The sequence below is a fragment of the Phycodurus eques genome, chromosome 2, assembly GCF_024500275.1.
Source record: "Phycodurus eques isolate BA_2022a chromosome 2, UOR_Pequ_1.1, whole genome shotgun sequence".
NCBI lineage: Eukaryota > Metazoa > Chordata > Actinopteri > Syngnathiformes > Syngnathidae > Phycodurus > Phycodurus eques.
In genome coordinates this window covers 31,783,936-31,856,024 of record NC_084526.1, presented here as the reverse complement: position 1 = coordinate 31,856,024, position 72,089 = coordinate 31,783,936, and the positions used below count along the sequence as shown (strand labels likewise).

General features: G+C 42.1%; 4 protein-coding genes across 9 annotated transcripts in view; 2 read left to right on the top strand and 2 right to left on the bottom strand.

The window, feature by feature from the left end:
- Positions 1 to 17,645: 17,645 nt before the first annotated feature.
- kcna4 (potassium voltage-gated channel, shaker-related subfamily, member 4) lies at positions 17,646 to 20,916 on the bottom strand. The gene is made up of 2 exons (XM_061670315.1): positions 20,842 to 20,916; positions 17,646 to 20,735 (listed from the first exon to the last, which is right to left on the bottom strand). Exon 2 carries the CDS (start codon positions 20,706 to 20,708, stop codon positions 18,636 to 18,638), a length of 2,073 nt encoding a protein of 690 aa, XP_061526299.1. The 5' UTR covers positions 20,709 to 20,735; positions 20,842 to 20,916; the 3' UTR covers positions 17,646 to 18,635.
- Positions 20,917 to 39,534: 18,618 nt separating this feature from the next.
- On the top strand, positions 39,535 to 41,795 carry LOC133414769 (gonadotropin subunit beta-1-like). Its single transcript, XM_061700381.1, has 2 exons — positions 39,535 to 39,711; positions 41,610 to 41,795. Exons 1-2 carry the CDS (start codon positions 39,553 to 39,555, stop codon positions 41,793 to 41,795), a joined length of 345 nt encoding a protein of 114 aa, XP_061556365.1. The 5' UTR covers positions 39,535 to 39,552.
- A 375-nt stretch (positions 41,796 to 42,170) lies between these two features.
- Positions 42,171 to 60,038, bottom strand: arl14ep (ADP-ribosylation factor-like 14 effector protein). Of its 6 annotated transcripts, none has more exons than XM_061670319.1 (7): positions 59,888 to 60,038; positions 56,995 to 57,190; positions 56,762 to 56,896; positions 55,014 to 55,054; positions 49,831 to 49,871; positions 49,634 to 49,745; positions 42,641 to 44,569 (listed from the first exon to the last, which is right to left on the bottom strand). In XM_061670319.1, the coding sequence occupies exons 1-7, from the start codon at positions 60,007 to 60,009 to the stop codon at positions 44,494 to 44,496; spliced, it is 723 nt and encodes a 240-aa protein (XP_061526303.1). In that variant the 5' UTR covers positions 60,010 to 60,038; the 3' UTR covers positions 42,641 to 44,493. The 6 variants fall into 6 exon arrangements, 4 of the variants coding, with proteins under 4 accessions (XP_061526303.1, XP_061526304.1, XP_061526302.1 ...); XM_061670320.1 differs by having other exon boundaries at positions 42,641 to 44,518; XR_009768177.1 differs by adding an exon at positions 42,171 to 42,620 and having other exon boundaries at positions 44,417 to 49,871; positions 56,995 to 57,070.
- Positions 60,039 to 65,530: 5,492 nt separating this feature from the next.
- The window catches only part of nr1h3 (nuclear receptor subfamily 1, group H, member 3), a 22,577-nt gene continuing 16,018 nt past the window's right edge, over positions 65,531 to 72,089 (top strand). Inside the window, exons 1-5 of the mRNA XM_061670311.1 lie at positions 65,531 to 65,583; positions 65,659 to 65,856; positions 69,884 to 69,964; positions 70,163 to 70,399; positions 71,944 to 72,089. The exon at positions 71,944 to 72,089 is cut by the window's right edge and continues 121 nt beyond it. Coding sequence (XP_061526295.1) covers positions 69,922 to 69,964; positions 70,163 to 70,399; positions 71,944 to 72,089 — 426 coding nt within the window. The 5' untranslated portion in view covers positions 65,531 to 65,583; positions 65,659 to 65,856; positions 69,884 to 69,921. The remainder of the gene's footprint in view (positions 65,584 to 65,658; positions 65,857 to 69,883; positions 69,965 to 70,162; positions 70,400 to 71,943) is intronic.

Here is a 72,089-nt window from a genome sequence, read left to right as displayed (position 1 = left end):
TTTTCAACTTTGCGTCCATAACAGTCCGGATGGTTGTTTTCCTCTTTGGCCCGGAGGACTCGACGAATTTCCAAAAACAATTTGAAATGTGGCGGCACAGTGGCGACTGGTTAGAGCGTCAGCCTCACAGTTCTGAGGACCGGGGTTCAATCCACAGCCTTGCCTGTGTGGAGTTTGCATGTTCTCGCCGTGCCAGCGTGGGTTTTCTCCGGGCACTCCGGTTTCCTCCTCCATCCCAAAAACATGCATTAATTGGAGATTCTAAATTGCCCGTAGGTGTGACTGTGTGTGCGAATGGTTGTTTGTTTGTATGTGCCCTGCGATTGGCTGGCAACCAGTTCAGGGTGTACCCCGCCTCCTGCCCGATGATAGCTGGGATAGGCTCCAGCACGCTCGCGACCCTAGTGAGGAGAAGCGGCTCAGAAAATGGATGGATGGAATTTGAAATGTGGACTCATCGGACCACAGAACACTTTTCCACTTTTCATCAGTCCATCTTAGATGAGCTCGGGCCCAGAGAAGCCGGCGCTGTTTCTGGGTGTTGTTGATAAATGGCTTTTTCTTTGCATAGTAGACTTTCAAGTTGCACTTACGGATGTAGCGCTGAACTGTATTTACTGACATTGGTTTTCTGAAGTGTTCCTGAGCCCATGTGGTGATATCCTTTACACGTTGGTTTTTGATGCAGTGCCGCCTGAGGGATCGAAGGTCACGGGCATTCAATGTTGGTTTTCGGCTTTGCCGCTTACATGTTTGATTTCTCCAGATTCTCTGAACCTTTTGATGATATCATGGACCGTAGATGATGAAATCCCTAAATTCCTTGCAATTACAAAGAGGTGAACCTCGCCCCATCTTTGCCTGTGAATGACTGAGCAATTCAGGGAATCTCATTTTCTACCCAATCATGGCACCCACCTGTTCCCAATTAGCCTGTTCACCTGTGGGATGTTCCAAACAGGTGTTTCATGAACATTCCTCAACTTTCTCAGTCTTTTTTGCCACCCATCCCAGCTTTTTGGGAACGTGTTGCAGCCATACAATTCTAGTTAATGATTATTTGCTAAAAACAATAAAGTTTATCAGTTTGAACATTAAATATCTTGTCTTTGTATTGTATTCAATTAAATATAGGTTAAACATGATATGCAAATCATTGGATTCTGTTTTTATTTATGTTTAACACAACGTCCCAACTTCATTGGAATTGGCGTTGTATAATAAGAACCTTATTTGGCAACTTAAGGCAGTGTTCATAAATGGGCAATGCACAGCTCACTGAGGCAACAAACCACTATGAAATAAGTAAATAAATAAACAAACAAACCTCCATCCATCCATTTTCCGAGCCGCTTATCCTCACAAGGGTCGCGGGAATGCTGGAGCCTATCCAAGCTATCATCGGTCAGGAGGCAGGGTACACCCTGAACTGGTTGCCAGCCAATCGCAGAACACAGTGATGCTGGAGCCAGTTGACTTGATGAATAACCGACAAATTAATCGACCTGATTTAATGAAGCTGTTGTCAACTAAAAATGTGTTTTTGCAGGTATACCCACAAGTGCAGGACTCTAAAGCCAGGTACCAACATAATTGGTGAGTACTTTAACTACTACAAGTTGCTCATTGTTCCAGCCGATTTAACATGTTTTCAAGTAAGTCCACACATGCTGTCATAAGCTTAACCTGTTGCTGCGTCTTAACTCTTGACGCTGCAATATTTTACATCACAGTCTCGAATTTGCTGTGGCATTTCTTGCTGCCATCATTCTCCTCTAGCATAAATTGTGTCTCTTTGCAGTGGCCAACAGCCACACTCCAAGCAGTAAATACATGAAACAGTCTGTCTCCTTCATTATTTATGTTTTTAGTGACTATTAAAAAGGGCTAACAGAGTCAATAAAATAACATTTTTTCAGTCAGAAATCCTAAATACTATCCCTCTGTCCATTTTCTATACAACTTGTCCCCATTAGAGTTACGGGTGAGCTGAAGCCCAGGAGGCATCCATTAGCCTCGCCCTGAGGAGCTGCACGGATATTAATGGCAGCGCCACAACCAAAGCCAAAAAGGAGCTATCGCCGAGGTGGACGACAACCGCAGCAGAATGAATGGGAGAAAGTTTATCCAACACAGCATGGCAGATACTCAGCTGGCTAAGTAGCAGTGCCTAGGTAGCCAGCCAGCTAGGTAGAAAGGAAGCAGCTGATCCAAGTCAGTGAGGATTTACGGCACGGACAGGCGCAAAACCATCCTACCTTTGACCAGGGATCCTGGTTAAAATAAGCAATTTTAAACTAAAAAGAAAAACTTTTTTTGGAAGGAGACGCGGGAGCTAGTACACAGTAGCCAAAACGTGCCAGCGTACTCTCTTTCCACTTCAATAGATAGGTTTCAAATAATCAAATTGGTTTTTTCACTTGTTGGACTATTATTTTGGAATACAAGAAGTAACTATTGGATTCTGATTTGGAAGTCATTCCTTACTGTTAATATGAAGAGCGAATTGGGCTCTAGGGTGCGAGTCTGAGCCCTAGTCACCAGCAGTTTTCACAAGCTCAGTATGTTAACTAACGTTTAATGCTCCAGTCATGCACGGATCGCTGTGTCCTCTTCCGCATAGAGCGACATATCCATGTCAGACTGTTGCGGCTCTTTTAAAGGGCGCGAGAGAAGCCACTTCGATTGGACAGGATTGAAATCGGCTGTGAACACGCTCAGAGCAACGCAGACCTCCCACATTTAAAGGCGATTGGGGGTACGCTAGTCCACATAATTACCAAAACCAGATCTAGCCTGCCTTCTTGAAGACTTTCGCTAAGTCCAGCCCTGGACTTGCGCTAATCATGAAAATAGAGCCCTATGTTTCTATAAATCTCATTTTAAAACAGTTTAAATCTTCAAAAACAAATGAAAAACATGAGAATTGTTGCGTAAATTGGCTATCAAAGCGTTTGGAATGCTTTGGAATGCTTTTTCATCCAAAGAGTACTGCAACGGGATGGTTTTAAGCCTCTATATACACTGCATCCCTCTTCACTCTTTAAACATAACGGAAAAAAGCAAGCATACAAAGAAACACTTGAGAAATCTCTTCCTCAGCATTTTACTTACTGCCTTGTTTGTTTGTGGCTAACATAAATGAGTTTCAAGTTCCCATGTGTACAGTGCAAGAGGTTTAGATTCACTGATGCACCAGTGTTGATAAGAAATACAGTTCAGCTAAGTAAACTATAGTTATCTGTCTTTATACAGTATATGATGAGTGACGCAAAGAGGCACATATCAAGACCTTATCTATCAGTGTTTAGCTTTCCACAAACAATCCATTTCCTAACAGACAAAGTTTAGAATTGCTAGCATTTCCACTGTCCTTCCTCCTGCTCATCATCATAAGTGGGCAAAATCCCAGTAATATATCTTGACCGTTCAAGTGTAAACCAGTCACAGCAAATGTTATTGTTTATAGCAATGCTTCTGCATCAGTCTGACCTCTGACTTCATGTTCTGGCTGTAAGACTCATGCAGTGTCCACACATGCACAAAAATTGGCACTACACTGTAAAGATGCACAGCAACTTTTGTGCACAATTACAAATCAAAGCATTTGCATGGATCGGGATGAAGTGTGTGTGGGGGATCTCGGTGTTGGCGGACCATGAAAGTGACTCATCTTCATGTAAGATAGTCAAGCCTCAGCATGCCGATTGGTCGAGGACAGCGTCCTCGTGCACAAATAAATGTGTGCACATGCACACACAGCGAGATGCACCCGAGGCCCTTTTGAGCAAGCATTAGTCACTCCACATAAAAGCATCGAGTCCCTCCAAAGCAGGGGAAAAGAGCACAAGTGGGAGACAAGGTCTGGGGAGGTCTGGTCATGGCAGCCATTTTCCAACATGTGAAGAGAATACCAACAAAGTCTTCACGGTAGAGAGTCTAGCACAAGTTTGCATAACAGTGATCGATACAGGAGGAGACGCCCCTGATGAAGGCTCATGTTGGATTTGTATCTCCCATGTCTACACTAACCAAGTCCAGAACATGGGCTGAAACCTGAGGCCATATGACTATAATAGATGTTGACTGCACACGTGACACTTACATAACCACATATTACCTATCAGCATTTAGCAGGAATGGTAGTCACACTGTCACTTTACTCACACTATTCACTTTAGTTTTTGTGAGTTCTCCACATCGAACACATCATAAAATTATTATTAGTTTAATGTGTTGATGGGCAGGGTTCCACCATGTACAGGGATATCATGGAAACAGCTGCAATCAAGACAAAAGCTTGGATGCCAACTTCCAACGACTTCTCACAGGTAGTCTTCATCAACGACTAGGTGATGATGATGTACTGTACAGTCAACGCTTTGTGATTTTCATCAATCAATGGGCAGTTGTAGAAAAAAGTACAAAGATCTCTAATTAGGCAAGAGCAGTATTCTCTTGCCTCAGATATAAGTGTCATCTTATGCAAACAGATAGTTTGAAAAGTACAAATAACTACAAGCCTATAAGTCATATAAGTAACGCCATTTAGCCTTAATATTCACCTTGAGAATAACGCAAACTGATTGACAGAGGAGATTCCTCGGTAGTATTAGGTTTATAAAACAGCCAATTTCACTTTTGCAGGTGTTGGTTTTTAACAGTCAGCAACTTGCCTATAGATAGGAGGTGACATAAAATATGTCATCTGCATCTCCTGAGTGAAATCAATCAATCACCTTTATTTAAACTTGTGGGGCACTAAGGATAACTAACACTAAAAGCAGTTCAACCAAGATTGCTACAAGCTCTAGGAGTAAGTTTTTTTTTGTTTTTGTTTTTTTGCTGAATGGGAAGCAGAATCTGAAGATCTGAGGGTAGTTACAGAAGCATGTCTGGGATTTTTGAAAATGATTAAAGAAGAGTTGCACGTTTTCTACTGCCTGTGGACTGTCTGCATGTCGAAGTGTCATTGGGCACTGAATCCTAATTTGCTCCCAGTGGGCCTTGCATGGCAGCAGCCACCCACTGGTGTATGAATGTGTGTGTAAATGCGAAGCTTTGTACTGCATATGATGGTGTGGATAAAGTGCTATATAAGCGCAGTCCATTTACCATCTATATCATGAATATAAAGCGTAAAAAGCATTGGATCCAGAATTGACACATACCATTTTTGAGTGGCACACGTGGCGCTTCTTTCTCACTACCGAGGGGTTCTGGGTTTGACTGTGATTGGGCCATCCTGTGTGGAGTTTGCATGTTCTCCCCGTGCTTGCATTCTTAGTCTCCCATATTCCAAAGACATGCATGTTCGGATAACTGACACCTCAATAGGTGGTGCATACAGCAGATGTCCCCATGTGCCTTCTGATTGATTGGTGACCAGTCCAGGTAATACACCGCCTCTCGCCGAAAGTCAGTTGGGCAGTGGTGTGCAAAAAGGGGGGGGCCGCAGGTTCACGGTTTGGCACCCGAGGATACACCTATTTGTGGATTTAGAGACCCCTGTGCTTGAGTGACAACCTTGACCACCAAAAAAAATAATAATAAATAAATATATATATATATGTTTTTTTATATATATATATATTTTAGAGAGAGAGAGAGAGTGTGTGTGTGTGTGTGTGTGTGTGTGTGTGTGTGTGTGTGTGTGTGTGTGTGTGTGTGTGTGTGTGTGTGTGTGTGTGTGTGTGTGTGTGTGTGTGTGTGTGTGTGTCACTGATAGTGTAGTGGTACACTCGCCAGACTTTGGTCCAGGCAGCGTGGGTTCAGTTCCCACTCAGTGACGGAGTGAATGTGAGTGCGAATTGTTATCCGTGTCTATATGTGTCCTGCGACTGACTGGCGACCAGTTCAGGGTGTAGTCCGCCTTTCGCCTGAAGTCAGCTCGGATAGGCTCCAGTGTCCCGTGACCCTAACCAGGATAAGCATTTGCTTATCTCGCCCTATGGGCGTGCTGGCCCTGTTCTAGCACATAGAGAAAGACCAAGCTGATCAATTGGGTGTCAGTCACACAGCACTGGAAGTTCAAAATATACCTACAGGAGAATACTGAAAGGGATTTTGGCACATTTTTGTTGTGCTACCTACACATGTAGCTGTGTTGCGCATCCATAAATGCATGCTACTTACAAGTTGTGCCTAATCGGGCTTTCCAACAACGTAAAGTACAATAACAGTTGGTACAATGACAGGTTCTTGTTTTACGGTAGGGTCTTGGTTTACGGTACTAAGGTGCTATATTTCAAGGATATAATAAACCAGTTTGCTCAGCAGCGGAAAAATACATCACAAAAGAAGGCACACTCAGTTACCACCATACTTACTCATTTGATTGATTTACATTAATGGCCTAGTAGTGTTATTCATGCAAATATTTATGAAATAATGACTATGGTGTAACATTCGCGATACATTGCCGTCATAGGATTTTACAGTTCCGTAACAGTAAACCGTGGACCCCTTGAACGTAACAGTAAACCGTGGACCCCAAACGTAACAGTAAACCGTGGACCCCTTGAACTAAATAGTTGACTAAAACATGGTTTCTAAACTTTTTGAGATCTTTAGATGAATATGAATTGAGACGATAACAAGGATACTTTAACTACATATAGGCAAGTAGTACGTCGAAGGAGTCCACAACACCAAAATAGAAAGAAATTCAACATTCGAGGCTCAATATTTCTCACAGTGTTGCTTCATTCTTAGTTTATTTCACACTTCAAGCAACTACACTGAAAGTCACAGATACTGTAAATAGTTACTGCATGAGAGCCATATCAATGCCACTACCTTTACCAGCTTTTTCATCGTCGTTTTAGCCAAAATTAGTTCATTTTGGGACAAAAAAATAAGAATTTCCCTTCAAAAGAATTGCAGTTCAGATCTCTAGCGTCATGAAAATGTTCTGCTAATTTGTGTAACAGCGATACAATAAATACTTGTATGTTTAATCTACATAAACATCCTACAATGGCAGGTCTTGTCTCTGTGTATTTATTCAAGAATTTTCTCTACAACAACAGGAGAACTTTAGAGAGATACAAAATAGCCGCACAAAAATGTCATAAAGTCAAGGCTGGCCCTAGCCAATGTGGCACCCGAGGCGAGGTTTTTATACGGTGCCAATCAATGATTTAAATGAGCTTTCAAAAAAGTCAAATACCAATCGTTTTTAACATTGCTTTTAATTTATAAGATAACATGCCACACAATTTAAAATATAAAATAGAACATTTTCTTCATTTGATTACTCTATCGTTACTGCCTAACAAATCATGCAGCTAATGGGACCAACCAAAAGTTGCAACAACTTGACCGGTCATTCTACCATCTCCCCCCTTTTTTGTTCTTCCCTGTGTTCTGGAGTGTTTTGGCCGTTTTGACGTTTGCAGATTTCTCTGGGGTGATGTCAAATTTTCCCCTACCCCGACAGAGAGCGAGCAGTATACCAATCAGCCAGAGGAGGGAGTATTTGCTAATATCATTTGTAATCATATTAATTGGGCATTTCTTGACATTTGAATTTATGTTGTCTATCTTTTTCTATGTTAAAAATTAGTTGTCAAGTTATTGCAAATAAGTGCCACTTCCCCACTTCAAAGAGATGATTTGGCGATGGAAGATTTCATCTAGATTTTACTCAATGACCAAGAAACATTTTCCTTTTGTCTCATTTTAATTTTGCATTGAGTAGTTTGACAGTTCCTCAAGAAGTTTCATTGCTTACATTTGTCTCTAGCAATGAGGAGCTTGTAAGTGCATTGGCTTCTGCATTTCAATTATATTTAGGATTTTGAGAAATATCAACAAAAATACGAGAAAATGTGTTATTGTGAATAAGTAGTCACGAGAGAGAGATATTACACAAATTTGTCATTTCTATAATGTCACGTTCTAGCTTTAGATTTACTCGTTTTTTTCCATTTTTCTCCACAGCAAATGAGGTCACTGTTGTTTTAACTTTTTAGTTTAACATTAAATAATTCAGCTTTTTCTTCCTTCTAACCCTTCTAAGTTCTTCTACATACGATTATTTTTTGTCTAGCTGTGATTATGCATTACTAATAAAAAAGAGAGTAATCGTTATACATGCCCAAGTAATTATTTGCTCAAATTGGTCATTTGTTCAAATTGGTCACTTAATTACAGCATAAGCAGCGGTAACAGGGGGGCGTAGTAGTTCGAGAATCCCTGACTAGTTTGACATTTCGGCCGGACACATTTTTAGGTCTCAAAAAAGAAGACATGTCTGGCTAACAGAGGACGTCTGGTCACGCGACATCAGCGTGTTAAGCTAATGCTTACTTGATTTCAAGCTAGCTAGCTCAAACATGTTCTTTACACAACCTCTGCTTTTCTTGTTTTGCGGAATCGTGCACCCGACGGCTTAGCTGTCTTTTTCATGATGGGGAAGAAAAACTGTAAATAAAATCACCTGTCCCGTCGTGTTCTGACTGATCGCTCGTTCGCTGACTTAAGATGCGCCCCCACGTCAGGTGACGTGACTTGCCAAGTGACAAAAACAGTTACTTGAGTTTATTTTGTAATTGTATTTGTTATTTTCAAGACAGAAACGTAAAGGGGGCACCAGTTTGCGTCACAACTTATTTTATGATTTTATTGAAATATTTTCCCGAGGTGGAGGGCGCTGGCCTCCAGCAGATGGCGCCCTGCATTCAGTACATGCTAACTGAAAGCCATCCAAATCAACTGAAAGGAACCAATAATACTGGAGTACGTACCATTGTGTGCAAAACAAGTTCCGTCAAATATAAATAATACTGTATATGCCTGTTAATAACTGTGAAAAATAATATTATTTTCTTGGGAAATCATATTTTTATTTTTGCCTTTCGCCCCCAACATCAACTGGGAAAGGATCCTCCACCATTCAAACTACATTTTTTGGAACCCAATCCATTACGTCATAGAAACAGATGATTTCTCTTTGGATGGGAATAGGGGAACCTGATACCCAGAGATATGTTTATTAGGCAGTGCAATGTACACAACTAGGATGAAGTAACATAATAAAGCCAATGATATTGTCAGATTAATGTAGCCGATTTGAAAGAGGGGACACTGAAGAGGGAGAAAAGACTCAGGTTGCTCCCCTTCAATAGAGTAACATTGCGTAAACACTCCCCAGTAGCTGCAAAATGGTTTAAACTTACACTCTGCTTGTAATCCCTACTGTGCTTTAATAACTGCTCTTGTCACAATGAGCTTTGAGCATTGAGTTAGCGTTGGTAATGGGAGGTGACAAAACTATTTTTTTATTAAGCTCTTAGTGCCCAAAAACAATTAAAAAGTTACCATGGAGCAGTTAAGGGGTATTTTCAAACACCCACTGACTGTTTTATGGTACTTTTGCAGGTTACAATGGGAATAGATTTGAGAGCCCAAATAAAACGAAAATAAATGTTTATGTATGTTTTGATATAAGACCATTTGAATTCCTTCTCTCATAAAAGCAATCTATCGTGACTGAGCTGCAACCTCTCTTCATGACCCCACAAACTACTTCATTATCGGCACATATAACAAAGGAATAGTGTGAAATTCTCTACAATATAGCTTTCCTTCATCATTATTCTAATGTTCTGTTTTAATTAAGGTGTTTGTGAGTTGCTGTGGTGTCTGCTGTTGAACTGTACTGGCTTATGCTATTCATATGATGTGAGAGATGGGGATAACTGCTCTCTGTAAGTGTTCAATCTATAAACTGATGACTAGTTCCTCTGTAGGATGATTTAAGATGCATTATGGTATTTAGCTGCTATGTATGTAAAACAACTAGCATCCAAATGTATACACACTGCAATCCATCATACTGAGAGCTGTTTCTAATTAAAACAACACTCAGTATGATGCAGCACCGTTGTACATCCCTCCATCTGTAACAATAAGAATACAGAAATGAGATGGAAGGGGGTGTTTTTTACAGCTTTTGGATTGGATGTATAAGAAGTTAACATTTTCCCAAACTTTTTTAGATGAAAATCTGTTAATCTTGGAATTTTCTAATCTGCTGTTCACTCATACTTAAATATGGATTCATTACTCAGCAAAACTTACAACACTGGGTTAAAATGAGTTAATCCCACACACAAGTAGAAAGCTTTTGAACTACACTTATCACGAATACTTCCATGAGGATAACAGCTGGGAATGTCCACTGGCAAACCTTTATCGGGCCTGATTAATGTAATAGTGAGACACTCTAATGAGACTTTCCAGCCTTGTGACATTTCGCTCTGTTTTTAGCTGTTTTCTTTTCGTGTTACTTTGGTTACCTCCAAGCAAAAGATTCGATCAGTGAGTCGTGACAAATCATCCATGAGTAATTATGCAAAATATTATACAATCATCTCAGGCATTGTGATGCTTTCAGGACCATGCCAGATTGTTTGATTAGACTTTTCCACAAAATCCTCATATTCTTGAGAAATAAAAACTGAAGTTAACGTTTAATGTCAGAGGGTCTTTTTCACAACACACGAGTTCGCTTATGCACACATGGTCCCAATCACATGCAATCAAAATGCATTTGAAAGCAATCGTTTTCTGATGAATATCATTTGCTCTTTTGGTCGTGTTACAGCAGCCTCGGTGCCTATTTGGGCCAAATGAGACAGTGCCACCACATTTGGAAAATGTCGTTGTTGTGTGAAAAAAATCAATAATTTAAATTTAGGGGCAAAATTAGTGTTCCTAAAAGATTCTCAACATATTCAGCTGTTTTAGAGTTGATTTTACTGTGTGTCTACCTGGCTTTGTTGTCTGAATGACGGATCTCCCTGTTATTTTTTTACTGTGTTCTTGTTTCCATTTGTGCACTTAACACATCTTCATTATTCTAGTAAGGCTTGAACATATGGACAGACGATATTCAGTATGTATCACTTCTATCACTGTACAAAGCCAGTCACAAACATTCAGCAAAATCTATAACACATAATCCTTTGCCAAGGATGAGCCATTTAATTAGCTGCAGAAAGGTAGTTTTAATCTGATGTGCCATTAATAGTGCGCATACACAATTTTTACCATCTACTTTCAAGTGACCCATCTCAGATGTCACTGTGCTTTGATTTACACATAAAAAACCTAAAACAATCTGCCTGTGTATATATGCCCAAAATGTACTGCAGGCAAAAAAAACTGCGCACTATTTTGGAAACATATAAGTGACAACATCAATGACATTAGAATTGGAATCCTCTTTTCTTTGATGTTTATTTTCATCCACCTTCATTTTCATCCATCTCCCATCATGGCTGACGGTTTCCTCCTTTCTCTCAGTATGTCAATGTTATCTGATCATGTAGTTTCTGTTTTCATGATTAGGTTGAACATTTTGCACGTGTCCATGAAATTGCCATTCACTCTATCATTATGAGGTGACTGCCACTTTAAGAAACCCTCTTATATTTTCAGTGGCATTACGACCAGCATTTTGTCTTCCTTAAATGGAGACTGAAACAGTGAATAGTTGCAGAATAAATACTTACACTTATGTTTTGTAATTTTCATCACAATGTGTGTAGTTGGATGTTGTCAAGCCTCATGTCCACCCTGTCATAGATCAATTCGAAATATATTTATTAAACAGTACACGTCAGCTTGCTAACTGAAGCTGAGTGAAGGTCCGCCATGTGCTCATGAAATGCTAACATTAACAAAAAAAGGTCCACCGTGTCAGCAAGCAGGTAAAAAGGTGTTGGAGCTTGACCACTATGCATTTCTTAAAGCATAAGATCTACTTAATGGAATGAATATGAAGTTCAATGGAAAACCTCAACTTTTTCGGGTGAAATGGGGAAGTCTCAAAGGCACCACTCCGGCGATATTGACTCATAAACGTAAATGTGTTTGGATCTGATGTGGGGACCTACTCGAGCCAGCAGAGTCCCTGAACAGGTATTTGGATAGATGTATTGGCTGCAGGTATGGCATTTTTTTCCTCAGCAGCTAAATGGGCCATTTGTCAGCTGGGTCGCGAGGACTTTTAGCACTGGTTGTCAGCACAATTTGGCATTGGGTTTGCAGAGCAAGTCATTACAGTTTCCAAAAGTCAACTGTCTCACAACAGTTGAACTTTCCTCCTCTGTCGAGGGGGATTAGTTACGATGAATACGTAGAGTATATTTGCAAATTGTGGTCACAGTGAAAGGCAAGACACACCATCCATCCATTCTTTCTCTGTACCGCTTATCCTCCCTAGGGTTGAGGGTGCGCTGAAGCCTATCCCAGCTGACTTTGGGCAGTAAGCTGGGTACACCGCCTGGACTGGCCGCCAATCATTTACAGGGCACATACAAACAACATTTACAGGCACATTCACATTTACGGGCAATTTAGAGTCTTCCATAAACCAATGTGTGTTTTTTTAATTTGGGAGGAAGCTGAAAATAACACAGGCAGAACATGCTAACTCCACCCAGGAGGACCTGAGCTGAGATTTGAGGCAGATGTTGTAACCACTCTGTGCTGCCAGGAAAATATATTTTAAAGGTCCCAAGCCGTCAATTTTTTTTCATAACCTTTGATGCCCTTTTATCGGGTTGGCAATATAACTTGGGTTGGAAATGCCCAGGACGCTCTTTTTCAAGCTATTCTAGTTGTTCTTTTACACTTGGCAATTGAGATGCCTGGATTTCTCATTAATATTCGATATATATCATCCTTCCATCTTCCATCTCTATTCCATCTATCCGTCCATCCATTTTCTTCCACTTATCCGGGGTCGGGTCACAGGGGCAGCAGCTTAAGCAGGGAAGCAGCCCGGACGCCCTGTGGAGGAAACTCATTTTGGCCGCTTATATCCATGGTCTTGTTCTTCCTGACACGACCCACAGCTCGTGACCATAGGTGAGTGTAGGAACGTAGATCAACTGGTAAATGGCCTTTCGGCTCAGCTCCTTCTTCAACACAACAGAGTGATACAAAGTCCACATCACTGCAGACACTGCACCGATCTGCTTGTAGATCTCCCACTCCATTCTGGTCATATACTCCCACTCACTTGAACATAACCACCGCACGACGTACATCGCTCGTACACATTTTAGCGACAATGACCGCAAGCTTCGCTATTTCATCCACGGTTACAGCACATTTTAAATTATAAATATAGTTAGGTATTGTTGTAAAACACAACATATGCATACTTTATAGACTCCATTTGTATGACTTAGCAGCGGCTGAGAATCGCTCGCTTAAAGCCTGAAAATGCCGTGTTGCGGTTCAGCTGAGTTGAGTGGGTGGGTACCAACCACAAAGTGGGAAGGTACTTCAATAATTAGTAACTATCTGCGTCACAAACACACGGAAATCTGATCCGGTCGTTGTGCAAGCCGTGTGCTGTTCATTGTCTTTGGCATTCAATCGACAAACCACACAGATGTCAAACTTTAACCATGGCAAAGACTCATTTGGAGAAAAAAAATTAGTTTGATGACATGGGACCGTTTGTATTTTTGTACAGTAGGTGATCAGTGGCACGACACAGTATGTTAAAACTCTAAAGTGGTGTTACATTTATTGGCCGTGGTTTATTATAAGGAACATGGTTTTAGAATAGAATAGAATAAAATTTGTCATTGTCAATAGTACGACAAAATTAAAAGTGCTTCCAGTTGGTGCAGTTTTATAAGTAAGCCCCGTGTCAAGTCCACTGGCTGCTAAAAGAGATACACAGCCTGCAGTGACAACTTCCTGCTTGGGATTCTACTTGAAATGGGACCTTTATTACATGTTCAACTACTTTATTAAACTATTCCGATGACACAGAAAAAAAAAGCTGTTTGACTGAAAAGCTTACAAACAGGCAGTCAAGAAAAATCATTGAGATTTTGCATTTTTTCGAATGGTTCAAAACAAAAGAAAAAATATGTGTACTTTTTTTACATTAAACCATAAGGAGCTGTCGCGTTCACAATAACTACAATTCAATAAATTCACTACAGGTATTCATAAGACACCATTGCTCACTTTATCAGTTTTAAAACTATTTAATCATCTATTTAATTAACTACTTCACCAAATGTTGTATTTCATTCATCAGTGCTCACAAAACACACATTAATTTGGGCTTTTTTAATCAATTATATTTGGGAAAATTGGGACCCTAATGTTGTCATGGAAAAAAAGCAATCTGTCTGTTTTCTTTGCGATGTTTTGTGCTCAGTTTCAATGATTGAGAGAGTGCTGGTCTTCCTTATAAGTAGTAGTTAAGAGAGTTGTGTGAGACGTTGCGTTTGTTATTTTAGTCATTTTTTGTATTATTTCTTTTGTCATATATTATACTTATTCATCTCCCTCAAAGAAGGATCTCTCCAGTCCAACAACTAGTTGACATCTTTACATTTTTTTTGTCCGCAGTGGGACTTCTTGAACCCGTGTTTTCTGACTCCAAAGCTCAAGTCCTTAAAGACTGATTTACTGGTGCTCATATTTATTTTATTACCTAATATTTTTCTTGAAACGACATTTGTAAATAATATAACTAACTGTAAGGCTAATAACCATTTAACATTAAGTCTAAACAGCTATATTGAAGAATTTATTCACTGCAGATAATGTTGACTGGGAAAAAGTATTAACTGAGTAACTGTGATGATCAACTCACTTTTTAAAATTGCCTTATATGGCATTAAATGTGACACATAAACTTTCTTGCCACCTTGGATGTCCTTTGACAGGCATGGGAAAACTTCTGAGAAACAAGCATAAATAACTCAGTTTGTCACATGGCCGCGCCATATGGTCTAAATCTGCACTACAAACACTGTCCGTGCATGTGACACTATCAAAACCATTCAGCTTTGTTGTGTGGCTAGAGATGATACAGGCTGTTTTCGCACTAAGAATATGCCCGACTCCCAGACGTTGCTTGAAAAATGTTTTGGATTCTACTTCTTGCCATAAGCCACATTATGTAAGGACTCGGTGTGAGGCAAAAAGTGAAGATGGCCATGGGCCAGGCTGGGGCTGTCCACATTTGGTTCGGAGTGAAAATATCGTGTATGAATAGTTCCTGTGAGAATATAAACACACAGTGCAAAACGTAATTACATGCTGTTGCAGTGATTATGTGCTGATGAGAGCTGGCTGAGTGAGTGACAAGGTGCAATATTTGAATGCTTGTGTTGCACTCCTAATCTTTTATGGTGGTCATTTAATGCTGGTGTGCTGCAGGGAGCTGTCATGATACATATTAGGTTTTACTTTGATTTTCAACCGAATTCTCAAAAACTTTTTTCCCCAACACACACACACATATATAATTATATTACGTTCAATGCAAAGGTACTTGATTATTTAAAAATATTATTGGCTCCTGTCTTCATTTATAAGCAACATTTCTGCAAATTTCCTGAAATGCAGCTTCAACAACAATTTAAAAAGTCCCCAACTCTTAAAAGCAAACTTATACTCATTCCCCCATCCCAGAATTCAAGGCAATAATTTAACTAAAAATCATACAACGGGACACAACTTGACTATTCCTTGTTCAATACACTAAATAAAAACACACAACTTTTGTTCTTGCTGTCATTGACCATTAAATAAATTAAAATCTGTCAGCTTTCTTAAATACGAAGAATATTGAAATTTAAATTGAAGTAGATCATTTTACATTAGGGTAGTGTAGCTGATTTTCATGCAGCCGTCGATTCTCGCTCAGTGACCAAAAGTGTGAACGTGAGCATGACTATACTGTATGTCTGTCTCTGTTTGTTCCACTATATTGACTGGCGATCCGTCTAGATTGTAATTTGCCTTTCCCCCACAATAGGCTCAAACTTCCCTCCAAACTTGGACAGGATACATGATGGAAATCTAGAGTAGTAACACAATAATATTCCAACCAGCTGTTGGATGGGACTTAAAATGCTGAATATTAACCATCATTATATTTCAGTGGTGCTTTGGTTTGGTTGTGGTGAAAGGCCAATGAAATCTGGAAGTTTAAAAAACACCTTTAGGCGGTGTGCCAAACCTTCACATTTTTAATGGGAAGTAATGCCTCGTATAACTTTATTTTGTCAGGTTACTGCACTGACAGCTTCGCCATGCTGTCTTATAAAAATGTTCCCTCATTAAATACTTAACATCATTGTCCTATATTACACATCTTTTTAATTTATGAATTCTATATTTCTGAAAATATAAGTGTAATATACTTGTCATATTTTCTTGCATTGTACTTTTTTCATTATTATCATTCATTACCTTTCTTCCTTGCTTGACTGAGATAAATTACATAATTTTACTGCTTTACTGTGGGACGTGTGGCATCCATTTGAAATTCAGTTGAAGTTACAGAATATGATTTTTTTTTATTATTATGTTGTAGGTCAGTCCAAATCATATACTTGTGCAATAATCATGCTCTTCATTACCATCTTGATATACAGTAGATACTTACCAATTGGATGGATTATGTAAAGTTTGCAGCAATATACAGTAGCTTGTCAACAATTTGGAGATATACGGTATAAGCCTTTAGTTTTCATACATGTAATATCATATTCATTCATTCATTCATTCATTTTCTGGGTCGCGGGCGTGCTGGAGCCCTATCCCAGCTTTCATCGGGCAGGAGGTGGGCTACACCCTGAACTGGTTGCCAGCCAATCGCAGGACACATAGAAACCATTCGCACTCACATTCACATCTACTGGCAATTTAGAGTCTCCAATTAATGCATGTTTTTGGGATGTGGGAGGAAACCAGAGTGCCCGGAGAAAACCCACGCAGGCACGGGGAGAACATGCAAACTCCACACAGGCGGGGCCGGGGATTGAACCCGGGTCCTCGGAACTGTGAGGCTGACACTCTAACCAGTCGCCCACCGTAATATCATATTGATTCCCCAATTTAAAAAAATGAACAATAAGGTAGGATTTATATTTTAGTATTGTATGTGAGCTACAGTGTACCACAGGCACCTATATTCAAATCGAAAAATAAAAGTAAACTTCACTATACAGAGAGCCTGCACACAAATTAATTTAATACGACAATATCATTCAGAGGGCAACTTTTCATGTCTTTTTTTTTTTTTTTTTAAACTTTGGATGAAATGTATTAGATATTTGCTTGCTTGTCACATTTTATGTTCTAAACATCAAGGTTAACAACCTTCTCTGTGTCTGATATGAAACACTAGCCTTTGGTCAGCCATGATTTGAAGGTGTTGATGCAGGTCAGACAACAGAGAGAAGGTTGAGCTTTTTTCACTCCATTTTAATATACTTGATTGAACTATCAAGGTGATATACTAAATATTTTAAAACCAATGATGTTTATTGTGTTTTTAGTAAAAAAAAAAAAAATTATCTTATTCCATCATAGGTCAAAAAGATAGGAAAGATAAGCAAAAAATAAGGATGGGTGACTTTTTCCCATGTACAATATCTGTTTAGCAAATGCATAATTGTGCTTCATTTCTTGGGAGCTATATTCAAGCGTTAAAATTCATGCAGAATGTTGTGTATCTTGTGACTGATACGTTTGTAACTCAAGGTAAATATTTGACTGTTCATCATCATCATAGTTATTAGGGGAAACACCGGGCTACATACCTTGGAAGACATCCACATTCAGATGAGATAGTTACTGTCCTCTTGAGTAAAAAAAAATAAATAAATTAAAAAAAAATGAAAAAATGAAAAAGAAAAATCTACACCAATCCAGGTAACATGGGGAAGTTGCTCACAACACCCTCACAGGGAATTTCTTCAATGGAGTCTTTTTTGCTTCAGTGTTCCATTTGTGTCCATGTAAAGGGATATTATCATTTGTGGGTATTTGGGGACACTGACGTCATATGTTGAGGCCTATCCATTAAAAAACATGGAGGGAAAAGTCCTTCCTCCTGATTCTGTGCTTAGCTCTCATAATGGGTGCACAGTACAACATGATTATTTCTAGCCCTGGTTTATGTGATGACTGCTAAATGCACTCCCCTTTCATTGAGCTTCACTTTATACAGGCTTGGAGATCTAAGAAGAGTGTTAACTTTAATAATGAATTTTTATGAAGTTTTCAATTGGGGTAGGAGATTCATTTTCTTTGGCAGGGGTTCATAATATTCAACTCTTTTCAAAAAGTCTCTTTGAATATTTTTTAAATGATGGAAGAATATCTAGTTGTTTCTAAAAATATGTTAATCCAGCACAAAATCCTCTTGAGTGCAAATAAAACGAGGCTTTATTGTATAAGAACAAATTGACTATCGATATTATACCTGCTATTGATAGATTAAACTCATAAAGTGCGAGTGCAGAGCCTATCTTTTCTATAATGCCATCATCATATGTCTAATTTGGAAGCCAGCAAAAGTTAGACTCTCTAAATCAATGAGTCATGTGACATATATCGGTCTTCGCGTTGTGGGCAAGCTGTGTTTGGAACTTGTGTGACCTGGTAACCATGGTGACCTCTAAGCGCATCTAGAGAGGAGGAGGAGGCGGTGAAGGAGAAGGAGTTGGGCGAAAGGGGGAGCTCTTCACGACCCGTGCGTCAAACTTGTTTGGGTGACTAACAATATATATTAAATGTGTATTTTTTTTTGTTTGTTTTTTTTTCCTCCGGGAAAAGAAAAATATTTGTAATCACACGTCAGTCTGAATGGATTTGGAGTTAGTGCTGTTCCTTCTGCTTATGTCTGTGCCGTTGTTGCCTTTACTGGGGCTCTTGTCCAGGCCGCACAATGACTCCGTCACCCCTTCTTCCATCTCCATGTACTCGGCTTTGTCCCCCAGCGAGGAGCCGGACGGCGAGCCTTTCAATTGGCGCAAAAAGTCCGGGAAGTAGGGGCATCCGGGCGGCATGCTCTCGACCGCCGGTTGCGCCTGGTCTTCGTTGTTGTCGGTCTCGCGGTGGTAAAAGTAGTTGAAGTTCGACACTATGACCGGCACCGGGAGCGCGATAGTTAAGACGCCAGCTATGGCGCACAGGGAGCCCACGATCTTGCCACCCACGGTGATGGGCTTCATGTCCCCGTAGCCCACCGTGGTCATAGTCACCACGGCCCACCAGAAGGCGTCCGGGATGCTGGTGAACTGCGAGGTGGGCTCGTCCGCCTCGGCGAAGTAAACGGCGCTGGAGAAAAGGATGACGCCGATGACCAGGAAGAAGATGAGCAGGGCCAGCTCCCTCATGCTGGCGCGCAGAGTGTGGCCCAGGATCTGGAGGCCCTTGGAGTGTCTGGACAGCTTGAAGATGCGGAACACCCTAACCAGGCGGATGATTCTCAGGATGGCGAAGCTCATCGCCTGCTGCCCGTTGCCTTGGTGCTGCGCCAGGTCCGTGCCCAGGGTGATGAAGTAAGGCAGAATGGAAACAATGTCAATGGAGTTCATGATGTTCTTAAAGAACGCCGTTTTACTGGGGCTCGCGAAGAAGCGCACTACGATCTCAAAGGAGAACCAAATGATGCACACGGTCTCCACGATGAAAAAGGGGTCGTTGAAGGGGGTGAAGCCGCGGTCCGGCTGCGTGGAGTTGTGTCGGGGCTGCAAGTACTCCTTGTCGTCCCTGAACTCGGGCAGCGTCTCCAGGCAGAAGATGACGATGGAGATGACGATGACCAGCACGGACACCACCGCGATGCCTCGGGCCGGACTGGAGCTCTCCGGGTACTCGAACAGCAACCAAATTTGCCGCTTGAACTCGTCCTCCGGCAGAGGCTTCTCCTCCTCTTTGACGAAACCCTCGTCCTCTCGAAACTTCACAATGGCCTCCTGTCCGAGTTCGTAAAACTTCACCTCCTCGGAGAAGATGTCAAAAGGGACATTGGCGGGTCTTTTCAAGCGGCCCCCGGACTGGTAGTAGTACAGAATCGCGTCAAAACTCGGTCTGTTGCGATCGAAGAAGTACTCGTTCCTCAGCGGGTCGAAGTAGCGGATGCGCTTGTCTGGGTCACCCAGGAGCGTGTTCGGGAACTGAGTGAGAGTCTTGAGCTGAGTTTCAAACTTGAGGCCCGACACGTTGATGACAACTCTCTCGCAGCAGCCCAACTCGCTGTAAACATTCGCATATCCGGACTGAGGACGTCTGTCGGTAATCGAGACGGTCTCGTCGTCGTCGTCGTCATCATCATCATCATCATCGTCATCCATGTGGCACAAAAAACCGGAGCGCTTGATTCCCCGCTCCTCCTCGTCGTCCTCCTCGTCGTCCTCCCCCTCTTCCTCGGCGCACTCTTCCTCTTCGATCATGATGTCCTCCTCGGATCCGAGCAGCGCCAGTTCGGAGTGGCGCAGGTCCCCGCCGAGAGTGGTCCGGCTGCGTCTCCAGCGTCCGACGCCGCGTTGCTTTTTGCGCTCTCTGAGGAGTCTCTGCTTCTCGGGGTGCTGAGAGGAGGAGGAGGAGAAGGAGGAGGAGGAGGAGGAAGAGGAGGAGCTGCTGATGTTGGCGCTGGAGGAGGCGGCGCGAGACGGATGCTGGCGGTTGTTGAGGAGATGCGCGCCCGATGAGGTGGTGGATGAAGATGTGGACCCCTCAGAGCCGCCGCCTCCGCCATCCGCTCCGGATCCGCTCTCGGCCACCGCCGCAGCCGCCGCTCTGGACTGGGCCGCCTGGCGCTCCCTCTCTCGCTCCCTCTCCCGGGCGCGGGCTTGGGCGTACCCGTACGGCAGGTGGCTGTTGCACCCGCCGTCCGCTCCCACCATCGCAAACTCCATTTTCAGCTAGAAGCTTCGGTCCGTGAGCTGCAAGGAGGGCAGATGATTGAAGTTGTATATTAGGAATGGACTGATCAGCTGTGGATCAAAACAGGAGCCCGCGCAATCAGATCCATACTGCGTGTGCGCTCACCAATGATAATTAATGATCAACTTTCGCCAGAATTGATATGACATCATTTTCCCAGCTAAGGTGAGGGCCGTGGGGGCCCGGCCCGTTCCGCACACACTTGCAGCAGCAGCAGCCTTGATGTGCTCAGCATTGTGAGTCACACACAGTCTCTTTGGTGGTCTCCATCAGGTGGTTAATTCCTCCACATGCGTCTTTTGATCCTCTTTGGTCACTACAGGTTGCCATTTTATGGGAGACATTAAAAAAAAAAAAAAAAAAAGGATCCTTGCGACTGGCAACCTGATGTTGTAAGGAGCTGCAAAAAAACACACGTACAAAACGAATCGTTAGACCAGTCGAGTTTACTACGCATATTTTGCAATGAATAAACTTAATTGTGTTAACCAGTATTAATATCGGGGTATATCAGTGCTATGCGCCTTTATTACCCCCCTAGCTGCTCACAGCTCCTAACATTTATACTTACATGTGAAAACGGACCAAACGCGGGCGATGGGTTGTGCTATAGGTGAGGATGCACTCAGTTTTGGATATAATATGACTAATCCCTTGTCGTAGGCAAGCGGCGACCATCACATCCAATAGATCCGTGCGAGCTCTGACGCACACTGAGAAGGGGACTTTTTGGCTGCGTGTCGACGTCTCTATTCAACAGGATCTGTTGCGACTTCAGCCCACTGTGTCGGCTCCATCGCCACAACCCCTCCTCAACGCAGGCGATGGTAAAGGCTTGAGGCGATATGACACCGATGACAGCCCCGCGCGGCTGAGGCGAATGCATGCGAAGGTGGGTAAAAGTTTACCTTCAAACCGGTGAATGCAAACGGCCACTGCATGGCGGAGTGTGAGCATCACACATCTGCCTGTCTGCAGCTGTATCCCTACCTATCCTCCTGTATCCTTTCGTGCACGTGCGCGCGAATGCGAGTGCGCGTATGCGTGTGTGGTGGAGAGCCTCTCAGTGCGAAGATAGGGGCGCTCTTACCGCAGAGTGTGCAGGTGGTGCTCGGTCCTCCTCCAGTGGATGCACTCGGTCACTGCCACCGTGCTGCAGTCTTACACCTCTGAGCACCCTCTGTGCTTCCTACCCAAAGCCATCAATTAGACTTGTACAACTTTCATTAGGCATGAGGAGGAGTGGCAGAGAGGACGATCGCTGAGCTCAGCCTTATACGTCACTTTATGATGCTTAATCCCTAGTGTATATGTTGAGCAGCTGAACATCTGAGCCTTTCAATTTCCCTGGGGATCTATCTATCTGTATATCCATCTGTTAATAGTGTTGCGGTTGGTTGTTCAGTGGTTTTGCGACACATGAATTGTCATGTCACTTGGTTGTAAAACAAACTACGACTCCAAACAAACAATCATTTATTAAATTACAAAGAAGATATTATGTGGATGCTGAAAAATGCAACGTGCTCACTGATGAAAACTCGAAGAAAGAAATGATTTGGGACTATAATGCTGGGTAATCAGTGATGGGCCCTGCATGTACCTGGGCCTTCAACGGAGGCTTACCTGATTAATCCATCTCTTAATACCACCACTATCCTGTCACCATTATAGAAACCATCACTACTATAGCAAAACGCAATATAACAGACAGCAACTGTGCCATGAACAACATCTGGGGGAGTTGAGAATCAATAATTATCTAATATCATCACAAAAACATAAACATAAAACTTTAAATAAAATACATACATACTCACCAGAGATGCTGATAATTAAAGGTGTGTAGATCACAACAGATGTGTTGTGCCAGTCGAAATTGGTTTGCAACTAGTGACGTCATCAAGGGCCAGTACAAAGGCTGGCCCTGTGAGAACAAATTTGAAATCTGATTGTTTGAAGAGAGAGTCTTATTGCTAATAGTTTAAATTACCTTGACCAGCACTACTGATTCTGAAACTCCTGGGCAGGTGAGATTGACATTGCAACACACAGAGACTGAAATATCCATCCAACCATGCATTTCTGTCCCGCTTTTCCTCACTACAGTTGCGGGCGTGCTGGAGCGGCTGAAATATAATTGGACAAAAAAAAAAAAAAAATCTAACTTCCACATACATGTACTGGAAGCTGTGCAGCCAAGAGAAATGCTATGAAATTAACACAATAGACTGTTGGGAATAATTGAATACAATTTCATTGAACAAAAATTGTAATTTAAGCTTGTAAATGAATAGGTCAGTCCAGAGTGTACCCCGCTACTCATCAACTGGGATAGATTCCAGCTCATCTAATGAGGACAACCAGTAAACAATATTAACGTACACGTCATTATTTGGACGCAGAAAAAGAACAGCAGGCCAACACAAACAAGCTTTGCGTTATGTATTTATACTTTCACATGATAATTCCTGAAAGCAAAGTACAACCCCAATTCCAATGAAGTTGGGACGTTGTGTTAAACATAAATAAAAACACAATACAATGATTTGCAAATCATGTTCGACCTATATTTTATTGAATACACTACAAAGACAAGATATTTAATGTTCAAACTGATAAACTTTATTGTTTTTAGCAAATAATCATGAACTTGGAATTTTATGGCTGCAACGCGTTCCAAAAAAGCTGGGACAGAGTCATGTTTACCACTGTGTGTCATGGGTGTGTGTTCCGGTTTTTGTCTCCCCCCTGTTTCATACACACCTGCTCCTGAGAGCATCTTCACCACCTGTGCCTCGTTCACCCTAATTACACCTTGCATTTAACCTCGGAGAGAGTCCACCCCTCAGGTCAGTCTGGTGGCCATCCAGGCCACCTGAGGTGAGGTGCTTGGCTGAGCGGTTCAGGAGGTCGTCCAGGACGCCAAGCACCAGGGTCTTGACAGGGCCATTCAGGCGGACGGCCACGGTGTCGAAGCCAATGGTAATGCAGGGGCCAGGCAATAGGGTTGGGTGGCGGCCGCTGGACGAACGCCGCCGGAGCAAGGACGGGTGGCGGCCGCTGGACGAACGCCGCCGGAGCAAGGACGGGTGGCGGCCGCTGGACGAGCGCCGCCGGAGCGGGGACGGGTGGCGGCCGCTGGACGAGCGCCGCCGGAGCAAGGACGGGTGGCGGCCGCTGGACGAGCGCCGCCGGAGCAAGGACGGGTGGCGGCCGCTGGACGAGCGCCGCCGGAGCAAGGACGGGTGGCGGCCGCTGGACGAGCGCCGCCGGAGCAAGGACGGGTGGCGGCCGCTGGACGAGCGCCGCCGGAGCGGGGACTGGTGGCGGCCGCTGAACGAGCGCCGCCGGACCGGGACCCTGGCGCAGCTGCCGAGGAGCAGGAAACGGAGCCTGACGCAGCTGCCGAGGAGCAGGAACCGGAGCCTGGCGTAGCTGCCGAGGAGCAGGAACGGGAGCCTGGCGCAGCTGCCGAGGACCAGGAACGGGAGCCTGGCGCAGCTGCAGAGGAGCAGGAACGGGGCCTGCAGTCGCTTCCTCAGCCTGCCGCCATTGAGGTTTGGGAGTAGAGGGTACGGGAGTGGAAGAGTGCACAAGGTCTCGGGAAGGTGAACTAGGAAAAATGGCTGGTACTGAACATGGTGGCTTGGGGGCAGGTTTGACTGGACGTGACTTAATTGGAGCCGTGGAACAATGTGTGGGAACAGGTGAAAAATTAAGTGACTTGTGAACAGGGGAAAAACAACGAGGGGGCAAAATTTGACCTTTACTTGGGCGCCTCCGTTGGCCACCACGCGGCGGTCCCGGGTAGATGGCCAAACGGGTGCCCAAGAAAAGGTCAGAGGGAAAGGTTTTGTACTCACTGGGATTGGAAACGGGTAGACGTGACAAAAACTGACGAGGACGGGATAAAGTAGGGAAGGAACCAGAAAAATCTAAGTCTGTGTCAGAGTCAGAATCAGACAGACGGTTAACTAAATCGGGGCCATCTTCACAATCAGAAAAATCAGAATCTAAAGAAACATGTGGATGTAAAATAGTAGGGCATGGTGAATAACTAGGACAAGTGGGGGGACCCGATGAAAAGGACAGAAAAGACTGAACGATAGGGCTTACTGGAGGAGGGTAGGTATGGATGGCAGGCTGAGGACGGTGGGAGGCAGTTTGGTGGTGTCCAGGGTGACGCCATCTTCTTTCCGCTGGGTCCTGTTCTGGTCGGTTCATTCTGTCACGTACGTGGTTAGGGCGAGGGCGAGTAACGCAAGGCAAGAACATGGTGGACCCAATTGCAGGGAAGCAGGGAGGCAAGGCAGGAGTGCGGGAGTCTCAAAATAATATTTAATCTTCAAAAAGGGAAAACTGAACAAAGTCCCACAACAGATACCAAACCAAAGTAAAAAAGAAACACTTGAATATCCAAAACTGGAAACAAACTATGACCTGTGAGTAAGACGTGGAATAGATAGGGAAAATGACACCTGACAATGACATACCGCAATGATAAAGACAACTGACGACTATGACATGGCAAAGACATGTGACAACGACAATGAACCGACAAGAACTGAAAGAAACCAGGGAACTAAATACAAACAGATAGACGAGACAACGAGGAACACCTGGACAAGACACGAGTGGCTGGAGAGAGCTGATTGGTCGACACAAAGTAGACGAGAACAGGTGGACACAACAACTTAATGAGCACACGACAAACATGGAACACAGGAAAACATGGAACAAAACTAAACACAACCCAAACCAAAACACAGACCATGACAGTGTGTACCTTTCAGCATTAATGGTGCCTTCACAGAGGTGTAAGTTACCCATGCCATTGGCACTAACACAGCCCCATACCATCACAGATGCTGGCTTTTGAACTTTGCATCCATAACAGTCCGGATGGTTCTTTTAGTCTTTGGCCCGCAGGACACGACATCCACAATTTCCAAAAATTTGAAATGTGGACTTGTCGGACTACAGAATACTTTTCCATTTTTCATTAGTCCATCTTAGATGAGCTCGGGCCCAGAGAAGCCGGCGGCGTTTCTGGGTGTTGTTGATAAATGGCTTTTGCTTTGCATAGTAGAGTTTCAAGTCGCACTTACGGATATAGCGCCGAACTGTATTTACTGGCATTGGTTTTCTGAAGTGTTCCTGAGCCCATGTGTGATATCCTTTTCACATTGATGTCGGTTTTTGATGCAGTGCCGCCTCAGGGATCGAAGGTCACGGGCATTCAATGTTGGTTTTCGGCCTTGCCGCTTACATGCAGTGATTTCTCCAGATTCTCTCAACCTTTTGATGATATTATGGACCGTAGATGATTAAATCCCTAAATTCCTTGCAATTATACATTGAGGAACATTGTCCTTAAACTGTTCGACTATTTTCTCATTCACTTGTTCACAAAAAGGTGAACCTCGCCCATCTTTGCTTGTGAATGACTGAGCAATTCAGGAAAGGTCCTTTTCTACCCAATCGTGGCACATACCTGTTCCCAATTAGCCTGTTCACCTGTGGGATGTTCCAAACAGGTGTTTGATGAGCATTCCTCAACATTCACAGTTTTTTTTTGCCACCTGTCCCAGCTTTTTTGGAACGTGTTGCAGCCATAAAATTCAAAGTTAATGATTATTTGCTAAAAACAATAAAGTTTATCAGTTTGAACATTAAATATTTTGTCTTTGTAGTGTATTCAATGAACATGATTTTCAAATCATTGTAGTCTGTTTTTATTTATGTTTAACACAATGTCTCAACTTCATTGGAATTGGGGTTGTAAACTGAGATCAAAACCTTTGCGATTTCGCAATGAATGTCACATTTTGCATGTGAAGTTGGATTTCAGCAAACTAATAACATAATAACAAAAATTATTAAAAAATAAAATCTGATGCAAATTGTAAATTGCATGATTCAAAATGGTTTAGGAAGAAACCATTGTTATACAGTGATCGTAGGAAATTCAGAGACGTATTAATTAATATATCACCCTATGGTATAATGAGTCCAACGGTGGCAAAAAAGGTGTAAACAAATTCAGAATGCATGAGCCTTTTTTTGACTGATGAACATTGAAAGTTGAGGCAGAATGGAGGATATGTTTCCCTTTTAAGCAGGAAGCAGCCGCGGCGCATGAGAGGGGAGCCCCAACGTGCCGACACCCGCACCCCCCAACCCCATACCAGTCCCTCAGGAACCCCTGGATATGTATGTTTGCCCAGATGTGCCGAGAGAGACAAATATATACAGTGAATGGTGTGAGTGTGTGCTAGGTGAGTCATTAAGAGCCATGGCTCCTGCAGGTCGGGCCCATCAGGCAGGACAACCACAGACGAAGAGTGCCACCCCACCCGGCCCCGCAGCACCAACCCCAGGACCCCCCCCACCCCCCCCACCCCACACACACTCCAGCCAGCACCCACTACCTGCCCCCGAGTGTGGGACGTGGACCCCCCCAAGGTGGACCCAACCCCCCAAACCAGGCAGGAATGAAAACTCCACAGCATTCCCTGCCTCCACTACCCGGCAGCGCACCTCAAGGAACATCTACATTTCCCCTTTTCAATAAACTGTTCATCACAACCTCTCAGCCTCCGCCTGCTCTTGGGTCCAGTCTCAATTCTGACGTGACAGAATACTCGGGCCACAAATGGACCCAGCAACTCCGGAGGCGCTGAAACGTGTACTCACCCTCCAAGGCGCCCCACATAGAGCGATAAGACAGAGCTCTTCAGGGAATAATGGAATCCTTACACTCCCTTACGCAACAAGTCTCCCTCCTTTCTTCAAAGATGCAAAACGACCACCCACCCGTAAATACTCCTTCCGAGCCCAAAGCCTGCGAACCACTCCGCCTCCCGTACAAAGAACTTCATGTCCCTCCGCCCGAGCCCTACTCCGGGGACCTAGGTCCATGTAGCCAATTTTTACTTAATTGTTCACTCATTTGCAACCTTCAACCGTGCAGTTATCCCACCGAACAATTGAAGGTCACATTTGTCACTAACCTCCTCCCCGGTAAAGCAGCTAAATGGTCCACCTCATTATGGCACAATTCCTCCCTGGTACTCCAATCATTTGATTCCTTTTCCACCGAACTGAAAAAGGTCTTTGACCACCCCGTTCATGGCAGAGAAGCCACTCGCCGTCTCCTTACGCTCACTCAGGGCGCTAGTTCCGGAGCAACTTATTCCATCGAATTCAGGATACTTGCGGGAAAATGCAGGTGGGATGACGCCGCTCTTAGGGGAATTTTTCATTATGGGCTGCAGGAGCAGCTAAAGGACGAGCTCGCTGCCCAGGATGAGCACTCTTCTCTCGAGGATCTTATTGTACTCACCATTCGCCTTGACAACAGACCACGGGAAAGAGCTCGAGAGAGGGGGATTAGAGCACATAACGTCACTTCCCCTGTGAGCACCACGCTGTCAGCACCTCACCTGCCTTCTGCACCTCCTATTGCCCCTTCGTCACCACCCACTGCACCAGAGGAGCCCATGCAAATTGGTAATACACGACTAGATCTCCAGGAACGTCAGCGTCATGTCACCCAGCGACTGTCCATTTATTGCAGTCAATCAGGTCACTTTTTTGTCTTCCCTTCCCCTAAGACCCCATTAGTCCTCGCTCAAATAAACATAACCCCGACACACTTATCCATCACTGGGTGGAGCCCTCACTGCCATTCTCACTGCCTGCTCTCTCTCCAAACCCCCACCATCTGACACACCAGTTGACCTCTCCCGTGTCCCCGAAGAATATCATGATCTCTCCCCGGTAGTCAGCAAAAACCTGGCAATTTCTCTACCCCTCCACCGCCCTTACGACTGCGCAATAAATCTCCTGCCGGGAGCCCCACTTCCCTCCAGCCGTCTCTTCAATGTCTCCCACCCAGAGAAAAAAGTGAGGGAGGATTATATCGGTGATTTTCTGGCTTTGGACTTATTTGCCCTTCTTCATCTCCGGTAGGGGCTGCGCTTTTCTTTGTAGAGAAAAAAGACACCACTCTACGCCACTGCATAGACTACCGTGGACTCAATGACATCACCATTAAAAACAAATCACCACTACCCCTCATTGACCCGTCATTTGAACCCCTCTGCGATGCCCAAATATTAACCAAATTGGACCTACCAAACGCCTACCATCTTGTCCGTATCCAAGAGGGGGATGAATGGAAGACCATTTTCAATACCATACTTGGACACTTTAAATATTTAGTCATGCCATTCAGATTAACCAACGCCCCCGCAGTCTTCCAAGCATTCATTAATGACGTTCTCTGTGACGTTAAACAGGTTTGTTTTTGTTTACCTGGACGACATCCTCATTTTCTCCTGCTCCCCTGAAGAACAACGGACTCATGAAGGCCAAATCCTCCAACGCCTCCTCGAAAACCGTCTGTACGTCTAACCAGAAAAATGCGAATTCCACCTCTCCTCCATACATTTTATCAGCTACATCATTGCCAAAGGTCAATTGCAACCCAACCCAGCCAAAAGCCAAGCTATCATTGACTGGCCCATTCAGACCACCCGGAAAGAACTACGCTTCCTCGGTTTCGCCAACTTCTACCGCAGTTTTATCCACAATTACGTTATTCCCCTCACAAGCCTTACATCCACCAGCTCCCACTTTCAGTGGACCCCGACAGCATCCCAAGCTTTCAGCCAGCTCAAGACCATTTTCATCAGTGCTCCCATCCTATGCCACTCCGACCCCTCCCTCCAGTTCGTGGTGAAGATTGACGCCTCGGACTCTGGGGTAGGGGCAGTCCTCTCGCAGTGGGACCCCACGTCTCAGAAACTTCATCCCTGTGTTTTTTTTTTCTCGTCGCCTGTCCCCTGCCAAGAGGAATTATGACGTTGGCAACAGAGAGCTGCTGGCCATTATTTGGGCATTGGAGGAATGGAGGCACTGGCTGGAGGGGACTGAAGTACCCTTTATCATCTGGACTGATCACAAGAACATTGCCTACCTCCATTTTGCCAAACGCCTTAACCCCCGACAAGCTCGCTGGACCCTCTTTCTGAGCCAATTTAATTTCAGCCTCTCCTTCTGACAGCAAACCCGACGCCCTATCCCGCATACACTCATCCCCCTCCAGCCCTACCAAACACGAACCTATCCTCCCTCCCTCCTACGTCATTGGTGCTGCCACATGGAAGATTGAATGGATAGTCAAACGCGCTCAAAAGACAACCTGACCCCAAGACCGGACCTCCAAACAGTCTATTCATACCTGATACCGCACGCTCTGACGTCCTTCAGTGGGCCCACAACTCCAAGCTCACGTGTCATCCCGGCATCACCCGCACTATTCATTTCATCCAGCAACATTTCTGGTGGCCCAGCCTGGTCAAAGACACCCAGGAATTCGTCCAAGCCTGCTCCATCTGCACCTGAGGAAAGGTTTCACACCTGCCTCCAGCTGGTCTGCTGCGCCCCTTACCCATCCTGAGGCATCCCCCCTTTCCCCCCCGCCGCCTCGTGTTATCGACAACCATCCGGCCTTCACGGTTTTGCGCATCCTCGACGTGAGGCCCAGGGGGAGGGGTAGACTGGGAGGGGTATGGTCAGGAGGAGCGTTCCTGGATTTCCCATAAACTTATACTCGACGACTCCCTGCTTTCGGACTTTTATGCGGCTCACTCGGGGAAGCTTGGCAGGATGCCGGGAGGCGTCTGTTGAGAGGGTGGTACTGTGATGAGCCACCCTGCAGTAGCCTGGGTGGCCATCGTGTCCTCTTTTTCTCCCCTTCCCTCTCTCTCTTTCCAGCACCTTCCTCGGCCGCACACCTGTCACCAATCAGCCCTCATTACCACCTACGTAAAAGCCTGCCAGATTCCAGAAAGTCTTGCCATAGTATTATAGCTTCTCCATCAGTACAATGGCTCCCATGTCTCCATGTAAGGTACACAATTTCTCATCTCCGTGTCTAACCTTGTCCTCAGTGTTTCCTTCGTGTTCATCGCCAAGTAAATTCCTACTGCTACACCGTCAAGCCAGCAGCCTGCCTTCGTCACCGCCTGCCACGCATTCCCTGCCTCCACTACCCGCAGGACCATCTACATTTCCCCTTTTCAATAAACTCTTCATCACAACCTCTCAGCTTCCGCCTGCTCTTGGGTCCAGTCTCCATTCTGACGTGACACATTGAGAATAAATAATTTATTTGAGGTAAGGTTTTCATTTTGATTGTGGCTATTCCCAGTAGTGATATGGCAAGTTATTCCAGCGTCTTAAATCAGTTGAGTTTTTCCAGAAGTGGTGTGTAATTTAATTGGCTACCTCTGTAAATTTTGGCGAAATGCTTGATGTTTTCTATAGGAATGGGGTAATCTGGGATTTGATCTGAAGGAATCCATGAGTTTGCTATTTTTGGGAGTATTGTTGATAATCTGATATTTGTGAAAATGTTTTAATGAGATTGAAGACTGCCTGAAGAGAAGACTTGGGTTCCTGTAAATAAAGAAGAATATCATCAGCATACAAATTGATTTTGTGTTCTGCCACTAGCGAGCAGATACCTTTTATTAGCATTCTGATGTGTAGCAGCAGCAAGAGGTTTGATGAATATTGCAAATAGCATTGTGAGAGTGGACAGCCTTGTCTGGTTCCTCTTTGTGAAATAATCCTATTTGTGGTGACTGACACTTTCGGCGTGTTGTTAACTTGCTATCCAATGTATAAATGAATCTCCCAAGCCAAATTTGCAAAGTACTGCAAATAGAAAAGCCCAGTTAACTTTATCGAAAGCTTTCTCTGCATCAAGTGACATGATGATTGCAGTTATATTTTTACGCTGTGACATGCTTATTAAATTTAACAGACGTCTGACATTATTTGTGGAACTTCTACCTTTAATGAAGCCTGTCTGGTCATAGTGGATTATCGACGGGAGTACTTTTTCAAGTCTCGCTGCGAGGGCTTTCGAGATAATCTTGATATCTACATTAATCAGTGATAAGGGTTGATAATGAGCTGGGAGAGTGGGTCTTTACCTGACTTTAGTAATAATTTAATTGAAGCTGTGTTCATATGGCTACTTATTTTACGTTTATCATTTATCTCCTTGACTGTTCTGAAAAATAGAGGCGCTAGTATTGGCCAGAAATGTTTAATGAATTCAAAGGAGATTCCGTCCAGGCCAGGCGCTCGGCCCGATTGCATATTTTTTAACGCATTATGTGATTCTGTGATGGTTAAAGGAACATCAAGGCTATCTTTAATTTGTGTATTGAATTGAGGAATGTTTAGATCTTTAATAAAAGTTTCAATTCATTTTTGGTCTGGGTTGTTCGAAGATGCATATAAGCTGCTATAATAATTGTAAAATATTTCATTTATTTCTAGCGGTGACTGTGTACAGTTGCCGTTTGAAGCTTGAATGGCTGTAATTAATGACTTTTCTTTATTACGCAGAAGTTGGTTCACAAGAAATTTTCCCGATTTATTATTGAACTCAAAGTTAGTGTATCTTAACTGTTGTAGAAAATCTGTTCTTTTTCATAACGTCTAATTGATGTATGTATTATTGAAGTATTCTCAAACACACCGTGACAGTAAATTCCTTAGTTTATTGTACTGTTAGGTATAATACGGTTGTGCAGATAATCTGTGGGTGCATGCAGCCCTGTGAGACTTAATCCGTATGTTGTCCACAATGCCTATTCCCTCTGAATTGTACAATTAATCTGACTGAAACACTAATTTGAACGGTAACAGCTTGTCAAGGCTGTTATCAGAAAATTCCCCATTCCCCTAAGGAAGCATTCTCAAGGGGGGCATCTAGTTGTAGTCTTCCTATAGTAATAATTTGGTTTCCTGGCGTACACTCTCCTTCCACTGGTACCATGGTATATTCATTCATTGTATCCAATATATATAAAAGCAAAGGCAATACATGCATTAAAATGTGTATGTCAAATCTATTGCAGTGGTAAAACAGTGTGTAGTTGTCTCTCACTAGGTTGATCAGACATGAACATAAGGGGAGTGATTCCCAAGCAAGGTGCTGTGGTACCGTGAGAGATCATCGGGGGGCTGTGGGAAATCATCCAATTTGACTTAATTTGTCTGGAAATTATGATTTATTCATTGCAAATATATCTTTATTCATGTATCTATGCCAGTGAAATATAGTTAAATGGCACATGGTACAATAAAACTATGTATCCACCTGTTGCCATTCATATAAGTCAGGGCTTCCTGCGAATATATCCGCTTTGTTTTCGGTTAAACGCCCAAATTTCACACTAAGTATATTTGTGAGTAAATTCAGACAAGCTCATTATTTCAGTATTCATACTTTTCGTAACATTATTGTTTGGTGGTGTGCCATGAGATTCTTGTCGTGTAAAATGGGTGCCTTTGCTCAATAAAGGTGAGCGAACACTGACATAAGGTTTCAGGCAAGTCCTTTCCCTTTCTGCAGATTCTGGCAACCTTCCAGCACCCACACAAAGATCATGCATCCAACTCAGCACAAGGGGGAGATGTGAGTGTTAAAAGGTGACAGAGTGAAAATGGCACAGCTGCCGAGAAAGTTCAAGTGCACTCAGGCTGCAGAACAGGTGCAATTGCTCACAAAATCTGTCTGCACAATGCATAGGGGATCACACAACTCAGACTATATCTAAATTTCATTAGCAGGTACACCTGGCATTCTAAGGCTCCCACTAATAAAGATTTTCTGGATTTTAGCGGTTCAGGGTTGTCGTGATATTGACTATTTACTAACTGTATCTTTCCTTTATGGCCTCTTCTTTCTGTTCAAAGAGGCTACTCAAGGCTTTGCGACATTGAAGGTTCATACTGTACATCAGATGAGTAGACACAGGAAGGGGATTTATGGAATGTCTCATCATACTATATTGCTGTATATATTGTGACATGAATTGTTTCCTCTCTTACTGTGGCTCTCGATGAGGCATGACAGACTACCACCTCTCCAACAAAGAGCCTCAGTGTCCATGTTTTTTGTTCTGTAACAGGTCTCAAACCTGCAACCCTCTGCCTTAGTTGTAAATCCCAAAACATACAATATTGCAGCCCAAGGCTTGTGTGAGATATTACTCACAAATCATGGACCATTAAATCAGATGACTGAAACCTCCTTGTACATCATCTCAATGATTCCCTCCAGATATTCGTCTCTATGTGTGTGGCTAGCACACTAGCCAACGACTTGAATACCTTCTACTGCAGATTTGAAAAGGACACTTTCACACCCACCCACCCAGCCACATCACCGACCACAATCACACCTCTGACTTCTGCGTTAACCATCCATGAACAGGATGTGAGACGCATCTTCAAACAACAAAAGATTAACAAAGTGGCAGGCCCGGACCATGTGTCCCCATCTTGCCTCAAAGTCTGCGCGGACCAGCTTGCTCCAGTCTTCACACAGATCTTCAATAGATCTCTGGAACTGTACGAAGTACCATCCTGTTTCAAACGCTCCACCATCATTCCAGTCCCCAAGAAACCTACAATCTCGGGTCTAAATGACTACAGGCCTGTCGCCTTGACATCTTTGGTCATGAAGTCCTTTGAATGTCTCGTGCTGGACCCCCTCAAGAGTGTCACAGGTCCCATGCTGGACCCCCTGCTGTTTGCCTACCGAGCGAACAGGTCTGCGGGTATTCAGTCAACATGGGACTGCACTTCATCCTAGAACACTTCGACAGTGCAGGGACCTACGCGAGGATCCTGTTCGCGGACTTCAGCTCAGTGTTCAACACAATCATCCCTGAACTCCTTACCTCCAAGCTTCTCCAACTCAGCGTCTCGCCTGCCATCTGCCAGTGGATTTACAGCTTTCTGACGGGCAGGACACAGCAGGTGTGGCTGGGAGAGACCACCTCATCCACATACAGCATCAGCACTGGGGCACCCCAAGGTTGTGTCCTCTCTCCGCTGCTCTTCTCTCTCTACACTAACGACTGCACCTCAACGCACCCGGCTGTCAAACTCCTGAAGTTTTCAGATGACACCACTGTCATCGGCCTCATCAAAGACAGTAACAAGCCTGCATATCGACAGGAAGTGGAGCAGCTGGAGCTATGGTGCGGCCGACACAACCTGGAGCTGAACACGCTCAAGACTGTAGAGTCAGCCATGATGTACGGATTAGAGACAGTGGCACTGAAGAGACAACAGGAAGCAGACCTGGAGGTGGCGGAAATGAATATGTTGAGGTTCGCTCTCGGAGTTACCAGGTTGGATAAAACTAGAAATGAGCTCATCAGAGGGACAGCCAAGGTTCGATGTTTTGGAGACAAAGTTAGAGAGAGCAGACTTCGATGGTTTGGACACGTCCAGAAGGAGAAATAGTGAGTATGTTGGTAGAAGGATGATGAGGATAGAGCTGCCAGGCAAGAGAGCTAGAGGAAGACCAAAGAGAAGGTTGATGGATGTCGTGAGGGAAGACATGAGGGCAGTTGGTGTTCGAGAGGACAATGCAGGAGATAGGCTTATATGGAAAAGCATGACGCGGTGTTGCGACCCCTAAAGGGACAAGCCGAAAGTAAAAGAAGAAGAAACTGCTCTAAGTGCTGGAGGACTCTGCATCTTTTTGCAAAATTGTCAAAAAAAATAAAAAATACAAAATATGGAACCGGCATTACCAAATAACGAGCAACCTTTTGCTCAGTGACTGTTCTTCTCAATGTCTTTATGTCTCAAAAGTGTTCTCTGTCTGTTGTCGTACTAGAGCGGCTCCAACTCCCAGAGACAAATTCCTTGTGTTTTTTGGACATACTTGGCAAATAAAGATGATTCTGATTCTGATCATTTTAATTCCTGCTGAACTTTTCACCTTCTGGGAGCATTCATTCTTACTTTATTGTTCAATGCCTTAACAATTTTACAATAAGTTTAAAATGGTAGTTGACTAAAAAAGGCTATATTACTACATGTTTTTAACTGTGTTTCCTCGCCATTGCTTGGAGGACTACACAATGTCAACAGTTTTCTGGTTGTATGAGATGTATTCCTTACAGCAAATGTACTTTTAAACAGCATGTGACAATAATTACAGTTTAACATATGCTTCAGGTACAGGTGAACTGACAGTTTTGCCTTTGTCATAATTTCATAGCATAAAGGATCAGTCACAAAAATATTAAAGCCATAGTAACAATTTCCAACTCTGTGTTTAAATGCAAAATATAAGGTGATGTTTTAATTAAGCAAAGCAGTACATAAAACAACCATAAACATTTAAATGCAGAATGACATTTATAAAGAGTGGCATGGTGGGGCAATTGATTAGTATGCCAGTACCACTCTTGGTCAAAGGTGTTGTCAAAGGTGTTGTCTCCGACCTTCCGTTGTGGAGTTAGCACGTTCTCCCCATGCATGAGTGGGGTTTGTCCACATCTGTTTCTTCCCACATTCCAAAATCATGAAGACAATTCACAAATAAGTGTTCTGAAATTTTGTCTCTTTATGCAATCTTTTCTCAATTTTTGAGCCAGAAATTGTTTTTGTTGGCAAACAAGCCCATAACTGCTCAGCACTCCAGTAAAATGCATAACGTGTCGCACAGTGGAGACTATTAGATGGATTACATACTGTCTCAAACAGATACAGCATTAATAGTCCCTTACCACAATTAGTAAATAAAAAAAAAAGAAAATTGAAAAAATAGAAAATTGTGAATGACAAAAAAATTTTTGTGATCACATCCCTAGAGTCCATATGTACTGAATTCAAGGACAACTACCAGCTCTTGTTCAAAATAATCTCAATTTATTAATAGTGCTTTCAAGTTATGGTGTATTATGTTTGAGTCTTTAAAGGTAACAGTTCCTGGGAGGACATTCTGTAAGTGACACTTCATCAAGGTCCTTGTAGTTTAGGTGGCATTTCAGCAGAATGCAGTGAGTCCCTGGAGGCTGCAAGGGTAGACAGAGCCTGCAGCCCTCATAGTTACTTGTATATTTGATTGTGCCCGCAGACAATGTAAATGTACCCAAATACAGACTTTGTCCTCAGCAGGTACAATACTAAAAAAATTTAGTGTTGGGCAGTAACAGCATTACAAGTAGTGGCGATACTATTTTAAGCTTGTTTTATTTATTTATTTTACGTAACCTTTATTTATCCAGCTAAAGCAATTGAGAACTGACTTGCATTTGCAATGCCGACCTGGCAGCAGACAGTAGAGTGAAACAAAGTAAAATAAAAGGAAATACAAATACATAGAAAATAAACTGTTTAGTGTGATGTAGTTACATAGTAATATAATACTGTACAACACATTACATCATTTCATTGTAAATAAAAGGTTCAAAACAGGCTAAAAACGGGTGCAGCGATCATGTACATTATCCTTCACTAACTTTTTAAATACTTATATTGGGATGAATGAGGTCGGTGTTATTACTTCTTTCAGAATGTTCCAGTTGTTAGGGGCAGAAAATTAAAAAGATTGACCAAACCTAATGCGGCCTTTGGGAATGAAAAGGTTAATAAACCTGCTGGAATGGAGAGTGCAGGGTGTGGTGGTGGTATGTACTGTTTGTTGAACAGAGAGCGAATGTAGGGAAGGGTCTTGCCAATGAGAGTCCAATGTTTAAATCTAAACTTTCTCCTCTCACCTGCCTGTGCCTCTACTGCTTAGAGAGGGGGCTAGGTGGCAACCGAATCTGAAGCTGTCGCTGTATGGATTCTGCACAGACCAACTGGGACAAGCTATGAGATGGAAACCTCCCCAGGAGGCGTTGCTGTGGAGGATTCTGCTCTGACCAACTGGGTCAGGTCCTGTGGAAGAAACACTTTTCCGAAGGCATCGATCTTCTGCGCTTCATCTTTTTAACTGGACTCTTATGCCATATTAATGAACATTGTACAGCACCATACTATGTGCAAAATGTTGCCCACTCGACATTGATTGCAGCCTGGTTCGAAGAGGGATCCCTCCATCTGTGGTCCCTTCTCAAGGTTCTTTCTTTTCTCCCCAAATGGGGTACTGAGTTTTTCCTTGCACGGTTGGGGGAGGTGGGGGTTTAGATCAGGGGATGTGGCAGATCGTTTTTCAACTGTGGGCCTGTGAAGCTCTTTGAGACTCTTTTGTGATTAAGGGCTATACAAATGAACGTGACTTGAGTGTTTCATAGATAAACATAGACTATAAAAATGTACCAGTGAATTTGTCTGTTTGAATGAAGAGAGGTCCAATTATCCAGGGAGTACAGTTTACAATGGTGCGTGTTAAAGGGAGCACCAGTGTCAAAGCGGATGGGTACACCCTGAACTGGTCGACCAGCCAATCACAGGGGCACATATAAACAAACAACCATTCACACTCACACCTACGGGCAATTTAAGAGTCTTCAACATACCATGCATGTTTTTGGGATGTGGGAGGAAACCAGAGTACCCGGAGAAAACCCACACATGCATGGGGAGAACATGCAAACTCCACACAGGAAGTCCAGAGCCCAGATTGGAACCCATGACCTCTGAACTGTGAGGGAACCCAGAACCTCAGAAATGTAAGGCAAACATGCTTACCAATCTAATCCACCATGCTGCTACCCAAACACATTGTCGTAAAATTTTATATAAAAAGTAAAGCCTGGTGGTAATTTGTAGCAGAATAAAAACATGTTTGCGAGGGGGTTGATTTCAGCTAATAAAAGATGGCTAATGGATCAGGGAGTTAGTGACCCGCATTGCACCTGCAATAGTGATGACATTACTAAAACAATGGAAAAAAAGAACACACTGAGTGATTGCTGATGCATCCCTTTGCGTTTTCCATTTGTTGTGGGTGCAGAGGACGTTTTATATTCCTGTGGTTGGTCCAAACCCTTCAGGAGATACGATCCACTCCTCCTACGTACATGTAGGAGGAAAGGCCTTACCTGATCTGGTGAGGGGAAAATGAGGAGAATTTACTCAGTCAATGTTTGGACTAAACAAGTGGAAAAACAACACAGAGGTAAAGCTGACAGGATTAACAGAATTTACTGAAAGAACAGCCTTATTTAAGAGTGCGGGGAGAGTCAAAGGACCATAGCTGTTTCAGACATTTAGAGATCAGGAGGACCTCCAAAGCGATAAAAGCCACTTCAAAAAGGTATGACTTTGGGGAAATGTGAAACTGATTGATGAAATTTGACAATAATATGATAACAATATTAATAAGATAAATAAGCGGTCTCAATAATGCATGGATAGTGTATATGTTTTTTGATCAAATACTAAATGTGTGTGCCATGTCTGTAACTGATGATTTAGTGTGTCTGTATTAAACTTTTTGGGGCAGATGCATTTGAAATCTTTTATGCATCCAAACAGATGTTTAAAAGTCCAGTGAGGTGAATTCAGGTCATGCTGCCTGTAAGACAAAGGTTGATGCCCAAGAGAATGCTTGAAAGGTCAACAGATGCAGGCGTTAGTTTTTTCACATCTTCTCCGATCTATTGTTCAGTATGTTTATTATTAACCTAAGGACCAGTAGGGAATTATTTTGGAGCAAGGAATTGTGGTTGAACCCTCTACAAGTCGAAAAACCATCAAAAAATGGAGAGGAAATGGAAAATTTTATTTGGTGCATTTACTTAGCAGTTTGATGGTTCTAGAGGTAAAACACATTTTCCGACTAAATGTTAATAGATGTTGATAACAAATGTTAATAATGATTTGTTGACATTGTTTCAGATTTCAAAAATTAAAATAGTTCAGGAACTACAGGATCAACAATAACCCCCATATTCTATGATATGACTTACTCTAATATGCTGCCTGATCCCCTCTTGCGGCAGACGCCTGTGCTTCACTCAACAGAGGATGCAGCTAGTTGTTATGGTAACAGTGCTGGCGCTGGTTGGTGCGAGTAACAGTTGCAGTTTTGGCTGCTCCCTGCAAAACGTCAGCATCCGCGTGGAGAGCTGTGGCAAAACTGAATATGTCTACACAACTGTATGTGAAGGACAGTGCTACCATGAGGTAATGCAAAGTTCTACACATAAATGACACAAGCTAGATGTTCATTGTTTATTTTATTTTTTACTAAACTACATGCAGGCATTAAAAAAAAAATAAAAAAATAAAGATTCAAGCTGTTTCCTACAGCTGTCCGGTAGTTTTGAGGAGCCCTTCTAAGGGCCTCTGTACCAGACATGCAATTGTGTGAGCTCAGTGGCAGTTTTTTCTTTTCTTTTTATAAATGAATTTACCTCTCTCTCTCTCTCTTATATATATATATATATATATATATATTCCTGCTTTTGCACGGCTTCCCTGTCAAATAAATGTAAATTTAAAAAAGAAAACTCCAAATAGCTGGTCGGGAGATGATGCTCAAGGCGCTCTGTAATACATCCCCCACCGCTCACATCTCTCCCTTCTCCTGCAGCGTGGCTGCGAGCATAGAGACAGAGACACGCGACAGACTCCAAGCCTCAGCACAGTTCTGCTTTTTTTTTTTTTACTCTTGGAGGTAGTGGTGATGAAGGAAGTTCTCAAGCTCATAAACGACAAGACCAAACATGGTTAACGTGTGGCTTTCTAATGTGCACATTTGAGCTATTACCTGATGTGTTTGGTTTGACTAAGGCTCTTCAGGCTGTACTGTATGTACTGGGACAATACAAGTGGGTATAGTTAGGTGTATCTCATTATGTCATCTCTAAAACGCCGCATTGATATGTAAATTGTGTGTAAATTAATTAAAATGCGCTAATTTGCATATATTTGGTGGATGCAATTGCCAAGGTATTGCAAGGATAAAGAATGAAGGAAACACATCACAACAGAACTTTTTCAGTTATTAGTGAGAATATCTTCCCCTGAATTGTTTAAATGTGGAGAGGAGTTTGTTTCGTGAATTAAGGACAACATCTAGAGATACCCACAGAGGGTAGTTGAACAAACATCATCTGAATATGTATTTTTGGAAGTTTTCTTCTTTTCGAGTGAAAGACAGAATAGATCCATAAACTTGAATCTCAAATTGATGAGAACATTTGTATATATTTTTTTTATTTTAAATTTTATTTCATTTTTATCCATCCATCCATTTTCTGTACCGCTTATCCTCACTAGGGTCACGGGCATGCTGAAGACTATCCCAGCTATCTTCGGGCGAGAGGCAGGGTACACCCTGAACTGGTCGCTAGCCAATTGCAGGGCACATATAAACAAACAACCATTCACACTCACATTCACACCTACGGGTAATTTAGAGTCTTCAATCAACATACCACGCACGTTTTTGGGATGTGGAAGGAAACCGGAGTGCCCCGGAGAAAACCCACGCCCATTATTATTTTATTTTTTATTACAATTTTTAACTGAAAAGTCATGACTTAAAACAGATACATAATCACTTTAATTGTAAGCTCATCATCTTAAAACTTGGGCTGTCAATCAATTTTTTAAAATCAGATTAATCACACTTTTTAATTTTTATTCATCGTGATCAGTCACAGGGGCCAAATGTCCTACACACGGTACCATATTTTGCTTTGAGATGGTATTTTAAACTTGTTGTGCTTTGATTAGGGAGTTGAGCACTGGACTATATGCAAATTACCTGGGTTTTTTCCCCAAAAAGTTCCATCGGGTTGACTTTTGACGCAAAATTTTCTTTAAGTGTGACTGTAAAGGTTGTTTATTTATATGTGCCCAGCGATTGGATGGCGACCAATCATCGGCCTCTTGCCCAAATTCAGCTCGGGTAGGTTCCAGCTCACTCACAAGTTATAATGAGGATAAGCAGTATTGAAAATGGATGAATAGAAAGAAGAAAGTTAAATTAATTACCTATTTGTAACATTATATCAACTCCTGTTTGGGGGGTACTATAACAAACAAACAAAAAAACTGTACTGTTCTGTCCGCAGGATCCAGTATACCTTTCTGCCACTGCTGTGACTGAACACTACATCTGCAATGGGGTCTGGATCTATGAAGACAAACGGATCGAAGGTTGTTCAGTGGGTGTCACCTACCCTGTGGCCGAAAGCTGCATGTGTACTTCATGTAACGAAGACAACACATACTGTGGACGTCTTCCCGGTTCATGCTGAGCTGTTTTTAAAGCCCTTTTAATTTGAACCTTGACACTGAAAAATTGGTGTTTCTGCATTCAAACGTGAAAAAACAAATAAAAACATTTTGATTTCCGCAATATGCCAATTATCACAGAAATAACAGTCAATTGTTATAAATCTCATTTGGATTTTTCATAAAAATGTTTGTTTCTTTGTTCATTTGTCACTGTATATTGGTCGAAATGAAAATGTAATTAATTTAGAAAAAGATACAAAGGAAGGTAAACGCCTGCATTCACTTCTGGGTTAAGTCTGATTTACGCTTTAAAATAAAAATCTAACTAATTTGTCTCGTAAAGGGGAACCACATCACTTTTTATATGTATATAATTTAGGGAAAGTGCTGAGAAAGCTTTTTATCAGTCTCGTAATATGAAGGTTGCTACATTTTATAGTTTTTAGTTCTAGATGACAGAGGCTTACTTAAACTCAGAACACACACAAAACACAACCAAGAGTGCAATTTTATAGACTATTTAATGACATCTACAAGGGATCTAGAGGGAAAAACACAAAGGGGTCTAACTAAAGAAAGAAAATAACACCAATAATGGCGAAAGAAAGAAAATAGGCGTATGAAAAGGGAAATAGAAGATCGTGTGTTGGACTAAAGTTGAAAGTGTGAGCGTTTAATGCATCCAGTGTGGATGGGAGAGAGAGAGGGAGAGAGGACAAAGTGGAGATTTTGTCTGAAGCTAGTAACTTCCCCAATATTATTAGGCACTAATATCGTTCAGTCTGGCAAACACTTGCAGTGTCTACTCACGAACGTACATCAGCTGGTCTCTGGGAGTGGTCTCTCTGGGAGGGGAGGAGGTATGGTTGGTTAAAGACAAAGATGCACAAAAATGAAACAACAAGTCTCCATCCCCAAGGCCCGTGGTTACCGAGCCGCGTGCCCGAACAAAGAAAGGAGAGGGGTGGCGGAGGCCAGCAAGGTTAGCCAAAAAAACAAAAACAAAAAAACACCAGCGCCAAGAAGGCGGGAGTCAGGAGTTAAATACCCCGGGGGCGTGTCGAAGATGACCGAGGACCAGACAAGGCCGCCCCCGTCAGCTTGAATCTAGTCTACCGTTTTGATCCATAAAATGGGTTTAAAATTATACATCAATATAAAATACAGATTTCGAGGGGCCCTGCTAATTACTTTAGGGTCCAGTGGGCGTCTTCTTGTGGTAGTCTCAAGGCAGGGTGGCTTGGAAGAATGCAGTTTATCAAGGTGGGGGGAGGATGTGTGTCCTGACTCTTGTTTGTACCTATGCACCGAACGGCAGCTGAGAGTAGGGGAGACTTGGGTACAGTGAGACATTCTTCACATATGCTCCTCTGTAGGCAAGCTATGACGACGTAAAATGAACACATTCCCCATTAACTCTGGACATTTCCTCACAATTGAAATTATCAGAATGTATTCAAGACAAAGGGCAGTGAAAATATGATTGTTTATAAAAATAAAATAAAAAGATCGTCTCACTTTACCCCAGGTTTAAGGTAAATTGAGACAGACCAGGGAAATCAAGGGGAAACTCACCCACTTATTTTTTCTACTTTAAAACAAATCAATTGTTTTTCCAAATACTTGAAAATCACTGAACAATATAGATCAACCAACAACCTAATTCAAAAGGTTTTACTCAACATTCAAATGACAGATACAACCATTTAAATTTGAACATTTGAACTGAAGGTCAACCAGTTTAGGGTGTAGCCCGCCTCCTGCCCGATGACAGCTGGGATAGGCTCCAGCACGCCCGCGACCTTAGTGAGGAGAAGCGGCTCAGAAAATGGCTGGATGGATGAACTGAAGGTCAGAACATAGGACCATCAGAACCAACTTGAACACCCTGAGACTCAGAAAAGGACTACCTAGATAAGACCTAGGCCTACCCCTCATTCCACTCCTAGGGGTTACAGGGAGATGAAGAGTTGCTCTCTCTGGTTCCTCCTGGCCTTTTAGGTTGAAGTAACTTCTTCACCAGATCTCTTTTAAAAAGGTGCCATATTTTACCAAACCAACTTTTTCTTGTATTTGGAATGTAACATTGGCTCTATGTTGCCTCAGTAAACATGTAAAATATGTATTAAAATCATCCCACACTACTGAGTTCCAGACGTTTTTGTGCCGAGAGGCCTGAAATGAGGTCATTCGAATTTCTCCATCTTATCTACGTCACTAGCGAAGATATCTGCCCTCCCTCTCTGCTACCCAGCCACCGCTGTCGACATAAACACGTGTGCTCTCACAAGTGGGTCTTCTATATGGAGGAAACCAACAAAAGGAAAGGGTGTGGACGAAGCGGATACAAAACTAGGTCAAACGGAAGTAGTTGTCAGAGGGGCCTTTTCTGGTGACACGTATAACAAAACCAAGGTGTTTTTTTTTTTTTTTTAATGAAATTGACACTTTTATACTAAGTCCAGAGAGTCACTCTATGGGACCTTTACGGTAGGTCACAGCACCATCATCACCAATGCAAAAAGTTGGGATAAAGTTTATTGACATATATTGGCACAAAAAAAAAAAGGTTTTCACACGAGTAATTAAAAAGGGCTCCAAAAGCAAAAGAAGGCAAACCCAAATGAATTAAAATACTCACATTGCACTGCATACTCTTCTAACAGGGGCAGTAATGTTTCATGTTGTCATCAAAAAAACAAAACAGTCCTGACTCCTTCATACTCCCAACAGCCGGGTGTAGCTGAATTGTTGGAAGGAACAAGTTTTGGTTCCGAGCATCCTTTGATGTAGCCTTACAGAACAAGTCAATCACTTATAGGCAACAATATCAGGTACACTTGACACAATTTAATGAGACCCAATACAAAAGCTCTAATATTCTGCCCCTCTCCTGTAGCTATAGTGGGGTAAAAAAGTATTTAGTCAGCCACCAATTGTGCAAGTTCTCGCACTTAAAAAGATGAGAGAGGCCTGTAATTTTCATCATAGGTATACCTCAACTATGAGAGACAAAATGAGAAAAATAATATTCAGAAAACGACATTGTCTTATTTTTTAAAATAATTTATTAGCAAATTAGGGTGGAAAATAAGTATTTGGTCACCTACAAATAACCAAGATTTCTGGCTCTCACAGACCTGTAACGTCTTCTTTAAGAGGTTCCTCTGTCTTTCACTTGTTACCTGTATTAATGGCACCTGTTTGAACTCATCAGTACAAAAGACACCTGTCCACAACCGCCAACAGTCACAAGCCAAACTCCACTATGGCCAAGACCAAAGGGATGTCAAAGGACAGGAATCTGCAATAGGTAAGCAACTTGGTGTGAAGAAATCAACTGTGGGAGCTATCATTAGAAAATGGAAGACCTACAAAACCACTGATAATCTCCCCCGATCTGGGACTCCGTGCAAAATCTCACCCCGTGGGGTCAAAATGATCGCAAGAACGGTGAGCAAAAATTCCAGAACCACACGGTCCCCACTGAGTGAATGACCTGCAGAGAGCTGGGACCAAAGTAGCAAAGGCTACCATCAGTAACACTACACCGCCAGGGACTCAAATCCTGCAGTGCTAGACGTGTCCCCCTGCTTAAGCCAGTACATGTCCAGGCCTGTATGAAGTTTGCGAGAGAGAATTTGGATGATCCAGAAGAGGATTGGGAGAATGTCACATAGTCAGATGAAACCAAAATGTAGCTTTTTGGTAAAAACTCAACTTGTTGTGCTTAGAGGAGAAAGAATGCTGAGCTGGGTCCAAAGAACACAATACCTACTGTGAAGCATGGGGGTGGAAACATCATGCTTTGGGGCTGTTTTTCTGCAAAGGGAGCAGAACGACTGATCCGTATAAAGGAAATAATGAATGGGGCCATGTATCGTGAGACTTTGAGTGAAAACCTCCTTCCATCAGTAAGGGCATTGAAGATGAAACATAGCTAGGTCTTTCAGCACGATAATGATCCCAAACACACCGCCCGCCAACGAAGAAGATCTCAACCCCAAAGAAAATCTTTGGAGAGAGTTGAAAGTCTGTGTTGCCCAGCGACAGTCCCAAAACATCACTGCTCGAGAGGAGATCTGCATGGAGGAATGGGCCAAAGTACCAGCAACAGTGTGTGAAAACCTTGTGAAGACTTACAGAAAACGTTTCACTTCATTGCCAACAAAGGATATACAACAAAGTATTGAGATGACCTTCTGTTATTGACCACTTATTTTCCACCATAATTTGCAAATAAATTCTTTAGAAATCAGTGTGATGTGTGTGTGAAAATGTGATTTTCTGGATATTTGTTTTCTCTACTTTTGTCTCTCATAGGTGAGGTATACCTATGATGAAAATTACAGGCCTCTCATCTTTTAAGTGGGAGAACATGCACAATTGGTGGCTGACTAAATACTTTTTTGCCCCACTGTAAATAATAGGGCTGTAACGATACACCAATGTCATGATTTGATACGCATCATGATTTTTGACCCTTGGTTCGATACACGATTTGATTTGGAGCGATTACAATGGCAAAAACTGGGATATTTATTTAGAACACTTACAGCAGCTGAAGTAAGTATTTAACACATCACAATCTTTCACATTAAATATATTTCCAAAGGTGCTATTGACATGAAAATTTAACCAGATCGTGGGAACAACCCAAGGAATCCATACATACAAATAAAGTAGAACAAATGCGCTAAAAAATTCAGTTGTGTGTAATAATGTGAAATGACACGGAAAATTATTGAACACACCAACTGGTATTTATTTAATACTTTGTACAAAAGCCTTTGCTTGCAATGACAGCTTCAAGGCGCCTCCTGTATGGAGAAACTAGTCGCACGCATTGCTCTGGTGTGATTTTGGCCCATTTGTCCACACAAGCGGTCTTCAAATCTTGAAGGTTCCATGGGCTTCTTTTATGGATTTTGAGTTTCAGTTCTTTTCGTATATTTTCGATTGGATTCAAGTCAGGTGATTGGCTAGGTCATTCTCACAGCTTTATTTTTGTTCTTTGAAACCAATTGAGAGTTTCCTTGGCAGTATGTTTTGGATCATTATCCTGCTGAAATGTCTAACTTCGTTTGATTTTCATCATCCTCGTCGATGGCAGCAGATTTTTGTAAAGAATGTCTCGGTACATTTGCCCATTCATCCTTCCTTCAATGTGAAGTTTACCAGTACCATTTGCTGAAAGCAGCCCCACAACATCATGCTCCCACCTCTAAACTTCACTGTTGGTATGGTGTTTTTAGGGTGATGTGCAGTGCCATTTCTCCTCCAAACGTGGTTTGCATTTAGGTATCCAAATAGTTCAAGTTCGCTTTCATCAGACCAGACTATATTCTGCTAGTATTTAACTGGCTTGCCCAAATGTTGTTCAGCAAACTTTAAATGAGCTTTGACATGCTTTTTTTTTTCCAACAATGGGTAATGAGCCTGTATACAGGCCATTTTCCAACAGTACCTGTTAATTGCAGGTCTTTTTGAAGCTCTCCACAGGTGGTCCTTGGCTCTTGGACAACTTTTCTGATTAATCCTTTCATTCCTGTCAGAAATCTTACGAGGAGCACCTGATCGAGGCAAATTTATGGTGGTATGATTGGCTTTCCACTTACGTATTAGGGCCCCAACCATGCTCACTGAAACGTTCAGAAGCTTAGATATGTGCCTGTAACCAATGCCATCGTTATGTTTTACAACAATTACTTTGCAATGGCCTTGACACAGCTCTCTCCTCTTATCTACAGTGGCTTGGAAGTACAAAACAATATAACAAATTGTGAAACACTTTCACATTTCAGAAAATAAATTTAAAAAAGCAGAAACACGTTTACATTTCAGAAAATAAATTTTAAAAACCAGAAACACTTTTACATTTCAGAAAAAACACTAACAAAAGCAGACACACTTTTGCAAAAGACGAAACAAATTACAATTGAGACAAAGCAGAAAGGGAACGTCCCATATCACAGACTGACCTGTAAAATTCCAACATGCATTCTTAGAAATCCCATGCCCTTCCTTGGCAAGAGCTGCCCCTCTTCAACATGATTGGCTCCTGCATCACAGAAAGAGTAGGCTATGCAGATGTAACGAGATGTCCAGACCAAATATGTATCAGATTTGTACAAAATTTAAAACAAAGAAGTTTATTATGGTTAGGTTTAGGTCTAGGGTATGTGTGCTACCTAAGCGCAAGGACAAGGGTTGTTCTACTGGGATACAGCAGCCAATCATAGCGCAGCAGCGCATGTCCTGGAGCCAATAATATTCGAGCAGGGCATGTCCTTCCAGGAAAATGCGTGGGCGTCCTAATAATGTTGGAAATTCCCTTTCCGGTTTGTCTCAATTGTAATTTGTTTCATCTTTTGTAAAAGTGTTTGTGCTTTTGTTAATGTGTTTTCTGAAATATACAAGTGTTTCGGTTTTTGTCAATTTGTTTTCTGAAATGTAAAAGTGTTTGTGCTTTTGTTAATGTTTTCTGAAATGTAAACGTCTTTTGTTTTTTGTTTTCTGAAATGTAAATGTGTTTTACAATTTGTGATATTGTTTTGCACTTCCAGGCCACCGTACTTACTCACACCTTGGCAGACTTTTTGTAGGCCATCAATTAGGATTGAACCAGCTGATATTCATTTGCACTGACAAGGGACTGGTTTGCTGATTGATTATTGATAGATTTTAGGTGTTGTCTTGGCTTTCCAAGCCTTTTTGCACCGCCCTTTCTTAATGTGTTTAATACTTTTCCCCTGTGTCATTTCACATTTTTACATACAACTTAAATTCGGATCTTATTTGTTCTACTTGGTTTGTATATAAGTATGGATTACCTGGGTTGTTCCCAACATCTGGTGAAATTTTCAGGTCAATAGCACCTTTGGAAGTATATTTAGTGAGAAAAATGGTGATGTGTTAAATTATTACTTATTTCAGCCGCTGTATCGACACGATTGTAAAGAAATTGAAAAAACAAAGTATCTGAGACGTCCGTTCTGGGCTGTAAACCAGAAACTAAATAAAAAATAAAAAATTTTTTTACTTACTGTCTCCCTCTGGCCAGGAGTCACCACACTGCACGCCCAGTCTCTCTGGTTAACAGTGTACACAAAGCATCTCACATCCAGGCACTTCCACAGAATAGAATTAGCAATGTTTGAGCATTGTTCGTGGTCACGAAGAAACAAGCGTGATTGACTTGCTGATTTTCCACTGCCATAGCCAACTTCCAGTATTTCTGCTACACAGAGCCGAGCTTACATTTGATTACATTAACTTAAAATTTTTTTTTTTTTTTTTTAATTATATTGTATTGTCAGAGGAATTTTCAGCATGCCTAGTGGCATTGTAAATAGTTGTAGGAATGCTGTGTTCTTGTTAGTGTTAATTTTTCGCTAATAATGTTATCCATCCATCCATTTTCTGTTAATTAGCCCCTAATAGTGTTAATAGACTGTGGGTTCATTTTCCCTCTTTCCACAGTTGTTGTTTGTTAACTGTTTTTATAATTATTTGGCATCATAAGTGAGATTGCCATCGCAACCTATGACTTGCCTCATTGTCACTCACTTGGACAGCTTAGTGGCCAATGTCTGTAATGATAGGGTGAGCTAAAACTAAAGTAACTGATCGTGGCATCAATAGGCACACTGTTGAAAGGGTTTCTGTATTTGAGAACCGTGATTTTCTGTGTAGATACACAGTCCTGAGGACCCGGGTTCAAATCCGGCCTCACTTCTCTGTGTACTTCTCTCACAGTGCCTTTGAAAAGTGTGACTTTCTTATACGTGTAGAATTGTTCAAAAAAGCTCCATTGGATCTCATTAGATTGTGGCCAATTAGTGTATATACAATTTACCTTGCTTTACTAAAAAGCAAACTTGTTGCGGATGATCTCTCCTCCTTCCACCTCCATCTGCTCGTAAAGCCACTTCCTGTCACAGCGGCACTCAAATCCACATTTGCGTGAGCTGCAATCGGAGCAGGGGTAGAAGCAACCCATGCAGTCTACATCCAAACAGTCACACATGTCCTTGCCATTGCACAATAGTCGACCTTTGCTGTCGTAAACTCTGCTCTTGCCCCCAAGGCTCTGCCTGTATGAGACACAGGAAAGACAAAAACTGGACTTTATTATACAGCCGCTTTATTGCTCTTTTTAACTTAAGTACTATTACTTTAGTTAGAACAACTCTTTCAACTATACAATGCATTGTCATGCAATTATCTAATAAGATAACAACTTGATTTTAAAGCTTGCAGCAAAGTTGTTGTTTCCGAATTGTCTACTTTTTCTACCATTATCATCTTTCTATTTATCAACAGAGGTGGGTAGGAATGCGCTATATTTACTCCGTTACATTTACTCAAGTAACATTTTGGATAAATAGTACTTGTTAGAGTAGTTTTAGTGAAGCATACATTTTACTTTTACTTGAGTATTTATGTTAAGAAGAAAGGGTACTTTTATTCCGTTACAATAATCTACCTGCTAATCTAAGGCCCTATATATTTATATATTTTTTTTTCCCCCACTTAAAAACTGAAATGATGGCAGGTGTGTGTGGAACCCCATTGAAAATGAGTTTGAATGTGATCTGTTACTGCTGAACACAGTCACATGCCAGTTATAAGAGAGTGCATCCTTGTGCAACCAGATTTCTTTTAATTTATCCATCCATCCATCCATTTTCTGAGCCGCTTCTCCTCACTCGGGTTGCGGGAGTGCTGGAGCCTATCCCAGCTGTCATCGGGCAGGAGGCGGGGTACACCCTGAACTGGTTGCCAGCCAATCGCAGGGCACATATAAACAAACAACCATTCGCACTCACAGTCATGCCTACGGGCAATTTAGAGTCTCCAATTAATGCATGTTTTTGGGATGTGGGAGGAAACCGGAGTGCCCGGAGAAAACCCACGCAGGCACGGGGAGAACATGCAAACTCCACACAGGCGGGGACGGGGATTGAACCCCGCACCTCAGAAGTGTGAGGCTGATGCTCTAACCAGTCGGCCACCGTGCCGCCTTTAAATTTATCCATCCATCCATTTTCTGAGCCACTTCTCAGTAGGGTCACGGCCGTGCTGGAGCCTATCCCAGCTATCATCGGGCAGGAGGCGGGGTACACCCTGAACTGGTTGCCAGCCAATCTATTTTTATTTATTTTAGTTACAATTTATTTAACCAGGTAAAAGACCAGTTAAAACAGAACATCTCTTTTGCAATGGTGACCTGGCCCAAAAGGCAGCAAGTTAAACGTAAAGTCCAAATCAATCACATTTAAGTCTATTTCAGTTGTCTATTTTCACCTCCCCTCTCAAAAAACAAAACAAAAATAAATCAGTTGAGTCGTACAAATTCTAGGTCACATTGATAGTGGAAAAAGTTTTAAAATTATTTTTCTTGGTCAATATTCTTTTACTACACAAAAACCTGGCATTTAAACAGGGTTGTGTGTACTTTTTATATCCAATGCACCCTTGTTCCTGTTTTTGTAATCTGCCTGTTGAGCCTGCAGTGTTGTGCTGTTTTAAAAGTGGAAACAACATACAACCCCAATTCCAATGAAGTTGGGATGTTGTGTTAAACATAAATAAAAACAGAACACAATGATTTGCAAATCATGTTCAACCTATAGTTAATTGAATACACTACAAAGACGATATTAACATTGCAAAGAGGATCTATGCAGCAAAGTTGGAAAAACAGTTTAGCGCGAACGACTCAAAATCAGTCTGGCATGCATTCCAATCGCTGACTAATTACAAGCGACGATCCCCCCAAGCTGAGAACAATAGCACACTAGCCAACGACTTGAATACCTTCTATTGCAGATTTGAAAAGGACAGTTTCACTCCACACACCCACCCGGCCGCACCCGCGACCACAACCACACCTCTGACTTCTGCGTTAACCATCCATGAACAGGATGTGAGACGCATCTTCAAACAACAGAAGATTAACAAAGCGGCAGGACCGGACCATGTGTCCCCATCCTGCCTCAGTCTGCGCAGACCAACTCGCTCCAGTCTTCACTCAGATCTTCAACAGATCTTTGGAAATGCGCGAAGTTCCATCCTGTTTCAAACGCTCCACCATCATTCCAGTCCCCAAGAAACCTGCAATCTCTGGTCTGAATGACTACAGGCCTGTCGCTTTGACATCTGTGGTCATGAAGTCCTTTGAACGTCTCGTGCTGGACCACCTCAAGAGTGTCACAGGTCCCCTGCTGGACCCCCTGCAGTTTGCCTACCAAGCGAACAGGTCTGCGGATGATGCAGTCAACATGGGACTGCACTTCATCCTATAACACCTCGACAGTGCAGGGACCTACGCGAGGATCCTGTTCGTGGACTTCAGCTCAGCGTTCAACACCATCATCCCTGAACTCCTTTCAACCAAGCTTCTCCAGCTCAGCGTCTCACCTGCCATCTGCCAGTGGATTTACAGCTTTCTGACAGCCAGGACACAGCAGGTCAGGCTGGGGGAGGCCACCTCATCCACACGCAGCATCAGCACTGGGGCGCCCCAAGGTTGTGTCCTCTCTCCGCTGCTCTTCCCTCTCTACACGAACGACTGCACCTCAGCGAACCCGACTGTCAAGCTCCTGAAGTTTGCAGATGACACCACTGTCATCGGCCTCATCAAGGACGGTGACGAGTCTGCATATCGACAGGAAGCGGAGCGGCTGGAGCTGTGGTGCGGCCGACACAACCTGGAGCTGAACACGCTCAAGACGGTAGAGATGATCGTGGACTTCAGGAGGCATCCTTCGCCACAGCTGCCCCTCACGTTGTCCAGCTGCCTTGTGTTAACCATCGAGACCTTCAAGTTCCTGGGAATTACAATCTCTCGGGACCTGAAGTGGGCGACCAACATCAACTCCGTCCTCAAAAAGGCCCAGCAAAGGACGTACTTCCTGCGGCTTCTGAGAAAGCACGGCCTGCCACCGGAGCTGCTGAGACAGTTCTACACAGCGGTCATCGAATCAGTCCTGTGTTCTTCCATCACAGTCTGGTTTGGTGCTGCGACAAAAAAGGACAAACTCCGACTGCAACGGACAATCAAAACTGCTGAAAGGATTGTCGGTACCCCCCTACCCACCCTTGAGGACTTGCACGCTGCCAGAACTAAGACAAAGGCGTGCAAAATCCTCTCGAACCGTCTGCACCCCGGTCACCAGCTCTTCCAGCTCCTTCCCTCAGGTCGGCGCTACCGATCAACGCAAACTAGAACTAGCAGACATTCCAACAGCTTCTTCCCTCTTGCGATCAACTTCTTAAACACCTAACCTATAATTCCATTACAACAAGCTGGAATTTGTTTGACTTTGAGTTCGTTGTCACATTTCTGTGGGGCCAATTATGTATTACTCGTCCACTCACTGTAGTTGTCTCGCCATGCTGCACTATTTGCATATACTGGCCACTCATGCCAGAGTAGCATCTGCTCCATTTGCACACTGATTGAGGAGTATCTGTAACATTTGCACAACCAACATTGTCCCAGATGATCGCACTACTCGTCACTTTAAACCGCATACACTCCTTGAAGTCTCGGCGCCCTTTGCACAATGGTCATTGCACCGGACTATTGCAATATTAGTCATTCGAACTGCTCTAAGTGCTAGAGGACTCTGCATCTTTTTGCACAATTGTTTTTGTCAATGTCTTTATGTCTCCAAAGTGTTCTGTAAATTGACTGTCTGTTGTACTAGAGCGCCTCCAACTACCGGAGACAAATTCCTTGTGTTTTGGACACACTTGGCAAATAAAGATGATTCTGATTCTGATCATTAATTTAGAATTTTATGGGTGCAACACGTTCCAAAAAAGCTGGGACAGGTGGCAAAAAAGACTGAGAAAGTTGAGGAATGCTCATCAAACACCTGTTTGGAACATCCCACAGGTGAACAGGCTAATTGGGAACAGGTGGGTGCCATGATTGGGTAGAAAAGGAGCTTCCCTGTATTGCTCAGTCATTCACAAGCAAAGATGGGGTGAGGTTCACCTCTTTGTGAACAAGTGCATGAGAAAATAGTCGAACAGTTTAAGGACAATGTTCCTTAACGTACAATTGCAAGAAATTTAGGGATTTCATCATCTACGGTCCATAATATCATCAAAGGTTTCAGAGAATATTAAGAAATCACTGCATGTAAGGGGCAAGGCCGAAAAACAACATTGAATGCCCGTGACCTTCGATTCCTGAGGCGGCACTGCATCAAAAACCAACATCAATGTGTAAACGATATCACCACATGGGGTCAGGAACACTTCCGAAAACCAATGTCAGTAAACACAGTTCGGCGCTACATCGGTAAGTGCAACTTGAAACTCTACTATGAAAAGCAAAAGCCAACACCCAGAAACGCTGCCGGCTTCTGTGGGCCCGAGCTCATCTAAGATGGACTGATGCAAAGTGGAAAAGTGTTCTGTGGACCGACGAGTCCACATTTCAAATTGTTTTTGGAAATTGTGGACGTCGTGTCCTCCGGGCCAAAGAGGAAAACAACCATCCGGACTGTTATGGACGCAAAGTTCAAAAGCCAGCATCTGTGATGGTCTGGGGCTGTGTTAGTGCCAATGGCATGGGTAATTTACACATCTGTGAATGTACCATTAATGCTGAAAGGTACATACAGGTTTTGGAGAAACATATGCTGCCATCCAAGCAACGTCTTTTTCATGGACGCCCCTGCTTATTTCAGCAAGACAATGCCAAACCACATTCTGCACGTGTTACAACAGCGTGGCTTCGTAGTAAAAGAGTGCGGGTACTCGCCTGGCCTGCCTGCAGTCCAGACATATCTTGTCTTTGTAGTGTATTCAATTAAATATAGGTTGAACATGATTTGCAAATCATTGTCTTCTATTTTTATTTATGTTTAACACAATGTCCCAACTTTATACGAATTGGGGTTGTAGTATCGGACCTTTTTTTTTTTTTTATCTGAATTTGTCTGTTATTTTACTGAGACTTTATTTTATAAAGATTTTATTATGTTTTAGAATAAGTGATATTGTTCAACAATATCTGAATTTGCACACTTATTTTGTTATTTATATTTTATATGACATTCATACTGTGATTTTAAAAAATAAAGCACATTCAGCACTTGAGTGTTTTTTTTAAGAGTAGTTTCTCTTTTAACAAAAAGGTTTATATTTATTTATGAGAATTGTATATAAACACTGTATTAGCAATAGTTCCATCAGCTACACCTTCTGGGTCTCACCTATCAGACAGTTGTTTTCCACCACGGCCACCTCGTCCACCCTGGAACAAAAATAAGAAGCATTAAGCATTTTTCTTACAGTTAATAATGAAGAAAAAGACAGTCATTTGGCTAAAAGTGGACTTAAGAACTTGACCACACATCCCACACTCCTGTTCACAAGGCACAACATGCCTTGATTTTCTGCACAGGCTTAAGAGAGCCAACTGCTTCCAAAGCTGCTTGCTGCACCACAAGGAGCATTGTAATAAATTGCATGACAGCCTGATGGCGCACCTAACCATATGCCCAAACCACGTCGTCTGCCTCCTCTTGATGCAAAGGAGCAGCGGTTTTACACTGAGCCCCTTCCAGATGAACGAGCTTCTCACCCTATCGCTAAGGAAGAAAGAGTACAAAAGTTGCACCACTTAAAATAAAAACTGCCCCGTCAGGTTTTGAAAACTAACTCTTCTGTTTCTGCTGTAGGTCTAGGTCCATATGGGACAGATTCTAGCAATCTGCCAGTGACCTCTGGCATAGAGAGAACTGTGTTAATTTCTCGTGCATAATGCGAACCAAAGTATAATACGCACCCCCAAAGTAAAACATTCTGGAAAATCCTTCTACCTATGTATAATGCATTTTTACAATGTATGATTTTGCTTGTAACCATATGATCAAAACGAAGTATTATCTGTGTTTTGTTATCATCCATCCATCCATTTTCTTTACCACTTCTCCTCACTAGGGTCGGAGCCTATCCCAGCTATCTTCGGGCGGGAGGCGGGGTACACCCTGAACCAGTCGCCAGCCAATCGCAGGGCACACATAGAAACAAACAATCATTCGCACTCACATTCACACCTAGGGGTCAATCAACCTACCACGCATGTTTCGGGATGTGGGAGGAAACCGGAGTGCCCGGAGAAAACCCACCCAGTCACAGGGAGAACATGCAAACTCCACACAGGCGGGGCCGAGATTTTGAACCCCGGACCCCAGAACTGTGAGGCAAACGTGCGAACCAGTCGTCCACCGTGCCGGCTGTATTTTGTTAGTTTTTTTTCAAAAGATTACTCTGAAGTTAAGCACTTTATTTGAAAATGTAATACTTTCTTTTTATTTACTTGCTCTTATTTTGAAATACACAGCCCTACTTTTATTTAGTAAATGAGAAAACACACAGTTGAGCTCAAATGTTTGATTACCCAGGCAGACTTTGTAAGAGGGGCACAATTCTTGAAAGAAAACATTGAATTTTATTTTAATGGGATTCAAATTAAACTGTCAAACATATCATAAAAGCATTATAATTAAAACATAACCATAAAGAAAGTAATGATGGCTGTTGTTCAGTCATCAGTTGTCTTTAAAAAAACAACATTTCACAAATTCTGCCAGGGTATGTAAACTTATGAGCACAACTGTACAACTATGCAGTCATATGTATCCCTGTCATATTGGAATGAAAGTGCATGCTACACCTTTCTCATAACCTCGATGTGGCGGTGGCATATTAGAATGAAAGTGTACACCTTTCTCATAACCTCTAGGTGGCGGTGGCATTTTGAATTAACGCGTACAGCTTTTTCATAACCTCTAGATGGCAGTATACATTTATAAAACATTAACGTTTTTTCCATTTTCCTCTATAACTATGTATAATGCGCACTATTGACGTTTAACAATTTTTGGGGGTACAAAATGGGCATTACACACGAGAAATTACGGTAGATGGCACCAACAAAAAAAATTTTAAAACTTACTCTTGAGCTGCCTCTTTTTTCTCTACGTACACTGGAAACCTCTCTTGCTTTGTCCCTCTCTGCTTGTGGTCCCATGTAATTTGTTATGCTGCTATCCTTGGGTAGTGGCATCGTTGCTCGTTTTCGTAGTTCAATCTATCAAACATTTTAAAGAGGGCATTCAATTCACCGTAATGGACGAGGATGACTTCTTTGAACATTGAAAGTGAGGAAGCAACATATAGAACTTAAACCTTTGAAAAGTCTTGCCCAGTAGGGAACACGGTCGGCACGGCATCCTCCCTCAGAAACTGTTTCCCATTGTAGTCCCTGAAGCAATCAGGCGAAAAATGCTCTGAGCACAGGCAGGTGTTGGCAGTCGGGATGAAGTTTCTCAACCCCAGATTCTGAACCCATTTGGCGGAAAGTGAAGGTTTGCTGAGAGGGAACCTGGCAGAATGGAAGTTGAATAGGTGGCCTTAAGAATAGTGTACCATCAGGGATTGTGATTCAATAGATTGTATTTAACTTAATCGGGGGGTGGGAGGTGGATGAAGCTAACCCATGCATCTAACATGATGTAAAAATATTTATATCATTTCATGAGCTTTATGGTGACGTTTACCGTTGATAACTGTTGCTACAAAAAAGAAACTCTTTGTCAACATGAAACAGTTACCTTAGCATATTTATTTATTTATATCACATACCATTAGCCTGAATGTAAGATAAATCGGAAGATAGGACATACTGTACTGACAAAGCTGTCAGTTACATTCATGAACAAAAATGATTTTTTTTTAAAAACTATGTATTTGTACTTGAGTAACACCTTAACATTCCTCTTTGACAGTGGAGCTATGCTCCTGTTTTGCAGGAAGACGTTCACATTCATTGACATAACTAGTTGATTACTAAATTAAAAACATGTGACGAAAAAGTACATATGTACTGTAGTTGTTATTGTTTACACTGTATGGCTGAGACGTTGATATGACAACAGGGACTAATGTTAGCTTTGGTATGGCTACGTAGTTGTGCCCTCTCAGGTGGAGTCAATTAAATCTGACTAACAAACGAGTTATGGTCATAGTGATTAGCACTGGGGCGCTCCAAGGTTGTGTCCTCTCGCCGCTGCTCGTCTCTCTATACGAACAACTGCACCTCAGCGCACCCGGCTGTCAAACTCCTGAAGTTTGCAGATGACACCACTGTCATCGGCCTCATCAAGGACGGTGACGAGTCTGCATATCGACAGGAAGTGGAGCGGCTGGAGCTGTGGTGCGGCCGACACAACCTGGAGCTGAACATGCTCAAGACTGTAGAGATGATCGTGGACTTCAGGAGGCATCCTTCGCCACAGCTGCCCCTCACGTTGTCCAGCTGCCTTGTGTCAACCGTCGAGACCTTCAAGTTCCTGGGAATTACAATCTCTCAGAACCTGAAGTGGGCGACCAACATAAACTCCGTCCAGAAAAAGGCCCAGCAGAGGATGTACTTCCTGCGGCTTCTGAGGAAGCACGGCCTGCCACAGGAGCTGCTGAGGCAGTTCTACACAGCGGTCATCGAATCAGTCCTGTGTTCTTCCATCACAGTCTGGTTTGCTGCTGCTACAAAAAAGGACAAACTCCGACTGCAACGGACAATCAAAACTGCTGAAAGGATTGTCCGTACCCCCCTGCCCACCCTTGAGGACTTGCACGCTGCCAGAACTAAGACAAGAGCGTGCAAAATCCTCTTGGACCCTCCACATCCCGGTCACCAGCTCTTCCATCTCCTTCCCTCAGGTAGGCGCTACTGATCAATGCAAACTAGAACTAGCAGACATTCCAACAGCTTCTTCCCTCTTGCAATCAACTTCTTAAACACCTAACCTACAATTCCATTACAACATACTGCCGATTATTTGACTTGAGTTTGTTGTCACATTTCTGTGGGGCCAATTATACATTACTCGTGCACTCACTGTTGTAGTTTCGCCACGCTGCACTATTTGCATATCTGTTGTTAACCAATACTGGCCACTCATGCCAGAGTAGCATCTGCTCCATTTGATACACTGATTGAGGAGTATCTGCAACATTTGCACAATCAACATTGTCGCAGATTATTGCACTACTCGCTTGAAGTCTCTGCACCATTTGCACAATGGTCATTGCACCGGACTATTGCAATATTAGTCTTTCGAACTGCCCTAAGTGCTAGACTGCTAGAATTGCCGGCATTACCAGATAACTAGCAACCCTTTATTGCTCAGTGACTGTTTTTTCGTCAATGTCTTTATGTCACAAAAATGTTCTCTGTCAATTGACTGTCTGTTGTCGTACTAGAGCACCTCCAACTACTGGAGACAAATTCCTTGTGTGTTTTTTGGCCATTCTTGGCAAATAAAGATGATTCTGATTATGTGAAAAGATACCGATATTCGTCGTTATATCGCACAAGCAAAGCTAACATTCCGCTATGCCAGATTTCGTAGGCGTGGATTTGGAGGAGTTCCACCAAAATCGCATTTGCTCACATTGTTTGCTCAAGGTGATCCTAGCTCTTTTCAGATTACGTTGTTGGGAAATCCCTTTACCACCTCGGTTTTTTTAATTTTCGTGTGACATTTTCTGTGATTCTGATAAAGATGAAAATATTTTCTCCATTTCGGCCAAATCACACGTTCATAGGATTCGGCCACGAAAGAAAACTTTATAGACGTGATTCACCGTTAGTAGTCTTGTTTACGTTGAAGTTTGAAGTAAATTCTGACATGCGCTTGCGCTCAGTTTGACCCAGAAAATGAGATTGAGGCATTGAAAAAAAATCGTAAAATGGCCTGTTTAAACATCATTTTCAACTAATAACACTATCATATGGCCATTTATCTACCAATGAGTCAAGGTTTTGGTCACAAATTTCGTAATGATTTTTGAGGAAGAACACTTAGGCCGATTCGCGACATAAAAAGTGGCATAAAATCCTTAATCCTGATCCCATTCTTACAAACTAGCGCTCATTTTATTGGTGCACAATTCCTCTATCCTACGATAGTCTATTTTAATATATATGTATGGGAAATTTAATTAGAATTTGAAAATTGTAGTGGCATACCTAAAACAAGGTGTGCGTTATTACCTCTATAAAATCGGACAAACTTACCGATAAAACCGTATTTCCGACCCCTTTACAAACTTATTGTTGCAGCCCGTTGACGCACAAGTGACGGGCATGGTGTCGTGTACACCCAAAACGAGGCAAAAGAAAAGACAAGGTTTGTGCATAGACTTTTGTTGTGAGGTCCCCGAGTGACGCGGTTGCAATGTTGGTTTCTTCCGGTTTCCGCCAGAGAATAAACGTGTGAACCACGCAACAGTGTCCTCTAGAGGCGACTTTACTTGTCGACTATCAGTTATGATTACGGACATGCATACAACATATGTCGGCGACTGTTACTTGTACTGTACTTTTCCTTTCAAATGCCAACACAAAGTAGTACTGTTGACTTAGTTAGCCTCCATTTGGGATCATCGCATAAAATAAGAATTCGAATATTTCTCACTCAAAGTAAAAATGATCCGGTAAGTACGGAATATACTGTATAATTATGGACTTGGTTTTGATGTCTGAAGTAATCAGAGTAATCAGCATTGTGTTCATAAACAATTCGCCCTGTGAAACCCATAATCATCATTAAAATCGAATTTGTTTTATATATATATAAAACAACTTCGATTTTACATATATAACATAACATATATATATACACACACATATATATATCTATATATATATCTATATATATATATATATACATATATATATATATGTATGTGTATATATATATATATATATATATATATGTTATGTTATATATGTAAAATCTAATTTTATATATATATATATATATATATATATATATATATATATATATATATATATATATATATATATATATATATAACAAATTAGATTTAAGATTTCATTTAAGATTTTTTTCATTTAAGATTTTTTTAGATTTAGATTTCAAATTAGATATAATGATGATTATGGGTTTCACAGGGCGAATTGTTTATGAACACAATGCAGCTACCAGCTGATTACTTCAGACATATATATATATATATATATATATATATATATCACTTGTGGAGTGAATCTATGTAATTTTTCAGTTTTTGAATTGAACAAGTCCAATCAATTACGATATTCAAATATTTTAAGACCAGAGTGGTTTTCATACGAACATGTGCGTGTTGAGTAATTTGCAGCCATGTGCTGCTACGTTGTTTGGCATGAATATGAATGAGTTTTGTTCACTTCCTATGTCGACTGTGGGCCTCAACTGCATCATGTGATGCAACTACGATGCTAGCTAGCATGCTAACTCGGTAGCTTCGGTTGTCAAAGCCGCTGTCAGTAGACACAAACGCACGGTGTAACATCTCTAAAAGTGGCGACAGTCTCGCAAACTATCAGGCAAGTTCACAAATCTCCACTTTTATCGCGTCCTTTGTCGCTTTAGGAGCACGAAGTTAGCCCAGTTGAACTTGTTATGAGGGAGTTCATTTCCGAATGCTGGTCGCTAACGTACAGATATTGGCTTTGTTTAGATGACCCGTCCAAAATAAAATCTCGCTTGAGTTGAATATCCCATTTAGACAAATTACCGAGCATTTTAAGAGCACTGTCACAATTCGTCACAACTCCTTTGACTATTATTATATTTGTCAGCATCAATTTGCTCTAGTATAAAGCTAACGCCTCACCTGTGTTTTACTTATTGTTCACCTACAGTGCTTAACTTCTGCAATTTCGCTGTTCGTTGTTAACACGAGGTCAAACTCAATTCAACACGTTTTATAAGCATGCAATGGAAATGCCTAACACCCAAAACACGTACAACTTGTTTAGAGTTTGTCAGTAAACTACTGTAACTAAGGCCTACGCAATCTACTATTGCATCTGCTGTTATTATATCTACGCAATTGCGAAATAACGATAATGTTCCAAACATAGCAATATTATTTAAGTGGTGATAGTATATATTTTACATGAACTTGCACTTATAACTCCATTACAATTTAGCGACAGTCTTGTCTTCAATTGTAGCTGCAAAGCTTTAGTCTTTTTAGTTTGGTGCTATAAAGGGTTGCACCTGCTGAGCTAAATGATATATATGGAAGGAAGCACGTCTACGAAAAAAAAGAGACGTATTAATTTTTCCTGAAATTTTTCTCATACGGGAAAATACAATGTTGATTCTCAAATATTCAGGCACGACAAAGCATTGTATCCAGTTGAAATTGTCTCAAATGGAAGAAAAAAGATACATTGGTCTAAAATAATTCAAACGTTGCCAGTTCACTGTCAAATGCACCAGCTTTGCTTGTCGTTCAGGAAATGTTTGTGTACAAACATTTCAAAAGGATGTAGAAGGGATTTGGAGTTTGACTTTATACACCACCACAATATATTTAAATAAAAAGTTAGTGTGACCATTCAGCTGTAATTCAAGATTTGCTGTTTTAACAAAAAATAATTATAGCCATTTTATACAGCATTTCCATGGCCTCAAAATGATTAAGACAATTGGGTCGCCAGAGGTTTAATGGCCAGCTTGGAGTTAATATGATTGTCCAAATACTGCACTGTACTTCTGGACTTAACTGTCAGTGCAGCAATATTTATTTTGTGCTTATTTATGTTCCTACAAGTTTATCACTGTGTCATAATTCCCTAAAATGGCTATATTCATTCATTTAGATAATAAGCACATCCCTAAATATTTGAAGTTATTTTGTTTGTTACTCAAGCCCTGGTTCCCAGTCAGAAGAAGTGAAAACGTGAAAGGGTGTGGAACAAAGTGATGTACTTCTTCTTCCAGGCCTGTTTGTGGGAACTTTGACTCCTTTGTAGACAGCTCCTTGTGAAAGCCCTGACTCTTTGCTTTCACACCAAGATGTTGCTGAGTATGTTTGTCCTCTTTTGCTTCATCAAAGGGTGTGACACCTGAAACCATAAAAAGAAATACGTATTTTTCTGTTTGCGTACTTTCTTCACTGACTCATCAGCAGTTCTGGACCATACACAAAATTCCCAAGAAAAAATTATTCTCGCAGTTAATGTAAAACAGTGGTTATTTAAGTATATTTCAGAATTACAGTGGAACCTCCAAAACCGAACACGAGCTCTTTCGTGATGCTGGTTGACCTCCGATTTGTTCAGATTTAAGTGTTACGAAATGCCAAATGCATGCAGTAAATTCTTTAATGTTGGCCGAAATTCAGTCTTCATGTGTTACGACAGCTTGCTGTCCAAATTGTCTCCACCACCTAAAGTGTATATATCCTGCAAACTTTGGTTAAACTCTTTATTAGCTTTCAGCTGTTTAACTTTTGAGGATCCGCAGTATGCTATTTCAAAGGTTAAGTACTGGAACTGGCAATGCTGAAAGGATATGAGTGTTTGTAAACGAAGAAGAAGAATATTTCATGTGACCAACAAAAAAGGATCTTAAACACAGAAATGTTGGCCTCCTGAAAAGTATTCAAGTAATATGTCCTCAGTACTTTGTTGGGCATCCTTTTGCATTAATTACAGCACCACGGCGGCGTGGCATGGAGGTGATCAGCCTTTGGCACAGTTCAGGTGTTATTTTAGCCCCAGTTGCCTTGATTTTGGCCTTCAGATCGTCTGCATTTCGGGGTTTCTGTTCCCTCATCTTCCTCTTGACAATCCACCCATCCATTTTCTGAGCCGCTTATCCTCACAAGGGTCACGGGAGTGCTGGAGCCTATCTCAGCTATCATCAGGCAGGAGGCGAGGTACACCCTGAACTGGTCGCCAGCCAATCGCAGGGCACATAGAAACAAACAACCATTCGCACTCACATTCACACCTACAGGAAATTTTGAGTCTTCAATTTTTTTATTTTTTTTTTAATCAGTTTATTTTAACCTACCATGCATGTTTTTGGGATGTGGGAGGAAAGCGGAGCGCCCGGAGAAAACCCACCCAGGCACGGGGAGAACATGCAAACTCCACACAGGCGGGGCCGGGATTTGAATCCCAGCCCTCAGAACTGTGAGGCAGACGCTCTAACCAGTTTGTCCACCGTGCCGCCCCCTCTTGACAATACCCCTTAAATTTTACTACTGTTAGTCCATGGCTATTAAACCAGGTATTGGTAATTTTGGCTTTGTGAGCAGGTTCCAAATCCTGCTGGAAAATAAAATCAATGTCTCAAAAGCTCGTCAGCAGCGGGAGGCATGAATTGCTCTAAAATTTCCTGGTAGACAGCTGCGTTTGACTGTGGACTCGATAAAAGACAGTGGACCCACACCAGCAAATGACATGGCTGCCCAAACCATTACTGACTGTGGAAACTTCACACTGGACTTTAAGCAGCTTGACTTTTGTGCTTCTCCAGTTTTCCTCCAGACTCTGGGACCTTGATTTCCAAATGAAATGCAAAATTTACTTTCATCTGAAAAGAGGACTTGGGACCACTGGGCAACATACCAGTACTTTTTCCTCCTTAGCCCAGCACAGACACTTCTGACATTGTTTTTGGTTCGGGAGTGGCTTGACACATGGAATTCTACAGCTGTAGCCCATGTCATGCAGACATCTTTATGTGGTGGTTTTTATGCACTGACACCAGCCTTGGTCCACTCCTTATGAGCCTCCCCCAGACTACTGAATCAGCGTTGCTTGACAATCCTCTCAAGACTGCGGTGTCCCTGTCACCTCTGCACCTTTTCTGGCCACATTTCCCCCTTCCTCTTAACACGCTGTTAATGTACTTTGATACAGCACTCTGTGAGCATCCAGCTTCTTTTGCAATTTATGTTTGAGCCCTTTTCTCCTTGCGGAGGGTGTCAATGATGGTTTTCTGCACAACCGTCAAGCCAGCAGTCTTCCCCGTGATTCTGAAGCCTACTAAGCCAGACTTAGACCATTTAAAGGCTGAGGAAAACCTCTGCAGGTGTTTTGTGTTAATTAGCTGACAAGATTGTAACACAGGCAGCTGACAATGTTGATTTTTGTCATAATATTCTAATTTTGTGAAATACTGGATTTGTTCATTTTGTTGTCTTCCTGCCATAATCATCAAAATTGAAACAAATAAAAACTGATCTCAACTGTCAGTTAAACATGTCAAGGTGTGACTTGGTTTAATATTTACAGTTGCTTCAAGGAAGCACACAAACACAACAATTACTCCCCCAAAACTGGCAATGGACAGTGGACACCACTGGATCAGATATATTGCGTAAATCTTTGAAACTAACAAATTGTTTGTGGTTGTAGTGACTACAGGAGGCCACAATGAGTTGTGTGTCCTCACACATAATAATTAGCCAGTATGTCACAGACTGTATTTGACACTTAATACAATCGGCCTTTTGTTTAATTATTTTCTTTTAAATGTCTAATTTCCAGGACTCTATGAAAACAAAAGGTGACTGACCGATAAGATGCAGTGGACATTGGACTTGAACAGAAAAATCAGGGTGGGGATGACATGAGGTCACTGGGAGTAGAAAGCTTTTATAAGCAAAAAGAGCAAGTTTTTCCCAATAAACTCACTATATTGGTATCAAGTAAAACATTTTAAAATGTATCACATCCAAATGAGCTTGGTTGTTTTGTGAGTGAACATTGATGAACATGTTATGAGCGAAAGTGTTTCAGACAGGTGAGCGTTGTTTTCGTGTGTTGATGGAACACATTTGGGAGAGAGGGGGATCGGGGGGTGCTCATCATTTGTTGTCTGCTATGTTGTGTGTCTTTGTAAAATAGGCTGCTCAAACAGGAACGGACTGGAGCACTGCTGGATATTGAAGAGCCATGTAAGTGACCACTTGTGACCTCTTGTGTTCCCTCCCCTTTTTCTTACCCTCTGTTTTCCCTCATGTCTCCCACAGAGCTTTGTAGGAAGGAAAGAACTCATCTTCCCCTCTTATCAAGTCAGCAAACTTGGGTCTACTAAGTCACAGAGTATTGGCCCCTTCAAGCCTCATCAGTCAAGCAAGTCCCCCATTGATTGGCACAATGATATCGACAGACTGAGGCCATGATGGACTTGGATGCGTGAGGCGATAAATAAGATTTCAGCATCAGAGGTAAGCTCAGTCTAGAGTCAATGTGGCAGTCGAAGCAAAAGATGCCCTGATCTGTCAAAATGTCATGCTTTCGAGTGTACATATTTGTTTCTATTTTTAGTCATTATAAACAAAGTTTGATGTTTTGTCGAGACTTTTCTCTTGATAGTGTTAAAAGTCGTGTCCAAGTAGTGGTACAATTGTATGCTTTATGAACAAAGATGCACAGCACAGTTGGCATACTTTGCTTTAAGCATGGTTGAAGAGGTATTCTGCTTGCTTTGACTAGTCAAATGTGTTGCCATGTATAATGTGTATGGTAATAGAAAATGAAAAAAATAAAACCAGCTTCATGTTATGCACACAGTTCAGAGGTTTTGACAGCCAGACATGTTCTGTGGTGAATTCTAATGTGACCTATTGCTTAAGTTTTGTTTAGCTTTGTGAGTACAAATGACAAAACAAAGATCTAGTCCACACAGACAGAACACATCACTGCTTGCGAATCATCTGGGGCTTGTTTGTTGCAAAATATTTTTTGTACATCATAGACAGTGTCCCATGAATGACCAAATCACCCAAGTATGGATTTTTAATTCACCAAAAGATACTTCTTCATTCCTCCAAGTAAGACTGTCTACGTGCTCATTTTTGTAATGTTTCTATTATTTTATTTACTGATTGGTTTGCATGTTAAAAACTTTGCCTTAATAGGGTCAATTTTAGAAGTGACACATTGAGCTGAGCTTTCAAGAAGGCCTTTCAGTGGCTTTTCTAATAAACTTAAAAGTTGCACACAGATATAGTGTCTTTATACTCTAATACTTAGAAACAATTTATACGTTTACATTGTATACTTTAAGACCATTTTCTTTAAAGCTTTGTTCAGAATAGCAAAAATCATGTCTGGGTCTGCTGATAAGAGTTTCCTGAATGCATCTATAAGTGTCACATGACAAACTTTCATTTCTGCTTTTCAACATGCCTTTTTATAATAGTGGTCAAGGATTATTTCAATTTGGGTTGTGGTTAAGAGCTTTCTTAGAACGATTAATGCCTTGTATAACTGCTATAATACTGTGCCGCATGCCCTCACACATTATATCTACAGTCCCATCAGGTTGGAATTCACTCCCCATTGATTTAATTAGCATTGGAGTGTTGTTTATCACCATTCATATTCTATTCTATCAATTTATCCCTTCCTTGATAAGGAAATTTACCTACCAGTTGATACCACTTAGGAAGGGCATTTGACACATTTCCTTGATTAATCAATCAGGAAAGATATTCCAACTGCAGCATGCTAATTTTATGAAGTCCGATGCAAATTAAGAAATAAAAGTTTAAATTTTCTAGTACAACATGTCACTCTTTTTTAAAATGTAGCATTATATGTTGGATATCCTTAAGAACATTTACATTTATTGCTATTCCCTGACATTTGTGCACACAGACCAGATGGATGTGAATTACCTGCACCTTGTGATGGTTTCTGCCATGTTGTGAAATCCATTATGATGCCATCATTTCAGGATCAGTGTTGGGATTAATTCTTTAGTCATTCTCAAAGTGTGATACGAGTACCATGAGTGGTACGTGGGTTCCCTCTCGTGATACGTGAAGGAATCAATGTATGTATGTTAATGTTGGTCATGATGTTGGTACTTGGTCTCAAAAGTTTGAGAACCAAAGCGTTAGAGTAACACAATAGCATTAGTACCGTATTTTACGGACTATAAATCGCTCCGGAGTATAAGTCGCACCAGCCAAAAAATGCATAATAAAGAAGGAAAAAACATATGTCACACTGGAGTCTAAGTCACATTTTTGGGGGAAAATTTATTTGATAAAATCCAACACCAAGAACAGACATTTCATCTTGAAAGGCAATTTAAAATAAAAATAGAATAGAGGAAAAACAGGCTGAATACCTGTACGGTATGCTAACGTAACACATTCAGCTAACGTTACATGATGCATAAACAACGAACTGAGAACGTGCCTGGTATGTTAACGTAACATATTAACAGTTATTCAGATAACTATTGCATAAAGAACATGCTAACAAGTTTACCAAACCATCAGTGTCACTCCAAATCACTAAATCCAATGAATCTTCATCCTCGGTCTCACTTCAAAACAACTCCGGAGGTAGACGATGCGCTGCTTCCTCTTCTACGTCGCTTTCGTCAGACTCATCGTCAGTTGCAGTTCCAATTATTCCAGCCTTTCTGAATCCCGATAGGATGGTTTCGGTTGTCGCTGAAGCCCATGCTTTGTCGATCCAGCCAATTACTTCCAGGCAAGTTGCATGGCGCACTCTCCCAGTTGCTGTGAAGCTGGTACTGATTCAGAGGTACAGAAGTAGCAAGTACAGATACACAGGCCTAGAGCGCCCTCTTGCGGTTGTCAGTGTGAAAACAACGTGAAATTATATAATAATGTGTTAATAATTTCACAGATGCATTATTTACCTTGAGGATGTTGATGGAAAAGTACAGAGAAGGTCAGAAGGCGCTACATTGTGTCTTTGTAGATCTAGAGAAAGCCTATGACAGAGTACCCAGAGAGGAACTGTGGTACTGCATGCGGAAGTCTGGAGTGGCAGAGAAGTATGTTAGAATAATACAGGACATGTACGAGGGCAGTCAAACAGTGGTCAGGTGTGCTGTAGGTGTGACAGAAGAATTTAAGGTGGAGGTGGGACTGCATCAGGGATCAGCCCTGAGCCCCTTCCTGTTTGCAGTGGTGATGGATAGGCTGACAGATGAGGTTAGACTGGAATCCCCGTGGACCATGATGTTTGCAGATGACATTGTGATCTGGAGTGAAATCAAGGATCAGGTGGAGGAACAGTTAGAAAGATGGAGGCATGCACTAGAAAGCAGAAGAATGAAGATTAGCCAAAGTAAGACAGACTATATGTGCATGAATGAGAAGGGTGGTGGGGGAAGAGTGAGGCTACAGGGAGAAGAGATAGCAAGGGGGGAGGACTTTAAATACTTGGGGTCAACCGTCCAGAGCAATGGAGAGTGTGGTCAGGAAGTGAAGAAACGGGTCCTAGCAGGTTGGAACAGGTGGAGGAAGGTTTCAGGTGTGTTATATGACAGAAGAGTCTCTGCTAGGATGAAGGGCAAAGTTTATAAAACAGTGGTGAGGCCAGCCATGATGTACAGATTAGAGACAGTGGCACTGAAGAGACAACAGGAAGCAGAGCTGGAGGTGGCGGAAATTAAGATGTTGAGGTTCGCTCTCGGAGTGACCAGGTTGGATAAAATTAGAAATTACCTCATTAGAAGGACAGCCAAGGTTCGATGTTTTGGAGACAAAGTTAGAGAGAGCAGACTTCGATGGTTTGGACACATCCAGAGGGGAAATAGTGAGTATATTGATAGAAGGATGACGAGGATGGAGCTGCCAGGCAAGAGACCTAGAGGAAGACCAAAGAGAAGGTTGATGGATGTCGGGAGGGAAGACATGAGGGCAGTTGGTGTTCCAGAGAAGGATGCATGAGATAGGCTTACATGGAAAAGGATGACGCGCTGTGGCGACCCCAAAAGGGACAAGCCTAAAGGAAAACAATAATTTCACATATAAGTCACTCCGGTGTATAAGTTGCACCCCCGGCCAAACAATGAAAAAAAAACTGCGGCTTATAGTCTGAAAAATACGGTATATTATTTTCTGCTGTGACATGGTCATATACGCCTACTTTTAAAGGCCCGTAACTACAAATGTATCATCTACCGGTATTTTGTTTTGGAAGTAACTTGCCCTACTATGGTCAAGAGACAACATAACCATGTTGGTACAATTTTCAGAGTGGAGAAATTCCACATCAAGGACAAAATCGTTAGTCAGGATTATGTACAAGGCATCGCTTTCCTACGAGGCCTTTTTATTTTAATTTTTTTTTGATTACCATTTTACAAACTTAACCCCTTGAGCAACTCACACAATCCATTGTATAGCCCTCATTATTGAGTCCTGATATGCCTTTTATTTTAATTTTTTATTATTGTTTTTCTTTTCTTTTTTTGCACAGGCACATATATTTCGTTATGACAACCAGCTGCACAGAAGATGTCAACGCTGCCTGTGACTGATATCCCAGATGTTGGTCAAGGTAAGATGTTTTTCCTTAAATAAAATAAAATAACATCATGGTCATGGTAAAACATTATCAACCTAATTCAACTGCTTTATATTCTGCATATAGAATGAAATTTTTTCCTTCTTTAAAAAATTGTATGCAAAATTGACAAGCTCAAAAATAAAAAGCTATTAACATGAAAATTAGTGAGAATTTTGTCTCTTTGGTCAGCTGAGAGTAAAGTTTGTGATGGGACTGCGGAGCTGCAACTGGATTGCATGGTGGAGGAGAGCAATGGGAGCACCACAATGAAGCATGAAAACCTGCTACCTCTTGGTGACCTGTCCCAGCCAGATGACTTCCGCACACCATCTCATAATGGCCCTGCTCTCACTGGGATGTGCAGCCCTTTGCCAGTTGAACCAAGTGACACCAAGCCCGATGTGGGCGACACATCCACTGGCACAGGTGAAAGAAAACTCTTGAAAAATAGTTCTATCATACAAATTTTATGGTCATTGTTCCGTCAAGTTTGATTATTTCTTATTTTACCTTGATTTGAATTCAGAGACTATGCAATCTTTTTTTCTGAGTTGAATAGCCAACCTGCTGAGTACTGCAAAATGGAGAGGTCGAGTTGCATGTCACTACAAAATTTAATTTAATAAGACTTATCTTGGCATTCTTTTAAAGGTCAGAGGACAAAGATGTAAAAAATGTTCTCGATAACTCTAGAACTCCTTTACAAACCACATCTGCCATTTTTAAGTGATTATATAGCAGATATACAGCAGTTAAATCGATAAATATGATGCAGAATGCGCCTTTTGCTTTTTGCATCCAGCGCCTTCCGGTCTTCGGCTCTCTCCGGCGCTGTGACGTCACACGAGCCAAACAGCCTGTTCATTCGACGTTATGTGCTATTGTTCCATGCTGTTGTTCCCGTCCTTGTCTATCTGTTGTCGCATGATTTAGTGATGTCACAATGGTTTTATTGTGTAGCATTTGGTTGTACAAATGGTTCAGGCAGTGGCAAGTTTTTTTGGGCTTTCCAAGTGAAAAATGAATACGTGACCAGTGGATAGGGAAAGTCAATCGACAGGGGAAGAAGCGTGGTTGGCTATGGGTGCCTAGCAAGCATTCCAAACTCTGTGCTGATCACTTCGAACTACCGTGTTTTGAGAAAGACTTAGCAGAAAGCATTGGATACAGAGGTAGAGGCTGAAATCAGCTGCGGTGCCAACTATTTTTCCTACAGCCATCGGGACCTTAACCGGCAGGAAGAGAACTAAATCTCGCAGCCACCACGGTGCCGCGGCGCAGACAAGTGGCAAGACAATGTCACTTCTGGTACCCCTTGTGGTGGATAGAGTAACCACACACAGGTGTCTTGAGCTTCGGGTATGTTCTGGGAGGGCTCCATTTGCGTCATAAAAACCCAATTTTTAGCTAAACTTCAAGTTACGTGCATGTATTACATAACATATAAACAATGCAAATATGAATTTTAACTGACCCCATAACATCTTTGTTATCTGACCTTTAAGTATTAGTGCATTTATTTTTGCTCTTTATCTTGGGTGCTTTTGGTTACTAAAACATCACATCGCTTTTACGTCTTTATTGTGAATGCAAAGTCTAAGAGAAAAAAAATAAATTTAATCCTCCACCTGGCACGTCAACATACATAGGCTTCTCTTCAAGCTTTTGATTTTAAATATTGTGTGTTAATCCTATAATATACGATCTTAGCAGTCTCCAACGGTCTCCTCCACCCTGTTCTTTGACACAGCATGTGTCCAATATAGTCTTTGATTTTGTGAGTAAATAACAGCAACAGGCTCTCCGGTGTTCCAAGTTAATGTGTTCTGGCATGACTGTCAGTTTAGCATAAAAAAAAAAACAGTTTGAGTATCTTTTCTGGAATTTTCTGTTTCACCCGAAGTCGATGCTTTGTTTGTTAAAATTACAATCAAATGCTTCAACACCTTTTCTATTTACATATTGTGTAGATGGTCAGCCAGTGAAGAGAAAAAAGGGTCCTGCCCCGAAGATGCTAGGAAATGAGGTGTGCAGTGTATGCGGTGACAAGGCCTCTGGATTCCACTACAATGTACTTAGTTGTGAGGGATGCAAGGGTTTTTTTCGACGTAGTGTC

Coding starts and splice junctions, on each gene's coding strand:
- kcna4 (XM_061670315.1), bottom strand. CDS start 20,708: ATGGAGTTTGCGATGGTGGGAGCGGACGGCGGGTGCAACAGCCACCTG.
- arl14ep (XM_061670318.1), bottom strand. CDS start 60,009: ATGCACAAACCTTGTCTTTTCTTTTGCCTCGTTTTGGGTGTACACGAC. Junction 57,191..59,887: donor TCGGAAATACGGTTTTATCG/GTAAGTTTGTCC, acceptor CCATTCTGCCAG/GTTCCCTCTCAGCAAACCTT. Junction 55,055..56,761: donor AAAAAAGAGGCAGCTCAAGA/GTAAGTTTTAAA, acceptor TTTTTGTTCCAG/GGTGGACGAGGTGGCCGTGG.
- LOC133414769 (XM_061700381.1), top strand. CDS start 39,553: ATGCAGCTAGTTGTTATGGTAACAGTGCTGGCGCTGGTTGGTGCGAGT. Junction 39,712..41,609: donor AAGGACAGTGCTACCATGAG/GTAATGCAAAGT, acceptor TTCTGTCCGCAG/GATCCAGTATACCTTTCTGC.